This window comes from Homarus americanus, unplaced genomic scaffold, assembly GCF_018991925.1.
Source record: "Homarus americanus isolate GMGI-L3 unplaced genomic scaffold, GMGI_Hamer_2.0 scaffold30768, whole genome shotgun sequence".
Lineage (NCBI taxonomy): Eukaryota > Metazoa > Arthropoda > Malacostraca > Decapoda > Nephropidae > Homarus > Homarus americanus.
The window spans coordinates 145,901-217,989 of NW_024746690.1; the positions used below are offsets into that span (position 1 = coordinate 145,901).

Sequence of the window (72,089 nt, forward strand, 5' to 3'; positions counted from 1 at the left end):
GCAGCAATAGACAGGGAAATATCACCAATCTCATGTTTAGATCAATTTAATTATACCTCAGTTTAGTGGATTATTTTTCCTCTACTTTTGTCCACTATTATTTGGCTTTTTTTTTCTTGCTGAGTTTTTTCTTTTGTCAGGTGAAGCGATAATATCATCACCTAACCAGAACTGTGACGATTGTTTTTCTATTTATTTTACTTTTTTTTATGCTTTAATTCATCTCTCAAATATTTACCATATACACTACTTCATATATCCGTATTGTTTTGCTACTGTTATGCTTCATTGCATCTCGGTACATAACAGCGGTGTCACCATACTTGATAACGTCCCCCAAGCCAATACTGTGATGAGAAGGGGTTGGCTTTTTTAGAGGAGAGAGAAGGGGAAGGTTGCAGTAGGGTGAGAGAGAGAGAGAGAGAGAGAGAGAGAGACTTAGAAATAATGGAATACAGAAGTTGATAATGAGGAAGATGATGATGGAATAATGACAACACGCACATAAATTTTGGTAAGGTGAATGAAAACTTCAAATGATGATTGCAGTGAACTATCAGAGGGGGGGGGGAGGAAGGAAAGAAATAATGGGTAAAATATTGTAAACGAGAAGATGAAAAGAGAGACGAGGAGGAAGAAAGTAAAAACAGGCGATAAAACATTTTGGAAATCGTGCATGAGGAAGGAAAGATAATTGGCAAGATTAGAAGTGGGGAAGTAATCGTGATTGGATGGACGCGGAAAATGTTGATGGTGTGATTGGAAAAAATCCCGGAGTTGGTTATTAGTGGATTGGAGAGAGGACTTTATTGTCACAGGGCCCCCCTCTCCATCTCCCTCCCTCCCTCCCTCCCTCCCTCCCTCCTCCTCCCTCCTCCTCCTCCCTCCCTCCCTCCCTCCCATCCCCTTAACCCAAAGCTTAATATACACCATATTTACTCTCTCTCTTCTTCAGCTTCCATCATTCATTCCTCCTGCTCCTCTCTTTAGGTTTCTGTCACTAACCTAATTCAGATAAAAATAGGAATGGGTGTAGGTACAATAGAGGAGAAATAGATGTTAGCTGCTATATCTTCAATAAAGAAGGTGTGTTCAAGAGTGAGGGGAGAGTGAGTGGGAGGATAATAGTGGAGTGAGTGGTTGAGTATTATGCTCCAACAGTGGTGTGTGGGAGATGGAACACCTGGCGGCAAAAAGTGTAATAACTAGGTGCATGATTTAGTGACGTATTCCCTCGGATGACATACACACACACACACACACACACACACACACACACACACACACACACACACACACACACTACTTTCCTGTCACTCGGACTCGAGTATGACGATCATCCAGCTATGAGACAATGATACGAGTTATTGAGGATGTCACCTTCGTTGGTGAGCTCTGAGGTGACTCAAGAGGCCGATACGGGACCGGCAGTGGCGTCCACAGATGTTGCGAGTGTGGAGGGTTACATCTAGTGCGGGGGGGACGACGGCAGCGTCTTTCCTACTTTGGCGCTTGTCTGCCTCGGTATGCAGTCGGGCTAACTCGAAAGTATTGACACCTTCTCGTGTGGTGCTCCTCCAAACGTTACGGTGTGGAATGATCGTCTCCCAGGTAAGAGGGTCGATTTGGCACCTTTTCAGGCTGGAAGAGAATCTAAGTCTTACGTACAGTCAGTCAAAGATCCAGCGACCCCACCCTGGGTCTCATACTCGCAATTTTACCTGGCAATACTTGGTAAAGTAAGGCTGTATGTAATGGTGATTGTGATTGGTGGATCTATTTTCGGCTGTATCGCTGTCAGGATAAATAGTAAATAAACCAAAGGTAACATTTTCATGATAATAAACTATTCCTCGTTATTTTAGATCGTAAGAATTTTCCAAATGTTCGTATATTTTCTTAAATAATGAAGTGAAAAATATTCGCCAAACACGATTTGTTACACTGTTTACGATATCATAAACTAGTGGTTTCATATAGGTTGAAATTCGCGACTGTAAAAAAAATCTGCAAATGAATTTCTTATTTGCACAGACGGTGGGCAGCATCACAGTAAAATAGACGAATTACGAATAGGGGAGAAGGAAGAAAGAGAGAATAACAGAATGAAAAATATATTAGAAACATTAGAATAATATGACGAATAAGCTAAAACACCATTCGAGTTTGAAAAAAAAATAAATAATAAAAAAATGCTAAAGGTGAACCGGAGAATATTCATAAATCATAATATGAAAAAAAAACATCGAAAAATGAAGGAATAGAGAAGGAACACACGATAAATGACTTAGAGACGAAGAATACGAGAAATTCTTCCTAAAGAGATCTGGAGAGGTGAAGCTCTATTAAATTGAGGGCGAGATATGTGACAAGAATGATGGACTGAACGAGAGATGTGGAGAAACTTTTCGTTCATCATGAAACGTGGATGAGAGAGAGAGAGAGAGAGAGAGAGAGAGAGAGATGATTCACATTAAATCGAGAATAAAAATCTGTTTCTTCTTCTTTTGTTTTTTATAATACCTTAAATTATGGATTCTCTCTCTCTCTCTCTCTCTCCAACAAATCATTTTTCCACAACTCTAAAATTCCTTCCCTGTGACCCACTCAAAACAACTCATCATCATTACTCTTCGTCACATTATCTCCCATCAAACAGTGGCCGAGGAAGGTGACATTAGCTGATCGATGAGCCAGAAAGATACAAGGGTTAATAAATTACATCCTGACCTCATTACACGTATTCCCTGCGTCATTTAATGGTATCTTAGTAAGTAGAAATGTAATTGTGTTAATGAGACGAGGAGAATTTAATTTACGATAGCGGAGTTGTTCTTTTGGTTTTTTTCGTGTTTTTTCTTGTCACTTATAGAGGTAGTGTTTATTTTTTTTCCTGTATTTTTTTTTTTTTTTTGTTTTTTTTGTTTGGGTTTTTTTTTTTTTTTTTTGTTCATTTTGAGATGGAAGTTGTTAGATTATGTTGGATATAAAAAAAATGTGTTCAATTATTTTCAGTTTTTATTATAAGGTAGATTCAAAATTTTTTACTCATTATATTTTTTTTTTTAAACATGGAATTACGTTTTGTTTTGACTCGTGAGAACAGATGTGTCGTACCGTACTTATAACGTACGGTATAATATGTACACAGTGAGACTTTGTTCATTGACAGGTGTTCAGGTTAGGTTAGGTTAGGTTAGGTTAGGTTAGTGTCACCAATGGTACAGTAACTCCTCTTTATTAACCTCTACATTATGACTCCCTAAAATTGGTGACATTACCTGAAGTTTATCCCAATTGTCCTCAGTAGTTGTGTAGGGCCAGGGAGGAGAGAGTACAGGAGTGTGTCAGGCAGGAGGGGGTAGAGACGGTCTGCTTCTTGTCTTTACCAAGTCGGTCAGCGTGTCAAGATCTTGGGATTTTATTAATCATTCTAACTAAGATCACATGAAGATTAGCCTTCCTGTTTATTTCACCTGAAGATTAGGCCACTAGCTTATTTCGTCTGATAATTAAACCCCCAGCTCATTTCACCTGATGAGTAGGCCCCTGCTTATTTCACCTGAAGATTAGGCCCTCAGCTTATTTCACCTGCAGAGTAAACACCTTTTAACGCTGCTTGTGGAGCATAGGTTAGGTTACGTTTTGTTACGTTACATTGAATTGGATTAAATTAGCGTTAGGATGATTTAACTTCAGGTGAAATAAGCTTTCAGGTTGATCTTAAGGTGAGTGACAAACATTAAGAAAGAAAGAATAAACAGATCCTCAAGACTTAACAGAGAAAATATTACCTTAGCTGGCGGCAACAGTCAAGACGTTCCATAATATTCACCAGTCACGTCTTTAATATTCGGACTTTATGTGGTGACGAGTTAACCATTACCTATGAATACTAACGAGGCTAGACTGAGGTGGTGACAGTCTGAGGGGGATGTGGGGCAGCGTGGGGTGGGCGGAGCAGTCTGAGATGGGAGCAGTCTGAGGTGGGTTGAACAGTCTGGGGTGGGCGAAACAGAGTGAGGTGGGTTGAACAGAGTGGTTAGGTTAGGCTAGGACATAGTAGTGAAGATAATGATAAACTAGGTGGGGTTGGAAAATGGGTAATAACTACAAGAAACAAAATATCTGTGAATCTCGCGGATGACCTCTGACCCATGTTGACATTTTGTGGGTTTAAATATTGTGATTTTTGCCAACGATGATCTTATTAGAGAGAGAGAGAGAGAGAGAGAGAGAGAGAGAGAGACAATTTAAGCATCACCAGCAGGCGTGGGACGAACCAATGAAAAACAACATTATATACGCACTTCAAATTTAATTCAGAAGGAACGAGAAGGATTTGAGGCTTTGAATTGGGTTAGGGTTGCCTCCGAGGTTAAAATAGGGTAAGCTGAGGTAGGGTAGGGGGGGTTGTCCATCACACCACAACAAGAAGTAGTTTGGCGTGGGGGGTGACATGTTAATTAGGGAAGGATTAGAAGGCTAGTTTTTTCAGCTCTTGGCTTACCCTCAACACCCTCCCCATCATCCCCCTTCCCAGTACTCCCTTACACCCTTCTCCTTACCCTCTTTCCTTCTCCTAACAACCACCCCTCCTTGTCCCTCCCCAGAACATTTCCCTACCTGTTCTCCCATCGCACCTGCCCATTACCCCCATACCCCTCTTCCCCCAACACCCCTCTCTCTGTCCCTCCTCAGCACCACAACTTCTCTCCCTCCCATATAAGTCAAGTGGAAGCTATCTGCACGTCGGGATTGTCTTGATATGTGACTCAATAACATCTTTATCGTTTTGGTAAGAATTACGTCCCGCCAAACTTTAGAATTCACAAGTCAACAAATCTTTATATTTATTGTTATTTTTGCCGCGACTTATGCAATTAATTAACCTGTATTTACCAGGTATGAGCTGTTGCGTGCGTTCATCGAGTCATTACCTGGGTGACTGATCGTGTAGTTTGTTTACATATGCCACCAATATTTCTCTCTCTCTAATATACCTATTTATTCCTTATCCACTTCCTTGAAAAGTCATACAACAAACTTGTCGCTTGTCATTTGTTTTCAATTTTCCTCATTTTGCAATCGTCTGTTTCTTTTTCTCTGATGGCGAGTTTCTGAGCTGAATACATTCCCAGAGTCGACCTGGACGACGTCAGTGTAGCGTTCAGAGAAGGTGGAACGAATTTCTTCAACCATTTATACATTTCATCTAAAATAAAGGCGATAAAACACCACTTAGAGAGTTTCTCGCTTCTCCTATACTATAGACGATAAAACCTCACGTAAAAGAATTTCTCGTCGCTTTTTTGTCTTTCATATTTCCGTCTAAACAATTTTCAGAATTTTTTTCATAAATGTAATAAGTCTGTTAATCTTTTTTTATTTATTTTTTTGTTCACCAATTGCATGTTTCGTTATTCATTTGTTTATCTCTTAGTTATTGTTCTATTTACTTGTCTATATCAGTGTTTGAATTTATAGGCGATCGAACACGACCACATGAGTAGCCTGCCACTGGACACCACCCAGGACTCTACCACACAACGGAGGATTCTACCACACTGAAAGGTTCTTATTTTTTTGTTTACTTTTTTTTTCTTTTTGTAGATTTGTGGATTACCGTAAGTGCACGAAGTCCTCAGATTATTGTTTGTTTTTCTTGTTTGGGAATGTTTAGTTTGCTTTCAACACACGTAGAATTAAAATTTTCTTGTTTGCTCGTGTTTGCATTGTTTATCTAAGTGGAAGCATTCCCGGATGTTTGTTTGTTTGTGTTTGTTTGTTTTTTTGGTGGGGGGAGATAGAAGGGGAGGGGAGGGAAAGAAAGGGAGGAGAGGGGGGTTATCCATTTTGGGGGCAGAGTTGGGCTCAGTCTTGTTCCAATATCAGCCACGCAACGCTGGTAATAATATTGGCTCCGAAAATCAATCCAGGAGCAATACTCCCTGTCAGGCTCCGCTGCTTTTGACAACACGACTCCACGCCGAGACACACACACACACACACACACACACACACACACACACACACACGCGACCACTGACACACACACACACACACACACACACACACACACACACACAAGCTTAGCAATAGGGTGGAGGGAGGGAGATGCGCATAAGGAGGAGGAGGAGGCAAAGGAGGAGGAGGAGGCAGAGGAGGAGGAGGCAGAGGAGGAGGAGGAGGCAGAGGAGGAGGAGGAGGAGGCAGAGCAGTAGAACAAGGACAAGGAGAAGACTAACAACAAACCTGACTTTTAATAACTCGTCCTTGCACATACAAAAGATTTTGATATGAAACGAAAACTAATAACACCAGGATTTGCTTTTTACGCTTAGCTGCACCAAGGAGGACGGAGGCTGCAGCTTCTGTCTCTCTTAATTCAACAAACTGACGATAATAGACAGATAGAGAGAGCGTGATAATGAATACGTCTTAATATTACAAAAGGTTAGAATTGACTTGTGCTAGAGACGTTAATAAAATTGAGATCTTTACTTTCTTGTTTGGTGTTAATGGTTAAAATTCTAATCATATGTAATGTAACAGAGTGGAGAGAGGGTGATAATGAACAGGTTCTGATATTACAAAAGGTGTGTGGGTGGGGTTATATGACGTCATGCGAGGGTGATAATGAACAGGTTCTGATATTACAAAAGGTGTGTGGGTGGGGTTATATGACGTCATGCGAGGGTGATAGCTGGACAGGTTCTGAGGACAAAGGTGTGTGGTATATGGACGTCAAAGATGTGAGGAAAAAGATAATGACAGGTTCTGATATTACAAAAAGGTGTGTGTGGGTGGGGTTATATGACGTCACAAGAGGGCAGGATACGGACAGGTTCTGAGTTATTAAGGGTAGGGCGAGGAGGACGTCATAAAGGAGGGTGATAATGACAGGTTCTGATATTACAAAAGGTGTGGGTGGGGGGTTAGACGTCATGCGAGGGTGATAATGAATTGTGTGGTGGGTTAGTATGACGTCATGGCGAGGTGATATGGATAGGTTTGATATTACAAAAGGTGTGTGTGGGTGGGGTTATATGACGTCATGCGAGGGTGATAATGAACAGGTTCTGATATTATTACAAAAAGGTGTGTGGGTGGGTTATATGAGACGTCATGCGAGGATGATATAATGAACAGGTTCTGATATTACAAAAGGTGTGGGTGGGGTTATATGACGTCATGCGAGGGGTGTGATAATGGACAGGTTCTGATATTACAAAAAGGTGTGTGGGGTTATATGGACGTCATGCGAGGATGATAATGAACAGGTTCTGATATTACAAAAGGTGTGTGTGGGTGGGTTATATGACGTCATGAGGGAAAGATAATGGACAGGTTCTGAGATCGCCAGTAAGCGTGTGTGGGTGGGGGTTATATGACGTCATGCGAGGTGATAATGGACAGGTTCTATATTACAAAAGGTGTGTGGGTGGGGTTATATGACGTCATGCGAGGGTGATAATGAACAGGTTCTGATATTACAAAAGGTGTGTGGGTGGGGTTATATGACGTCATGCGAGGGTGATAATGAACAGGTTCTGATATTACAAAAGGTGTGTGGGTGGGGTTATATGACGTCATTGTTTACCTGTGTCGTCATCAATTAAGACGAGGGTAGGTGGGGAATGAAATTAAATAGTTTTATTCTTTTCTTTTTATTTTATTTTAGCTGTTTTTTATTTTATGTTTCGTCTCTTTTATTTATTTTATTTCTTGATTTGTTTAATTTTGGTCTTTTATTTGTTATGAATTTATCCAGTTTCTTCCTTATTTGATTTATTTCTTCCTAATTTTATCTAATTATCCTTATTTTATACATTCTTTAATCGATTCCTTCGTTAATTTTGCTATTTATGTCTATATCTTTCATTCTATCTAACGTCACCTCAAACACGCACACGCACACGCACACACACACACACACACACACACACACAACTATCTAAAGCCAACACGACCACTGGGAATGTTTATATAGAATCCGGATTACATTCCACGTTCGCAAATGGGAATCCGACTGCAAGGAGTGTCCTACGTCAGATATGTGGGATCGTTGTGTGCTTTAGGGTAACTGGGTATGTTTGTCTAATATAGTTGTTTCATATGAGGGATTATTATGTGCCGTGTACTGAGCTGAGGGTAGAGCCTTAACTACATACACGGAACTTGAAGCGGAGTCTTATTACGCACACGGGACACAATATCTCAATAATCTCATTAACACAGCAGGAACAATATGTCTCACTAAACACAACAGGAACAATATGTCTCGCTAAACACAGCAGGAACAATATGTCTCGCTAAACACAACAGGAACCATATGTCTCACTAAACACAACAGGAACAATATGTCTCACTAAACACAGCAGGAACAATATGTCTCACTAAACACAGCAGGAACAATATGTCTCACTAAACACAGCAGGAACAATATGTCTCACTAAACACAACAGGAACAATATGTCTCACTAAACACAACAGGAACAATATGTCTCACTAAACACAACAGGAACAATATGTCTCGCTAAACACAGCAGGAACAATATGTCTCACCCTTGTAGAGAAACACGTAGAGATATCTCTCACAATACCTGAACGGAAACAATGCAGAAAGAGGCAGAAATGAGAGGCTTAAGTGACGAGTCCAGACGAGTGTTTCGGCCACCGCTGACAACATTTGACCTCTGGCTGCCAGCGGTGGTTGTCAGCTGAGGGAGACCGTGACAGCCTTGACCTTGACGACATCACTGGTGCTGACATCGGTGGTGACAGTGGTGATGACAACGGAGCCGATCAAAATTGACATTGGTGGTGATAATGGTACTGACATTAGTCCTGACATCGTAACTGACAACACTACTGATACAGGTGCTTATAATGGTGATGACATCGGTGTTGACTTCATTAATGACAAAATTACTCGCATTTTCTGTAGATTGTAAGCTAAAAAAAAAAAAAAAATTCCCTCCCAAATTCAACGAAGACTCTCCCAACAGACTCTCTTAAAGCTGCTGTACCAACGATATCCTGAAACAAAAACATGATGCAATTTCAACCTTAAAATGGCATAATAATTGCACTGGGACTCTACCATAGCTGGATGGGCCAGAGTGAAAATAACATCTATATTGGAATTTTAGGAAATGGAGAATAGGTAAATCCCCTTCCCCACTCACCTTTGCTTCCCTTCTCCTCTTCTATTCTCATCTCCTTCACTTCCCCCTTTCCTCCCAGCCCCTTCCTTAACATCACCTTCTCTCATCTCCCCCTCCCACGACCCCTCACCACCCATCACCTCATCTTCTCACCTCTCACGTTCCCTCACCTCCCCTCTCTCCTGCCATAACCGTATATCGTAAGGCAGAGAGGAGTTATGGGGGTCGACTCTTGTGGTGATGAGTGGGAACGGATGAGAGGAGGAAGAGAGGGAGTGAGTGGATGAGAGAAAGGGAAGAAGAGAGGGAGGGAAGAAATGAAACGTGGAGGATGAGGAGGACAGAGAGAATGGGGGGGGGGGTGGAAGAAGGTGGAAGGAGTGAGTGGATGAAATGGACGGAGTAAGAGAGGGAGGGAGGAGGAGGAGGGAGATAGTGAAGGGCAAGGGATGAGGAGAGGGAGAGGGAAAGGAAGGGGGAAGATTGGCAGAAATGGATTTGAGGTAGAAGAGAAAAGATAAAAGGTGGAGGAGGAGGAAAACCATGGAAGGAAAGGAGGTAAGAGGGAGTGGAGGAAAGGAGGAGGAGGAGGAGGAGGAGGAGACGGAAAACAAGTGAGGGAGGAGGCAAAAGTTGGTCTGGCTTAGTGGGATGGGGGGATAGTGACCTCACATTAATCTAACATACCTTTAATAAATGGGGGTGGGGTTTAAGGTACCCAGGCAATCTGAGTTGTTCGTACTTGCATTGTTTATCTTTCCTATTAACTGTTCACAGTGATCACCCGAGAACACGTACTACGGAAACACACTTGAATTAGTAAACACTGTGTGTGTGTGTTTGTGTAATAATAATACAAATAATGATAATAACTAACGGTTTATTGAAAAAGTTCTGCAGCCCGAAGGCTGAAAATATACATTGGACAAAAATGACTTATTACATACGAAGATATGGGGTGGGTGGGTCGTTTAACATAAGTCTTTCATTACTGAAAGAAGAAGGAACATGAATTTAACATACAAATTATTATAGTTTACAGTTGATGGCCCGGGCCTGGGCTGGCCATGGAGACACCAGGTGGTGTGGTGTTCACGTGGTGCAGTGACTCGTCCTCGGGTGTTGATATGAGGGACCTAATCTACCGATCACCATAACACTAACCTCACTTAATAAAACCTAACCTAACCAAACCAAACCAAACCCTTCTTTAACACAGCGACTTATTGAAACTGGAGTCTTGGTGTAAATTAGACTCCAAGTTCTTACCGTCGCACTGCTAATATAAATAAGTCAGTTAGATACGTGTTTATTTAATTTATTCAACATTCTAAGCTTCGGTGTTATGACGGACACAGTTCAGGGTGTTGGGTTATAGATGAAGAGTCGAGGTTCACTTATAGTTGTCAGCTCTAGCGACTACGTGTAAAAGTTAAGGTTGATGGGTTGGCCAGTTGAGGTATATACATTTAATAGGTGATGACTTCTGGCTTGTAGTTAAAGTATACCTAAGGACTTGACCTGACCTGACCTATTCTTTGGATTGTGCCTATTGTTATCTCTGATCTGACCTGATCTCTGGCTTGTGCCTATTATATCTTTATGACCTGACCTAGCATGACCTTGCATAACGTAATCTAACTTCACCTTTGGTTTAGAATTGATGTGTCCGTCCCTCCCTTTAACCTTACATGACCTAACTTCACACAAGCCAACCTAACCAAACATAATCTAACCATACCTAACCTCTGAAATTCTGAGGGCATGAGTATGCTACTTACCTGCTGACCTTAACATGACCTTTCACCTTTGACCTAACCTACTGACCTAACTTAACTTCTTATCCCTGACTGACATACTAAGCCAGATTGACTTGTCCCTTCTCACTACTGTATGTATATGAATTTAATAATTATCCTCTATTTCCCTCTGTTCTTCATAAGTGTCATATATTATATTTGTGTTATTATTACTCTTCTTTTATCGTCATTTTTAGTTATAATTCTTTCCCTTTACAAGTTATGTCGTTTACTGTATATTATTTGTCTACAGTTGCATTAGTCTCTCTCTCTCTCCTTATCACCCCATCCCCCTCCCTCCCCACCGTCCTTCCCTTCTCGCCTCCCCATTGCATCTTCCTCTTCCTAGCCTCCTCCTCCCCCCGCCCACACACTCCACCCTGGTCTTCTTTCTATTTGCCTCCCCACACCTCCTCCTGCTACCCCCTCCCCCACACACCCCCCATCCTCCTACGACTCTGTACAAATCACAATTAAACGAGTCTTGTTATGAGAGCGAGAGAGAGAGAGAAGAGAGAGAGAGAGAGAGAGAGAGAGATTGAGAGAGAGATTGAGAGATTAAAGTGTGTGTGGTAGTGTGAGGGTGCGTGACGTGGGAGAGGTTGCCATGGTAACGTAACAAGAACGCCTCCGGCCTCGTCTTAAGGTGAACTTTAAGGCACAATTACCGTCAATGTTTTCTTTCTCCTACATAAACTGTATTTAAAATCACCCCATAACACCACCCTAGCACACCCATGTACACCACTCACCCCATGTAACACCACCCTATAACACCCCTATGTAGCACCACCCTATGTAGCACCAACTATGTACACCACCCATGTAACACCACCCATGTAGCACCACATCACCACCTATGAACACCACCCTGAACACCACCCTATGTAACACCACCCTATGTAGCACCAACTTATGTAACACCACCCTATGTAACACCACCCATGTAACACCACCCTATGTAGCACCACCCATGTAACACCACTATGTAACACAACCCTATGCACCACCCTATGTACACCACCTGCACCCCCCATGTAACACCACCAAACACCACCCTATGTAAACACCACCCCTATGTAACACCACCCTATGTAACACCACCCTATGTAGCACCACCTATGTAACACCACCTATGAGCACCACCCTATGTGGCACCACCCTATGTAACACACCACCCTATGTAGCACCACCCTGTAGCACCACCCTGTAGCACCACCTATGTGCCACCACACCCTGTGGCACCACCATGTAACACCACCCTATGTAGCCACCCCTATGTAGCACCACCCTGTACAACACCACCCTAGCACCACCTGTAACACCCTATGTAGCACCACCCTGGGCGCCCCTGTACCCCACCCTGTGACACCCACCCTATGTGGCACCACCTATATGTACCCCCTATGTAACACCACCCTGTGGCACCACCCTGTAACGCCACCCATGTGGCCCCGCCCTGTAACACCACCTCGCCCTGTGACACCACCCTATGTAGCACCACCTGTGTAACACCCGCCCACCCAGCACCACCTGTAACACCGCCTATGTAACACCACCCCTATGCACCCCTAACCAGCGCCACCCTATGTAACACCACCCTGTGGCACCACCCTATGTGGCACCACCCTGTGCACACACCTATGTGGCACCACCCTGTGGCACCACCCTATGTAACCACCCCTGTGTGCCACCCTATGTAGCACCACCCTATGTGCACCACCCTATGTGCACCACCTGTAACACCACCCTGTGGCACCACCCTGTAGCACCACCCTATGTGGCACCACCCAGCCAACACCACCCTGTCGGCACCACCCTATGTGCTTACCGCCTATGTAGCACCACCTGTAACACCACCCTATGTGGCACCGCCCCAGCACTACACCACTTCCTAACACCACCCTGTGTAACACCACCCTATGCAAACACCACCTATGTAACACCACCCTATGTAGCACACCCTATGTGGCACCACCTATGTAACACCACCCTGTGTGGCACCACCCTATGTAACACCACCCTGTGGCACACCACCCTATGTGGCACCACCCTGTGCACCCTATGTAACACCACCCTATGTGGCACCACCCTATGTAGCACCACCCTGTCACACCACCCTATGTGGCACCACCCTATGTAGCACCACCCTATGTAACACCACCCTGTGGCACCACCCTATGTGGCACCACCCTATGTAACACCACCTGTAGCACCACCTGTGTGCGCCACCCTCACACCCTGTAGCACCACCCTATGTAGCACCACCTATGCAGCACCACCCTATGTGCACCACCCTATGTGCTACCACCCTATGTGGCACCACCCCTACTGCCACCACCCTATGTGGCACCACCCTATGTAACCACCCTATGTGCACACCCTATGTGGCACCACCCTGTGCATGAGACACCCCTGTGTAACACCGCCTATGTGGCACCGCCTATGTGGCACCACCTGTGGCACCACCCTATGTGGCACCACCTATGTGGCACCACCTGTGTGGCACCCTGTGTGGCACCCTCTGTGGCACCACCCTATGTAGCACCACCTATGTGAACACCACCCTATGTAACACCACCCTATGTGCACCACCCTGGCACCACCCTGTAACACCACCCTATGGCACCACCTATGTAACACCACCCTATGTAACACCCCCTATGTAGCACCACCCTATGTAGCACCACCTGGCAGCACCACCCTATGTGGCACCACCCACACCCCCTATGTAACACCACCCTATGTAGCACCACCCTCATGTAACACCACCCTATGTAACACCACCCTATGTAGCACCACCCTATGTAGCACCACCCTATGTAACACCGCCCTATGTGCCCCCCTGACTCCCCCATGTAACTCCGCTCATGTAACTCCGCCCTATGTAACTCCGCCCTATGTAACCGCCCTATGTGCCCGCCCTATGTAACTCCGCCCTATGTAACTCCGCCTATGTAACTCCCTATGTAACTCACCCCTATGTAACCGACCCATGTAACACCACCCATGTAACACCACCCTATGTAACACCACCCTATGTAGCACCACCCTATGTAACACCACCCTATGTAACACCACCTATGTAGCACCACCCTATGTAACACCACCCCTATGTAGCACCACTTGAGCACCACACCCTATGTAACACCACCCTATGTAACACCACCCTATGTAGCACCACCCTATGTAACACCACCCTATGTAGCACCACCCTATGTAGCACCACCCTATGTAACACCACCCTATGTAACACCACCCTATGTAGCACCACCCTATAACACCACCCCATAACACCACCCTATGTAGCACCACCCTATGTAACACCACCCTATGTAGCACCACCCTATGTAGCACCACCCTATGTAACACCACCCTATGTAACACCACCCTATGTGAGCACCACCCTATGTAGCACCACCCTATGTAACACCACCCTATGTAGCACCACCCTGTAGCACCACCCTATGTAACACCACCCTATGTAGCACCACCCTATGTAACACCACCTATGTAGCACCACCCCTATGTGGCACCACCATGTAACACCACCCTATGTAACACCACCCCATGTAGCACCACCCTATGTAACACCACCCTATGTAGCACCACCCTATGTAGCACCACCCCATGTAACACCACCCTATGTAACACCACCCTATGTAGCACCACCACCCTATGCACCACCCTATGTAACACACCCTATGTAACACCACCCCTATGTAGCACCACCCTATGTAACACCACCCTATGTAACACCACCCTATGTAGCACCACCCTATGTACAACACCACCCTATGTAACACCACCCTATGTAGCACCAACCTATGTAGCACCCATCTCTATGTAACACCACCTATGTAGCACCACCCTATGTAACACCACCCTATGTAACACCACCCTATGTAGCACCACCCTACGTAACACCACCCTATGTAACACCACCCCTATAGCACCAATTCTATGTAGCACCACTCTATGTAACTCCGCCCTATGTAACCTGCCCTATGTAACTCCGCCCTATGTAACCTGCCCTATGTAACCCGCCCTATGTAACCCGCCCCTATGTAACTCCGCCCTATGTACTCCGCCCTATGTAACTCGCCCCATGTAACCTGACCCATGTAACTCCCCTATGTAACTCCGCCCTATGTAACTCCGACCTATGTAACTCCGCCCCATGTAACTCCGCCCTATGTAACTCCACCCTATGTAACACCGCCCTATGTAACTCCGCCCTATGTAACCTGACCTATGTAACTCCACCCTATGTAACTCCACCCTATGTAACACCACCCTATGTAACTCCGCCCTATGTAACTCCGCCCTATGTAACCTGCCCCATGTAACACCACCCTATGTAACCCGACCTATGTAACTCCGCCTCATGTAGCACCACCCTATGTAACTCCGCCCTATGTAACCGCCCTATGTAACTCCGCCCTATGTAACCTGACCCATGTAACACCGCCCTATAACTCCGCCCTATGTAACTCCGCCCTATGTAACTCCGCCCCATGTAACTCCGCCCTATGTAGCTCCGACCCATGTAATGCCCCATGTAACCGCCCCATGTAACTCCGACCTATGTAACACCACCCCATGTAACCCACCCTATGTAACCTCAACCTATGTAACACCACACCCCATGTAACACCCCATGTAACACCGCCCTATGTAACCCGCCCTATGTAACACCACCCTATGTAGCACCACCCTATGTAACACCTCACCCTATGTAACACCACCCCATGTAACCTGCCCATGTTACCGCCCTATGTACCACCCCATGTAGCACCACCCTATGTAACACCACCCCATGTAACACCAACCCTATGTAGCACCACCCTATGTAACCTCCCCCATGTAACACCACCCCTATGTAACACCACCCCATGTAGCACCACCCTATGTAACACACCCTATGTAACACCACCCTATGTAGCACCACCCCATGTAGCACCACCCTATGTAGCACCACCCATGTAGCACCACCCTATGTAACACCGCCCTATGTACCCGCCCTATGTAACTCCGCCCCATGTAACTCCGCCCTATGTAACTCCGCCCATGTAACTCCGCCCCATGTAACTCCGCCCTATGTAACCTGACCTATGTAACTCCGCCCTATGTAACTTCGCCCCATGTGTAACTCCGCCCTATGTAACTCCGACCTATTTAACTCCGACCTATTTAACTCCGCCCCCATGTAACCTGCCCTATGTACCCGCCCCATGTAACTCCGCCCCATGTAACTCCGCCCTATGTAACTCCACCCTATGTAACACCACCCTATGTAACCTGCCCCATGTAACTCCGCCCTATGTAACTCCGCCCATGTAACACCACCCTATGTAACCGACCTATGTGTACTGCCCCTATGTAGCACCACCCTAACCCGCCCCATAACCGCCCTATGTAACTCCGCCTATGTAACCTGACCTATGTAACTCCGCCCTATAACTCCTCCCTATGTAACTCCGCCCTATGTAACTCCGCTCATGTACCTGCCCTATGTAACTCCGCCCCCATGTAACCGACCTATGTAACTCCACTCTATGTAACCTCCCTATGTAACACCAATTCTATGTAACACCACCCTATGTAACTCCGCCCTATGTAACTCCGCCCATGTAACACCACCCTATGTAGCACCTCTCTATGTAACACCACCCTATGTAACACCACCCTATGTAGCACCAACTCTGTAACACCACCCTATGTAACACCAATTATGCACCGCCCTATGTAACTCCGCCCTATGTAACACCAACACCCTATGTAGCACCACCCTATGTAACTCCGCCCTATGTAACACCACCCTATGTAACACCACCCTATGTAACACCACCCTATGTAACCCGCCCTCTATGTAACCCGCCCTATGTAACCCGCCCTATGTAACACCACCCTATGTAACACCACCCTATGTAACACCACCCTATGTAACACCACCCTATGTAACACCACCCTATGTAACCCGCCCTATGTAACTCCAACCCTATGTAACACCACCCCATGTAACACCACCCCATGTAACTCCACCCTATGTAACACCACCCTATGTAACACCAACCTCATAACACCACCCTATGTAACAACACCACCCCTATGTAACTCCGCCCTATGTAACTCCACCCTATGTAACACCACCCTATGTAACACCACCCTATGTAACCGCCCTATGTAACTCCGCCCCATGTAACACCACCCTATGTAGCACCACCCTATGTAACTCCGCCCTATGTAACACCACCCTATGTAACACCACCCCATGTAACCCGCCCTATGTAACTCCGCCCATGTAACTCCGCCCCATGTAACCTGCCCCATAACACCACCCTATGTGCACCACCCCATGTAACACCACCCCTATAACTCCGCCCTATGTAACACCACCCCTATGTAACCTGCCCCATGTAACTCCGCCCTATGTAACACCACCCTATGTAACACCACCCTATGTAACCTGCCCTATGTAACCGCCCTATGTAACTCCGCCCTATGTAACTCCGCCCTATGTAACACCACCCTATGTAGCACCACCCTATGAACTCCGACCATGTAACACCCGCCCCTATGTAACCTGACCTATGCACCTGCCCTATGTAGCACCACCCCTATGTAGCACCACCCTATGTAACTCGACCTATGTAACTCCGACCTATGTAACCTGACCCATGTAACACCACCCCTATGTAGCACCACCATGTAACTCCGCCCTATGTAGCACCACCCTATGCACCTGACCTATGTAACTCCGACCTATGTAACTCCGACCTATGTAACACCAACTCATGTAGCACCACCTAGTAACCCGCCCTATGTAATCCCTGCCCTATGTAACACCACCCTATGTAGCACCACCCTATGTAACTCCGACCTATGTAACTCCGCCCTATGTAACCGACCTATGCACCGCTCATGTAGCACCAACCTATGTAGCACCACCCTATGTAACTCCGACCTATGTAACTCCGACCTATGCAACCGACCTATGTAACACCACCCTATGTAGCACCACACCCATGTAACCTGCCCTATGTAGCACCACCTATGTAACCTGCCCTGTAACCGCCCTATGTCCCGCCCTATGTAACCTGCCCTATGTAACCTGCCTATGTAAAGCAATATATTAAAGTTCTTGTATATTGAATTATTTAATATTTGCATTGTTAGGTTAGGTTAGGTTAGGTTAGGGTTAGGTTAGGTTAGGGTTAGGTTAGGGTTAGGTTAGGTTAGGTTAGGTTAGGTTAGGTTAGGTTAGGTTAGGGTTAGGTTAGGTTAGGGTTAGGTTATCGTGAAGCGAAAATAAATAGTTGTGATAAGTGATAAAAAATTTGGCAGTGAGAAATAATGGGTATGAGGGCAACACCAGAGATAATGAGAGATAAAAGGAGAAATGGGAAGAGACAGAAGAATGAGAATGAGAGAGAGTGAGAAAGGGAGAAATTGAAAGAGTAAAGTAAGAAAGACTGAAATAGAATGAGAGAGAAGAGACAGACAGAAATATACACTAAAGAGGAAGAACCACAACGAAAAAGAATATACACAGTCAGATATATATATAATGAAACACACACACACACACACACACACACACATACACACACACACATACACACACACATCACACACACACACCCACACACACACACACACACACACCACACCACACTCCACACACACACCCACACACACGCACCACACCACACCCCACACACACACACACACACACACCCACGCACCAGCATCCGTCTCCTCCACAAGCAGATCAGAGAGGCATGATATATACTCATCTCCCTCCCTAACTTTCCTGAGCCTCACGCGATAACTTACCTAAGCCCTCATCACTCTGGCGCGCAGGATAGACCCCCACTTGTTGGTGATCTCCCTGCCGCTAGCCTCCAGGAAAGAGTGGTCGTTGAAGAGCAGTTCCTACGGTTATCATAATCTTTGTTTAATTGTCTTCTGGTGGGGTATAGGAAAAATTACCTTGTTATTGATCTTCCTACGGCTGGTGTCCGGGAAGAATTACTTAATACGGATTCTCTTCTCACTTTCGTACACACACACACACACACACACACACATGCTCGCATGCACTCACACACGCACGCACGCATGCACGCGCACACACTTTCAAAGGGTAAACAAGCTTATGCGGTAGTGACTTTAACCACACAGTGACCAAAAGGGATAGTGAGCTTAATCCTCTCAAAGGGATAGTGAGCTTAATCCTCTCAAAGGGATAGTGAGCTTAATCCTCTCAAAGGGATAGTGAGCTTAACCCCTCCCAGGTATCAAAGGGATAGTGAGCTTAACCCTCCCAAAGGGATAGTGAGCTTAACATCCTCCCAGTAATCAAAGGATAGTGAGCTTAACCCCCTCCCAGTTATCAAAGGGATAGTGAGCTTAACCCTCCCAAAGGGATAGTGAGCTTAACCCCCTCCCAGTTATCAAAGGGATAGTGAGCTTAACCCTCCCAAAGGGATAGTGAGCTTAACACCCTTCCAGTAATCAAAGGGATAGTGAGTTTTAGCCCTCACCCACCATAAAGGATAGAGGAAGTAAATTCTAACAGTTAAAAGCCGGGAAGCCAAGTGATGCTTTCGTCACGGCTAATGGACCTTCCACTTGGCAATTGTCTGGTGTTAATAGTTGGTGGCGGTGGAGGGCACAAGGCAGGGCCAGAGTGACGGCTTAGTGATGGTAATGGATCAAGGAGGAGACGGGAGGGGTAGGGGTGAGGTGAGAGGTGTGTAGGGAGAGGTGTGTAGGGTGAGGTGAAAGGTGTGTAGGGAGGTGTGTGGGGGAGGTGAAAGGTGTGGGGTGAGGTGTGTGGGTGAGGTGAAAGGTGTAGGTGAGGTGAAAGGTGTGTAGGGGTGAGTGTGTGGGGTGAGGTGAGGGGGGGTGAGGTGAGAGGTGTGTGTAGGATGAGTGAGAGGTGTGTAGGGTGAGTGAGTGGTGGGGTGAGGGTGAGAGGTGTAGGGTGAGGTGAGAGGTGTGGAGGTGAGAGGTGTGGAGGTGAGAGGTGGGGTGAGGGGAGAGGGTGTGTAGGGGTGAGTGGGAGAGGTGTAGGGGTGAGGGGAGGGTGGGGTGAGGGGGAGAGGTGTGGAGGGGTGAGGTGAGAGGTGTGTAGGGGTGAGTGAGAGGTGTGTGGGTGAGGAGGGTGGGGTGAGGTGAGAGGGGGGGAGGGAGGTGGGGAGAGGTGGGAGGGGTGAGGTGGAGAGGTGTGTAGGGGTGAGGTGAGAGGTGTGTAGGGGTGAGGTGAGTGGTGGGGTGAGGTGAGAGATGTGTAGAGAGGGAGGGGAGAGGGGGTGTGTAGGGGTGAGGTGGGAGGTGTGGGGTGAGAGTGGTGGGGGAGGTGAGAGGTGTGTAGGGGTGAGGTGGAGAGGGGTAGGGGTGAGGGGGTAGGGTGAGGTGAGAGGGGTAGGGGTGAGGAGGGTGTGTAGGGTGAGGTGAGTGTGTAGGGTGAGGAGGTGTGTAGGGTGAGGTGGGAGTGGTGGGGTGAGGGGAGAGATGTAGTGAGGTGAGAGGTGTGAGGGGTGGAGGTGGGGAGAGGTGTGTAGGGGTGGAGGAGAGGGTGGGTGAGGTGAGGGGGGAGGGGAGAGGTGTTGGGGAGGTGAGTGGTGGGGTGGGAGGGGAGAGGGGGGTGAGGTGAGAGATGTGTGGGGAGGAGGGGTGGGGAGAGGTGTGTAGGGGTGAGGTGAGAGGTGGGTAGGGGTGGGAGGGGGAGGGTGGGGTGGGAGAGGTGTAGGGTGAGGTGAGAGGTGTGGGGGTGGGAGGAGGGGGTGTAGGGATGAGGTGGAGAGGTGTGTAGGGGTGAGGGGAGAGGTGTAGGGTGAGGTGAGGAGAGGTGTGTAGGGGTGAGGAAGGTAGGATGAGGAGAGGTGGTGGGAGAGGTGAGAGGCAGAGGGTAAGCGAAAGAGAGAGGGGAGCAATGAGAGAGAGAGAGAGAGAGAGAGAGAGAGAGAGAGAGAGAGAGAGAGAGAGAGAGAGAGAGAGAGAGAGAGAGAGAGAGAGACGCCAACCACTGCAAGTAAAGAAAATAGGTCATTCAGCTGTGTGGGGGAGATGTGACATCTCGGGTGAGAGGTTGGGAGAGTGAGTGACGGAGAGTGACAATGAAAGAGAGAGGGTGGGAGGAGGGAGAGAGAGAGAGAGAGAGAGGGAGAGAGAGAGAGAGAGAGAGAGAGAGAGGGAGAGAGAGAGAGAGAGAGAGAGAGAGGGAGAGAGAGAGAGAGAGAGAGAGAGAGAGAGAGAGGTCAGCCTTTCTAGGACCAAGGTGATCGAAAAGTTCCTGTGCATCTGTAATAACCAACAGTATAATTGTTCCTCGTTATACCTACAGTATTATATACCTTGTCCTTCTGAAGGTAAATATTAGAAATGGTTACATTAAATGGTGGAAATGGATAACATTTCCGATATTTACTGTATTATAGAATAAGGTATATAATAACGTAAGTATAACAAGAAATGATTATACTGTTAGTTATTACAGATGCACAGGAACTTTTCGATCACCTTAAGTTAGTATTCCTTCAGCCTGGAGCCGGGACATCAGCCAAGATGGAGTCATTACAGCCACCCTTCAGAAATTACTCTCAATAAGGGACTACCACTGTAACGATGCACACTAAGTATTGCCTCTAAGTCATAATAGACGGCTAAAAGCAGGAGTTAAGCTAAGGTCTTCTTCACTTAATATTGTTATCCTTCCAACAAAAAAGACGGAAGCCTCTCTTGTGGGTGGAATCCTGAACGAGAATTGGGAACCTGGAATCTAAAAGAATGTAAATGGTGAACTAAGAATGAAAAATGCAGAGGCTTTCAGAAGAATGATCAAAATATTTTACGAGAATGTGAAAAGAGAGAGAAAGTTACTGGGAGTGTTGTGAGGAGTGAATGATGTGAGGGTATTGGATCAAGTGTATTGTATTATGAACTGTGAGCATCAATGTGTGTGTGTGTGTGTGTGTGTGTGTGTGTGTGTGTGTGTGTGTGTGTGTGTGTGACAAACAACAACTTCCAACGTAAACAAAAACACAATAATACGAGTACACTGGAGCAACAAGGAGAAAAGTGTGATGGATTTTGATGATGATGATGATGGGAGACTTAGGAAGAAGAGAGAAGCTTAGAATGAGAATCTTTTTAAGCATTTATGGATTTAGAAAAATATATCAATAACGTAGGACACGGATGAACGATCGCTTGTGTGAGGCAGCTTCCATAATCGTGTCATCGTGAAGTCAACAGAAGGCTACCGAACGTTCGACGGGCGTAGCTACGACAAGAGTGTCTATGAGAGACAAAGAGAAGGCTGGTGAACACTCGTCCCGTCCCTAGTTATCAAAAGTGATGTGTTCTTGAATTTAAGATGGAACTTCAACACCTCAAAAGTGTGTCAGGGCTAAGCGAAGGACAACGCCAGGCATTGTTAATTGCTCGTGCTGGCGCTGTTGTTATGCCTCTGGCCTAAGTTTCTAGAAAAAGAGAGAGAGAGAGAGAGAGCCTGGTATTCCTACTTGACTTGCTAAGAATGTTGACTTTGTTGATTGTGTTTGTGTGCTTCTTTAACTTGTTTGCCTGTAATATTGTCACCAGGCAGCTAATGAATGTTTCGTCTTCTTGCCTTCAAACCTTTATATTAAATTCCGCGTGAAGTCGCTCCTGGGAAATAAAAGCGGTCAGGGTCAGGGTCACAGTTCGTCCTGGAGTAAACAAATTCTTAAACTGATCTCGAGGAATAAAACCGTCATGTCAGAGGTATATTCCCTGCGTTTGATATCCCCAGGACGTACATAGCAACCTTTATGCAGATAATATAACAATAAACGGTTTATTAATAGAGTTGCAGATGGTGGCTGAAAATATACAAACTTACATTTGATTTAGACATAAAAGAAAAAAATTAATAATAGAGAATAATGCAAAACGAGTATAAACAAAATAATAATCAATAATAGTAGTAGTAATAACTCCTTGGTCCTCACCTTTAGGAGACTCTGGTAGCGTTGTTAATACACGATCAATCAATAAGTCTACCTCATCTGCCATACACAAAGGTTTATTCCTACAAAAAACTTCCCTCCGTCGTCCTCATGAAAGAGAACAATAACAGCCTACCTGTCTCTTCCTCCCTTATTCCACCCGTCCCTCCTCTCTCCCTCTCCCTCCCGTCATCCATCCTCCCTCTCTTTTCCTCTACGCTACATCTATACTATACTATACTATACTGTACTGTACTGTACTATACTATACTATACTATACTATACTGGTATGATTAAAGCTCAATTGGAAAATAAAAAGGTTTCCTGCAGCTTATTCAGAGACAGCCATGTTTTAAATATAGACCAAATGATCAGACAAGTGAACTAACATTTAAGTTCTCAATCATTTTAGTCATTTAGAAACCCTTTTATTTAATCGTTTTCATTTCATGTGCATTTTTTTACACTTCATGCTCTACCGTGTTTAGTTCCTGACCTCACTCACCTTCCTCTTCCCCCCCTCGCCCTTCCCCCCTCGCCCTTCCCCTAAGCGATGAATATTAAAGAAAGGAATGCAAGGTTACAACTTACAGGTGTAAAACACTATTATTCGAACCTAATCTAAGCTACCCTAACTTAAGACTAATATAACTTTGTCTTTTGAAATTCCAAATATTTTTAGGAAACTGGAATACCACATTCCCTTGTTGCGGAGGGGAAACGTCATAACGTCAACACACTGGTACATAAAAAACAAAAGCATATCTAGTATAGACGATTTAACCACGCGTAAATAGTTTCCAAGGGACTAAAGCGACTGAGATCCTGTAAAATGTTGGTTTAACAATTTAATCACGTCGTTTATAACTGAAATCGTGTCTGTCACTGAATAAATTCCAGGAAATCTGCTAATGTTAGTGAGTGACGCCAGAACGTAAACACAGTGGCATTAAATCTACTTATTCTAGATTCAAATATAATAACAGATGGACGTTTTGCCGCCACATTAAGTCTTCTGAAGTGTAATTTCAATATTTTTGCTGCTGTGTTTATTATGATATTTGTTTTTTTTGTGAGAACTAATTATGTCGTGACAGTCCCATTGCATATTTCTTTACCGATAATTTTATTTTCTTTCTAATTAATTTTATTTGATTTCTTTTTTATATTTTCTCCAGCAGGTTATAATTAACATTCACATATTTTGAACACTGAAAATTGAATTGAATAATGAATATATTTAGTTCTGGAAAAGGTACTACTTGAGAGATAGTCGGAGCTTGGAGGAACTACTGCTTGAGTGAGTGAGATAATTCGGTGGAGTCACGTGATCGTATTCATGGTGTTAAATCATTTTACACAAAGGGTTAAGGTGTCGTAATGAAGGGGTTGAGAGAGAGAGAGGGAGAGAGAGGGAGAGGGAGGGAGAGGGAGGGTCTTCTTCAGAATCCAGCACGAGACATCAATAGTCGCTCTCACTCAAGGACTACATCCCAGCAACATATCCATACTTGTCTTCTTACGGGCATAATAGATGGAGAGTTTGGGTCATATATTTTGTCTTCACTACCTGAGGATCTACCTGTAAGTAACACACCTGGGGAGTGATTAAGAACCTCTATCGGGTACTCACAGGTTCTACTGATGGGTGTTACCTCGAGCGTGAAGATTGTGAGAACGTTTCTAACTGGTAGACTGTAAGTGAAGAGAATGTATCTGATTGGTTGACTGTGAGTGAAGAGAATGCATCTAACTGGTAAGAACATAAGAAAATAAGGAGTCTGCAATAGGCCAGTTGGCCTGTGCATGGCAGCTCCTGTCGAGAGTTACTACCACTCTCTATCATCCATGAATCTATCTAGCCTCCTTTTGAAACTTTCCAGCGTTCCAGCACTTACTACAAAGTTGCTAAGCTTGTTCCACTCGTCCACCACCCTATTTGTGAACCAGTTTCTTCCTATCTCCCTCCTAAACCTAAACTTATCCAACTTAAATCCGTTGCTACGAGTCCTATCCTGCTCGGATATTATAAGAACTTTATCTATATCGCCTTTATTGATTCCTTTCACCCACTTAAATACTTCTATAATATCTCTCCGCACTCTTCGTCTTTCTAGGGAATGCAAGTTTAGTTTCTTTAACCTATCTTGATATGGAAGGTTTCTAAGTCCCGTAATCATTTTCGTCATTCTTCGCTGCACCGACTCCAGTGAATTGATAACCATTCTATAATAAGGGCACCAGAACTGAACAGCATAATCGAGGTGCGGCCTGACTAGCGCAAGATATAGTTGCAATATGACCTCCGCACTCTTATTACTTACACTTCTAGATATAAAACCTAATACTCTGTTTGCCTTATTTCAAACATTAACGCACTGTTTTCTAGGCCGTAGGTCCGGGCATACAAGGGAGCGGCTTAGTACGGCGGCCATCCAAACAGTGAAAAGGACTTTGTTGGAGCTTACATCAGGTCACAAGACTGTTTACAAGACCAGCTCCCACAGCGCAAGTTCCATGGTTGATATAGATGTTGAATCTGTTTCTTATATTTTTGGTATTGAAAGCTTTTGTCAATCAAGTGACCCACTCCCCGATTTCACTATATGTAACTTATCTCTGTTTATTGTATATTTTTAGCCTTCTGACTGCCGTATTATCTTAATAAACCATTATTATTATTGTTATTATTATTATTATTATTATTATTATTATTATTATTATTATTATTACACTCACACACACACACACACACACACACACACACACACGTACAGTTTCCAGCACCCAAGATCCTCATTCATCTCTGAGGAAAGAGTTAACACGTGTTTCCATGCTGAGGGGACGAGGGCGGTGAGCCGTGAGGGAGAAGTGGCCAGAGAAATGGAGAGTGAGAGGAAAGAGGAAGAAAGGGAAAGAGGGAGAGAGAAGGTAATGTATAAGGAAATATGAGAGAGAGAGAGAGAGAGAGAGAGAGAGAGAGAGAGAGAGAGAGAGGTAAAAAAGTAATCTTGTATCCTGTATGATTCACTCACTCACTATAGCAAGATAAACTATTTTTTTTTTCGATCTATTTCACTATTTGAAAGTAAAAGCAGTCTTGGAATAAACAGCAAGTGGGAGAAAATCTTAAACTACCCAAAACCAGAAACTGTAAATTTATCGTGAAGGAGATGTTGAGAAAATGTATATAGCCAACCAGTTTGAGGAAGAAGGAGGACGAGCGGAGTTGTGGGGCAGTGTGGGACGCTCGCTGCCCCACATCCAATATAAACTTGCCAAGCTTGGATGTGGAGGCTGAAGAAGTTTTGCACGGACCTGTCGTCTCTCTTCACCTCTCTCTCTGTTCTTCATGTATGCGTCTCCTTCTTTTTCCTTCCTTATTACTTCTTATCTTTTCTTCTACTTTTTCTTCAATTCACTACATATCTATACATTCCCCATAACCAAAATACGACGTTGATATGACTACCATCTTTATTAAGTAATGTCGGGAAAGTTACCGAGTATTAACAGAGATGAAAAATAACGCCTACCCCCTAAGATATGCCAGATATTTCTTAAATTTATCGTGTGCCACCTGTTGATTGAACCGCGAACTAAGGATCTCAGTAGCAGTGCAGACGCGTATTGTTCTAGTATAGATTTTTATACTGTTGAGAGTAAGACCCGAATTATAAACATTGTATTTATTTTATTCACGTAATTTTTCTTTCTGTGGATATGTATATGATTTCATTGACATAAAATACAGCTTAAATGTGCATCGAAGCTATAAATGTTTCGAAGCTATAAATGTTTTGAACTATAAATGTTTTGAATTATAATAAAAGACAAACAAAGGCACGATTCAGAGTGCTTCCCCGAGTGCTTATGATAAATCATTTCCCAATTTCCGGGATTATATCAAACTCTCCATTCAATTGTTATTGTTTTTATAACACAATAATAATAATGTCATGGAAAAAACACAACTTCCCTACCAGTTGAATTAATTTCATTTAAGAAAATATAATTTGATTGATTGGAAGGGAAATATTGATATTAGAAGAGAGATGAATGTTTTAACTTTGTCAGTCGTTTGGTGAAAAAAAATGTAGTTTAGATGACAGCCGCGTCAACACACGCCTAAGAATGTATTGTCTTAACCCGGGAGCCACCTGGAGGAGGACAGGGATGAGATGGCTGCACAACACTGCAGCAGGTGTTGTGGACAGAGGACCTAACCTCCAGACGACACGTGGCCTGTAGAAGACAATGAAGAGCCTCTCACAGACTCGAGGACTGGCAAGCTGAACTTCTTACAGGAGAATGACGAGAAAGGTGAGAGAGAGAGAGAGAGAGAGAGAGAGAGAAATATATGTGCAGTAAATATCCTGTATGTTTAAGAAAGAGATACAGATAAAGATATACATTCATCTGTAAAGTAAAATAACAATGATTTATTACACAATACTGTCAGTTCTCTCTTGACTCCCTCAGCAGACAACACTCACACTATCATCCATAAATAAACAATAAATTTCACTTTCCCGGCATTGCTAATGGTCTAGGATAAGCTTCTGTCAATAGAGGCGCTACATTACGCCAGATTTTCCCATAAGGACAAAGTTTGTGTTGTGTAGAGCACTAGACGGAGGACGAATGATTTTGGTGTCTGTTTCATTTGTTACCCGGCAATATATGATTCAGATTTGGGTGAGGAAATGTAGACAGCTGAATGTCCACAAGTCCAAAGGATCGTATGATTAATATTATTCTCAACACATCATCTCTGCATATTAAGGAGACATACAGGTGAGAATTATAACATGAATTGATGAATAATAAGTAGCATATGAAGGTAGATGATGTGTTTATGAGTGACGGTGTCTTCTTGGCCCCCTCCCTTCCCCTTTCCTTCCCTCCCTCTTGCTTCTGTCACGTCCTGCTTCTATCCCTGCCCCTCGCCTTCCCTCACTGTCTCCTTCCCTCTCTTGCTTCTCTCACGTCCTGCTTCTATCCCTGCCTCTCGCCTTCCCTCCTTATCTCTCTCCCTCCCCCTCTCCTTTGTTCTCTTCCTTCCTCCGTCTCTCCTCCCTCACTTTCTCCCTCTCTCCCCCTCCCTCCCTCCCTCCTTCCTCCCTCTTACTCTCCTCCCTCCCTCCCCCTTACCCTCCTCCCCTCCTTCCCTCCCTTCCTCTCCTCTTCCCTCCTTCTCTCCTCCTCCCTCCTTCTCTCCTTATCCTTCTCCCTCCTTACCTGTATCATGCAAGAAAATACCACAGAAATAATATCCACACTCCTCACTGAGTCAAAAAATGATATATGAATGCCGAAACAACGTGACACACACACACACACACACACACACACACATCAAACAGATGCATAAAACTCTTATAAACGATGGTCTTATCGAAGTCAGTGAAGCGAGCCGAGAGACACAATATCCAATATCCACTCCGCTCATGCTTCCATTATTTCAATATTCACAGGCTGGGTGACATAAATCCTGTGATTTTTTTTCCCAGGAAGTTGTGTCTTTCTCGGTGTCGTGAACAGTCTAATACACGTTGAGGCTTCGGGATGGAAGCTATTAGGTAAATATTTGACTTCATAGTAGAACGGAACAGGTAACTTAGTTAATACGGGACAAATAACACTGGTAACTCAGGACAAGTAACACAGGTAACACAGGTAACATGGGGCAGGTAACACAGGTAACACCGGGCAGGTGACACTGGTAATACGGGACAGGTAACACGGGACAGACAGACATCACAGAACAAGTAACACAGTTAACCAAACACACGTAACAGGTAACACACGTAACAGGACAGGTCACACAGGTACAATGTCTTGGCCAAAATAATAACTGTGTAGTGTAACATATTTCGTAACATGAAGGACAATCCAAACTTAGTGAAAATATTTGTGAAAATGACTTCGGTATTTTCATGAAAAACTATGTTTCTCAGATAGTTATGAGAAAGATTTTATGCAGACAGAAATGCTCCTTTGCTGAAAATAGTCTTCAAGGGCGTTGTGTCATTACCATATGTAGATCATTGTATTTGGGTTTGGTCTGAGAAGATACAAAGAAGTGTTACCAGCCAGGTGTCGGCACTAACACCACTTAAATGGTCACTTGGTTAAATGTGTGTATCACATTACCTCATGGTCAGTTCATTTGGGCTAGTAGAGGTCAGAGTCTCCAGCTACCATCACAGAGAAGTCTCACAAATATCGTCTTTGAATTAAGAGTTGTAAGTTTACGTACCTAATAATTTGCCAGCGAAAGTTATGATTATAAAAAATTAAAACTTTATCATATCATCACTATCGTATGTTCAGGTATATTCAAGAAAAAATTTTTCTCTGGTTACTCCATACTTACATAATCTAATTTGTCAAGAGGGACAACATATCTTCGAGAGAAACTGTTGGGTTTGGTTTTTACATTAGTTAATCCTTGTTTAATTATATTTTCTTTGATTGTTCTATACTCACATACTCCAATTTTGGAGGGGTAACTCATCTACTAGAGAAGATAGCGGTGATGGGTTTTTACATTGGTTAACCCTAAAATAATTTTATTTTCTCTGGTTTCACTATACGAGCTTCCTCTATTTTGGGTAGGGGTTACATGTTTATTAGAGAAATTCTTCGAATTACTTGGAAACGTTTATCATTACGCTAGACTGGGATATTAGGTTATTAGGTTATACCAGCCACAGGTGAACTCATATTAGGATTGTTTACAGAAAAATATACACATTAATACATAGTTATAGCAATCTTTCAATATATTTATTACTGCATATGCTGCAGTACTGTAGGTCTATTTTTCTTCTTCTCCTAAATATATCAAGACAGAATGTCAAAGTACTGAACAGATTAAGTTGCTGTTTACAATTACAAAGTTTTAAGTGTATGGAACAGGGCCACGGAACCTACAGATTTATTATCGAGTATTGTCCCACGCATTACTTAGCAGTACAGTTTAGGTTTAGTTTATATCTAACTAATTAACTGTTGGGATACGATAAGCAGTGCCGTAGGTGTAAGGAGAACCATACTGTTGAGCGTTACTGTATCGAGGAAACTAACTTTCGAATCGTTTTCTGTTTCACTTGCAAATGTTGTACAATATTCAGACGCTTTCAATTCATATACAGTAGTCCAATAATAATAATTGATCTGTGAAGGACCGGGGCGCGACATCCAAGCATCCAAGAAAGAATATTGGTTCAAAATTGGCTGGGCATTCATGTATCCATATCCATTCATGGCGTAAACACACACACACACACACACACACACCAGTGGGATAAGCACTCCTGGGAACTGACCGCCGTCTTCTCACCATGAGGTGCTAATCAGTCCACCATGCGAACAACAGAGGGCCGGCCGGCTATGCACCTGACTATGAGTTAACACAACACCACCTAGCAGGGCGACGTACTATGACACCACACCTCACCACCCGGTGTCCCCATGACCACGGGAGGTCCTTCATATCATCTCCCGAGGACGAGTTACTACACCACGTGAACACCACACCACCCGGTGTCCCCATGACCTCGTGAGGTCCTTCATATCAACACCCGAGGACGAGTTACTACACCATATGTGTGTGTGTGTGTAGAGGGGTATTGTGGGGGATAGGCTTGCACTGTACTGTACTGTCGTGTGTGTGTGTGTGTGTGTGTGTGCGGCCATCATTAGTGGACATTTGATGTTCCTTTGCGTTTCACTTACGCACGTGTGAGGGCGGAGAAGGGAATGCTTAGCCACCGGTTCAGGAGAACTGGTCTTCTACAGTGAGTTTTGTCATGTAACATTGTGTCAGATTTTGTAGATTTCGTTTTTTATGATGAACATACAAACTTTATCCCTAAGGAATCGTTTTTGTCAACACTACATTTGTCTCAGATTGTCTTCGTCAGATCAGGTTAGGTTAGGTTAGGTTTGGTTTACTCGTTCATAAAATTGGTTATTTGTTGGTAGGTTAGGTTAAGTAAGATTAGCTTAGTTTTTGTGACGCAAAATAAATGGTTCTTGGCAGGTTTCCTTAGATTAAATCTAGTATTTTCTGTCTCTCATATAAGTCTTTTCTTTCGTTTAAGTCGACTACTATTTCGTAAACCCGTCGTTATCACAGAATAGGCGGATATCTTACCTGTGCCGTCTTGTTATCTACCTGATAAGATTGAGATTACGTATAGGAAATGATGTTGACGGTGTGAGCTATATGTATATATGTCTATCCTAACGACGGTGCTATATCATAACAAATTGATTGCATTATTTGTTAATGAAATGAAAGACATTAATTACTCGTAATAAATTAATTCATTTATACTATACAGAAAGATATATCATTATAGACAAAGGGAAGTTATGTCTCAAGAAACAAATTCAAGGTGTTTTAGTCTCATGTTGAACTTTACTGTGACGTATATATATTTTTTTTCCTAATTCATACTTGTTAACAGAACGGTCTCTCTCACAATGTATATATAACTTGTCCCTACATCTTGTGGTATATTAGAAGCACCACACCCAAGTCTAGTACTGACTGTCGATCTCTCTCTTATCTGTTATCGCCTTACGAGTGTTATTCATCCAGTAACAATCAGATATGAGCTTAGTTTCAGTCACTCGGTGAGGACGACACGAGCTCTCGCCATCTGCGACGAGGAAAAGAGATGACTACGTGAACATAACCACCACTAGAACACAGGTCTGATGTGAGGAAGAACAGACGATGATTAGTGTTTGATTTGTGAAGGTTCAGGGCGAGTACTGAGGTACAGTAGGTCTCGCAGGGCCAGGGAGGAGAGCCGGTCACAAGCACCTCAACACAGATCAACACAACAAATCACCTCCAGCCATTCCTGTGACATTAACCAAGTAATCTCTAACACCTAGAATGAGTTGTAAGATGGTGAGGACGCGGAGACAGACTGGGTGGGTGGTGGTGGTGAGTCTGTTGGTGCAAGTTGTGGTTCTCAACACACTATTGGTTGATGGCTACAACCTCGACGAGAAAAGCCCCCTCCAGCTGCGTCCTACAGACCAGACAGACATCAGCTTCGGTTTCTCCCTCGCCCACCATTTCAACGTCAGCCAGAGAGGGTAAGTAGAAAAAGTCCAAAAACAGCACAGAGATTATTATAGAGGTGGTAGGGAGAGATCTTGTGTCGTTAAGGTATACGTGAAGGTGGTTTGGTTGGTTGGGGATACGGAGAGAAGAGAGCATTAGTTCTGAGGGTGCAAGAAGGGTACAGTACAAGGTAAAGTTCAGAAGTGGGAAATATAGGAGGAGGTTGACAGCAGGTGGGCTAGCCACCCTGCGGAGACGAGGTTTTGTTTTCTGTCAACAGTGCTGCATTAGAGGATTCTTGCGGCTTGGGAAAGCCGGTCTCAGCCAAGCTAAGCTAAGTTGTTCTATTTGATGTTTTCTTGGGGCATATTATGTTAGGGGGGGGGGGTCCCTCCAGGTCCTTGTGTGACTGGAGAGTTGTTCCCATCTTTTGGTTCTTTTTTATTGTGCATATAGAGGCTCTGGAACTTCGTTATCAGTTTTTATGCTTCTAGGCCACCATCTGTGCGATGTGTTGTTGTTTTCCTTATTTAGTTGGTTTAGTATTGGATCCTGTTCTTGATGGATTTTTTCCCATATTGCTTTTCCTTGGGTGTATACCTACTAGGTAGTAGGTAGTAGGCAGCTACCAAACAGGGAGGTACTACCGCCTGGGAAGATACTGGAAGCATAATGTGTTGTCTAATGGTAGACCCTGTTGCCATATGGCATCATGAAAATTGTGACCAAGTCCCAGGTTGCTGATCTGACTTTCTGCCTCATTTACACACAATTGCAGGGTCTCAAATGTTTCTCTCACTTTGAAAACACAACATACTTATATTGTTCCTCACTTTTGATTTTTTTTTAATTTTTTATTTCTTTATTATTATTATTATTATTATTATTATTATTATTATTATTATTATTATTATTATTATTTAATTTTCTTTATTTTTTTATTTATTATTATTACATTTTCGCCCCCCAGGCCCCGATGTGGGTCAGTGACCTGTTCCCGGGTGGACTAATCCCCTTAAAAAAAAGTGAAGGTGAATGAATACAGGAGTTGATGGTATGGAAGTATCCTCTATATAACTTATGATACTCTGGGTGGTCAGTAACTTTGCCCGTCTGTTTATCGTGAAAATATTTGACAGGAACAGACTCAACCGAATATTATAAGGGTTTTCGTCAATGTATTTCTCTTCCTTATAATGAGAAACTGAAGAGACCAAGAGAAAAGGTGTGAACAAAATACAGTCTATGTCGCTCTTAACTACACGAGGATGATGAAGATAAAGGGATATATGTTGTCATGTAAACATTGTCCTCATTATTTGTATAGTGAAGAGACTTGTAGGGAGTCAAGTAAATAACTTTATGACCATTACAGAGACTTAAGGAATGACAATAGTACTTTTGTTTGCCACGCCAGGGACTTCAATAACACACCTAACATTAACAAGAGTATGGTGGTCTTTAACTTTAATAGACATATCCAAAGAAAAATATTTGAATGCAGCCTCATTAATTCTGTACCTAATTTTAACATTTTTATCGTCATACTTCCTTGATAATATAGTATGTAGCCAGGATAAGTAAATAATAAGATTGGTGGTTGGTTATGCAAGGTAATTAGGTCATGGCATATACATATATGTAAGGTCTCTGAACCTTTGTGTCAGGACCAAAGATGAATTTACGTGATGATTATACTAAACAATAGTTATGGCACCTATCTTATCTCTCTCGGGTTATCGCTTCCTCGCCCATGTTGCAACACAGGAAATAGCTTCTCGAAGATAAAGATAATTCTAATTCCTGTAACAGATAAGTAGTCCAGAAAGATAAGCTTAAGGCGTAAATTTCTCATTAATCAATTAGTTAAAATATTGTAAGTTAAGGGACTCTTCTCTACCTTACAAAGTGTTGAGATAGAGAGAATGTTTCAGTCATACAGCTGCTAAGACTGAACTGACACGAGATGACGAGGACTGCAACGTTTGCTACAAAAACCTCACTGGAGTCTATTTTGGTATTTACTGTCTCTTGGAGGAGTCGAAATTTTCTTCATCGAGTCTTGAAACCCCGATGCACTATCAAGCTTGAAGCCGCTTTAAAGTAATCCTCTCCTTGTCTTCGATTACAAAAGAATGGAGGAAACTGCAGCGGGCTTATTGGCCCATACTAGGCAGCCCCGTTTACACCCAACCTCTATCACTCATATATCCATCCAACCTATATTTGAAGCTCCCATCGTCTTTGAGTTAATGATGATGTTTGGTAACTTGTTCCACTCATCCACTACTCGATTTCCAAACCAGTGTTTACCTATCTCGCGCCTAAATGTATATTTTTCTAAATTAAGATCATTGCTACGAGTTCGTTCCTGGTTCGATAGTTTAAGTACCTTTGTTATATCGTTTTGTTTAACCCTCACTTCCATTTATGCACCTCGATCATATCACCTCTCGGTTTACGTCTCTCGAAGGAGTGCAAATTCAAATGCTTTAGTCTGTTTCTGTATTCAAGGTTGCTAATGTCTGGTATTAGTCTTGTCATTCTCCTCTGAGTGCTTCTTACACGGGATTCTATATCCTTTCTGTAGTACGATAATCAGAACTGAACTATGTAATCCAAGAGAGGTTTCACAAGCGCAAGATATAGTTTTAGGATAACCTCGCGAGTCTTGTAACTAACACTCCTTTGTATGAACCTGTTATGAAAACGAAGGTAAGCACTGTGAAGCTTTATTCAACTTAATGCATATTAGTATCCATAGATCTGTAATAAACAGAATAAATAGTAATTACAAATTAAGAATAATTAGGCTTCAAGTAACAGAATAAGCTTAACACAAATAAACATAACATAACATAAATATAAGAGAACTTCAAACAAATAATCTAGAGCACTTAATCAACTAAGCATAACACATCATTCACCCCTGTCTTTCAATTGGAGTCTTGAGTTAAGAGGTGAAAGAATATTATTAGGGAGTGAAGAAAAGTGGTTAAACTGAAATACAGAGGAGAAGAAAGAATCTGGACTCAGCCAGGTCGCTTCATCTTGCCCAATGTTTTTTTTAATCTTTGGTTTGCTTCCTCGGGTCGTCACACCTTTGTATTAGTATTGGTTTATTTTCATGGTGCTGCTTATTATACTTCGCTTACTAACATCGTTTCTATTGTCACTATTATCTCGCTTAATCTGTTTTCTTCACTACCTGTATCTTGTCGATGGCTTGGGTGTGTCGTCATCCGTTATGTTACTGCGTCAGATAAGCTGTGAGTGGCCGATACGATCTTATCTCTAGCGTTCTAGTATGTGGAATAATGGTTGAGCGTCTTACGTGAATATTGTACACATAGTTTTTCAAGGTCGAGTAGTAGTAGTAGTAGTAAATTAGTAGTAGTAGTTACAAGGCGAACTTTAACAAGTGATGTTATCTGAGCACTGTCCTGCGTGTGGCGGGTGTGAGTCAGTGTTGTAATTCCTCCTCCCCCCCCCCCCAAATATCCGCTAACTCCTGACGTCCTAGCACAATCTCTCGTTTAAGGCCACAACACTGAAGCCATCCTGAGGAATTATTTTTTCAACAGATTGTTAGTTGGCGCCCCAAGAGCCAACGACACCACCACAGCCCCAATCAGCGCTACGAGACCAGGGGCGCTCTACTCCTGCAACCTGGACCGTGAACGCACCAAGTGTGAGCAGCTGGAGGTGCTGGTGGATGAGAAGTACAATCCTTTCGTTTTTAATGAATTGAAGGACTTTGGAGGTCTCGGCTTCTCCTTGGCCACGGATGGTGATAAGAGCATCGTAGTAAGTAAACAAAGATTTGATTAATGAAGATTTTCTTTATTCCTACTTTAAAACACCAATGAATTTATACTACTATTAATTATGAGGGGATTTTTACACTGAATATAAACATCAAAATACAGTATTCTGTAAACATTAATATCTATGGATGGTGTAAGGACAATCATCAAGGGTCTCTGTAAACACTGAGCACATAAGGGAACACAAAAACAATGTATTGTAACTTGTATTCGTGCAAATTCACTTAAATAATTCATAAGCCACATTATCAATTATACATCTGTGTGTGCGTGTGCTAACAGGTGTGTGCTCCTCGCTGGCACGTGTTAGACAAGGTAAGGGGTGGGAAGGTGCTGGACAAGCCGTTTGGGATATGCTTCGCTGGCAAGGCTCCCGACTATAACTTCACGGCGTTTTCTCCGTCTTCTCTCTCTTCAGGTATGCTGCTGGTGAAATCATAGTAAAGTATAGTTAGAGAAGAGTGCTAAAGTGAAAACTGGTCTTAGCTGAGTCATCTGGATTTATATATATATATATATATATATATACAGTAATGTTATTGTATACCTGAAGGAAACTCGTTAGTGTATCTGTTGGCTTAAATACTTTTTTCAGTAACGTCTAATCACTAGGTAGTATATATATGTTTAACTCGCCTAAGGACTAGACACTCCAACTCATTTCAATTGAATATATCGATCACTGACGCTACCAATGGGGCAGGGGGTTAGGTTAGTGTTAATCCTCAGGTAATCTCGTACAATTTTTATATAAAGAACTTAAATCCTTGTACTAATGAACCCCAAGATAGTGTTTCAACCTCTACTGTATACAAGTAGCAGGTAGTAAGCAGGGAGGTACCACCGCCTGGGAAGATATTGGAAGCATAATGTGTTGTCTAATGGTAGACCCTGCTGCCATATGTGACCAAGTCCCAGGTTGCTGCTGATCTCACTTTCTGCCTCGTTTACGCACAACTGCAAGGTCTCAATACTTTGACAACACAACATTTATATCTTAATCACTCTTGATCCGTTTTTTTTTCTGTATTTATTTATGGTTCATTTTGCTTTATCACCCCCAGGCCCCGATATGGGTTGGCTTTACATTGTTTAGCTTGAAGTTATACATTGAAAAATATCAGTATGTACCCCACCATTTTACTGTACTGAACTGTGTTCTTTCACTGTATCTGCTGTAAATATTCATATTACACTTGCTGGTAAAATTGTAAATAGCTCGTGCTTCATGTAGCCAACCGCATGTTTTAAGCCACATCTCCTGGGACAAGGTTGACAAACAATGTGCTCTCTGTATACATATTGTATTGGATGTACAATGCAGCTTGGTGCTGGGGAGTGGTGTAGAGAGAGCTGGTTGGCGAGGGTGCTCAGAGGAGGACAGGCAGCTTGTGGGACGCCACAGTCGCCGGCGGGAGCGAAGGCCACCAGGCAGGAGCGGAGGTGTTGCTTGTTGGTGGCTGTAGGTAGAAAGAGGTAGGTCACGGCCACGTGAGGTCTTATATAGCGGGGGTAGGCGTGGCTTGATAGTTGACCTCCACTTTGTTAGGCGGCGCTGGTTACCGACCTAGACCACGAGGCGTACGCTGGGGAATTCGAAGAGGGTGGGCTGGTCAGCGACACACGACGGTTGTAGGGGAGGGAATCTACTACAGTCCAACAACGAACACCAGTTCTCCTCATCTGTTCATCCTAGTGTTGCAACGTTTGATTGCTGCCTTTGTTCAGATGCCAGTAATGGCTACGGCTTCGTTTTTTAATTCTTCAGTGATTTAGATTTATAAGCATTTTCCCTTTACAATAGCGTTATTACTAACATTAACAATATAAATTCAATTATTGCCACATTGATGTAAAGATCATTTCGATATTTACTGACTTAATCATATCTGCATTTCGTCCTTCATATCGATTTCTAACATAATTTCACGGGCTGATAAATTTTACCGTCATCCCGCGGGCCATTAGTTTGACACCCCTTCTAAACCGTTCCTTCACACTCTGTTCTTACTGAACAATATGACCTTTATATACAAAATGAAGCTTGAAAGCTTATTAAACAAATTTTAGAATATGTCGTTTTAACTCATACTTGTTGTATATTTAGTGAATTGTTAATGAAATCAATCAAATAATCAGTGGAACTTTTCCCTCTACAGCGGTGAAGGCAGAGTACAGTAATAATGGTTCATGTCAGTGCGGCATGAGTGTCGCCCACGTCAGGGTGAGTTACCTCTTTCCTTATATTATTTTGTTCTCCCAAGTTGGAAAAATATGTAACGTTTTTATTGTTCAATGTTATTTTATATGAAGTGATCGTCTTCTTCAAACACACACAGTCTGTCTCTCTCTCTGTATATACCATAATACTTATATAATGACACCTGCCTTATGCTATTACACACCTGTCAAATATATTACATACCTGACAAAAATGCCATACCGCACCTGTTATCTATATCCCACACATATCAAATACGCATCTAAACACCTGCCAAATACTTCTACACACCTGCCAAATACAACTACACACCTGCCAAATACTACTACACATCTGCCAAGTACTACTAGTGTACATTAGGGATGCACCGGAACTTCATAAAATCGAGGTTCTGGCCGGAAGTAACCTGTACACACCTGTCAAATACTATCCTATACCTGCCTGTGGTTCACCCTTAAGGCAAGAGGTCATACTCCAAGCTTGTGGAGCAGTGCTTTTATAGTTCCCATCACCTACGAGTACCTGACCCTGTATCTGTTCACCTCCAGGGACGCAACTCCGTCGCCATTGGTTCTCCCGGGTGCTGGGGTTGGCAGGGTAAGTCATCACGTTGAAAGTTGTTTAATGAATAAGAGAGGTAAACGGCATCACTAGTGCGGGTGTCATACATACGGCCGGGAGGTGTCGCCCCCTAGCGAATTCTCTATAAGGTTTTGCATGTTTAGTGTTATTACCATTTGTTCCCCTTTTGGTTCTTTCACTGTAATTGTATTAAGGATTTGTTCTCAGTTTGACATATAACATATTAATATTAATTTTTAGCTGTAAATTCACTATTTTAGCTATATAAACTAGTAAACTACTAGTTAACTATTACATACTGTAATAGTACGTCTTATCATAGAAATTAATTGACCATCAAGTGTAAGTTGATTGATATTATTATACCCATGAATTAATCTAACGTGCGTTCCCTTATGATAGAAGATGCAACAAAATGTATTATAAAATATAAGCATTAGTTATACAAAATTAAGGACAGAATAAAGAGAATGAGGGCTGATGACTACAAATGCTGAATAAAGAAGTCAGAAACTAGAGGAAGACTCAACATTGTGAGGGTTGGTAGGCAGGAACAACAGTTACTGAGCTTGTGTGTGACTCGTGCCCTCCCCTCAGGAGTCTAGAACACACACTTATTCTCTAGCCACGAGAGAATTACTCATTCACAAGTAGGGGGTTGATGGCTCCAGAACCCCGAGGGAAACTATGCAGGTAACAGGTTAGGGGAGTAGTGTGTGTGTGTGTGTGTGTGTGTGTGTGTGTGTGTGTGTGTGTGTGTGTGTGTGTGTGTGTTTCATCTCTACCAAAAAGAGTTTACAGTACAGTGGGGACGTTCTACTTCACACTGTACCTCCTCCTCCTACAGGTGACACTTGGGAGGCTGGCCTTGACAATCTTGACAAGGTTAGCCTCATGAGACGTGTAGGGGAGCTCCCCCTTAGTGATTTCGACCTTACCTATGACCGGTGGAGCACGGGCTACAACACCGTCACCAACTTGTACCTAGGCTACAGTGTTGCCAGCATCACCTACAATGAGGAGCCTGCTATAGTCTCCTCCATGCCGCGTACAAGCAGCGTTGCCGAAATTAAAGTGAAAGAGGTGACGTCGTGTTGATGTTATAATGTAATAATTTCGTTTAAATAAGGATTGCTTTTCATATGGAAATCGTAAACACATTTGTTCAGTATAAACTGTTCTAAGACTGGGAATGTTATATGTAATATAAGACCCACAGACATTCATTCACAACTGAGTATTATAATATATAGTTTAAAATACCGACACTATAACACGGATATAATCAACAGATGTATCGATAAAATGTTGTGTTATGGACTTGACGTTTATGTATTGTTTCTCATCCTGTGTATAAGACAACTAGCATGAGTAACTAAAATCAATAACTTGTGTGGTGTCTTCCAGAGAGATAGTGTTGTTGGACCCATCGTCTACATACTTGAACAGGACTCAGTGAACAAGAACAAATTGACAGTCCTCGACAAGATTAAACCATCACTAGATGCATCAGTAAGTCTAAGAGATGAGTCTGTGATTTGAATGGAAATTGTAGAAGGTATTGTGGTGATTTTATTAGTAAGGCAAGATTCCAAGCGGTATATATACACAAAACTCTTCCCTGCCCCACAAATCACGTTGCACCATTGTCACACATAAGAACATAAGAATGGAGGAACTACAGCAGACCTATTGGCCAATAATGCAGTCCAGTTTATACCCAATCCTTATCGCTCATAAGTCCATCCAACATATCTTTGAAGCTATGCAGCGTGTTCGAGTTAATGATGATGTTCGGTAAATTGTTCCACTCATCCAATGTCTACTTGTCTCGCGCCTAAATCTAAATTTCTCTAATTAAAACCATTGCCCTGAATTCGCTCCTGGTTAGATAGTTTAAGTACCATTGTTAATCACCTTTGTTGAAACCCGACTTTCATTTATACACCTCAATCATATCGCCCCTAACCCTACGTCTCTCGATGTGGCCCTTCACACGTGCAACATCTGTGGACGACCCTGCCAGTCCCGTATCGGTCTCTCGAGTCACCTCAGAGCTCACCAACCAAGGTGACATCCTTAATAACACATATCATTGTATCATAGCTGGATGATCGTCATACTGGATTATGAGTGACAGCAAAGTAGTAGTAGTAGTAGTTGTAGTAGTAGTTATAGTTTTAGTTTCATTTATATATCCATTTATTTATCTATTAATCTATCTATCGATTTATATATTTCTCAGTTCGACCAAGACAAAAGGTTCGCCTTCTTCGGGTACTCTCTGGCGACGGTGGACGTGAACAGCGACGGGCTGGAGGACCTGGTGGTAGGGGCGCCCTTCTACCACAACTCCACAGCCTACCACGACCAAGGGGCTATTTTTGTCTACATGCAAAGGTCCTTCTCGCTCTCGGGGGACGTCAGCCAGCAACAATCTTCCGAGGTGTATTTTTGGCTCATGTTATCTTTTTGTTAAGCTTGAAACGTTCACCTGTGTGTGTGTGTGTGTGTGTGTGTGTGTGTGTGTGTGTGTGTGTGTGTGCGCGATATATGCCTCTTGAGTCAATTGTTGTTCTTCTCGTGACAGATGGTGAAGGAACGTGATGCGCCTCGTAGGGTGGGACCAGAAAACTACGGCCGCTTCGGGAGCTGCGTGGCTTCTGTGGGGGATATTGATAAAGATGGCTTCAACGGTACTGCCTCACACACACACAAATACTGTAACCAACCCACCCACCCACCCACCCACCCACTCGTTTAAGGTTGTGAATAACAGTTTGGATGATACAGCAAAAGGGGATGAAATTTATGGTAATGTGGCAGTGTGTTTGTTATTATTAAAGGTGTTGTCTACTTCCCAGACGTAGCTGTCGGTGCCCCCTTCCTGTATGAGGGAGGAGCTGTCTTCATCTATATGGGATCAGCAGACGGACTAGAAGACATCGCCAGCCAGGTAGGAGGGGCTTCTAGGCACGTTTAAGTAACAATAATAACACTGAGATGGAGATGGTCAGGGCTTGTGAGGTCGATGGTTTAACCTTTTGAGGACGATGGTTTAACCTTTTGAGGACGATGGTTTAACCTCGTACTTGTCACAGGAAGGAAAACTATTTAAATATGGAAGATCCCCCTATATGGATTATAAAGAGCATTTAATTTTTTTTATATACATTTCTCTATTCACATATTTATACAATGACACCCAACTTCTTCAGGATGTCGAGAAAACAAGATCTCATACACCAGGTAGGTATAACTCCGTTTATTTATATGTTTCTTTCTCCTCCAGGTTATCCGTGCATCATCACTATCAAAAAACTTAGGTATACCCCTCAAAGAGTTCGGTTCAGCTATTGGCCAACATATACCTAATGAGTCGGGTCAAGGATACGATGTGGCCGTGGGCGCTCACACAACTGACACGGTATTGGTCTTCAGGTGAGAACACGTTTTTATCAGGTAATATTTTTCTTTTTCGGTGAGGATGGGATCACCTAATGATTAGATATACTGGCTTATGTTATTTTTATGAATTAACTTTCACAAATTAACTCACAAACTTCGAGACTTTCACAAACTTTCAGATTTTCACAAACTTCCTAAGCTCTTAATCTCTCACACACCCAAAACTGCACACCAACAACCTAATGCTCTCATACTCCTATTCACTATAAAGTCTGTACCCCTTTGCTTATTTATCTTCTTTTACTCCTGGCAGATCCAAAGACGTAATAAAACTGACTTGGCAATTAACGTTTAGTGGGTCAATGGACTTAACTAAGGACAACTGTGATTATCATCATGATCGCCAAACCACCTCACACCCTTGTGTCGTAGCCACAACCTGTTTTATTTTCACCACCAACTCAGCGAGCATCATAACAAGTGATTTAGGTAAACAGTTTAGATACCCGTCGAGTCGTTCATGTGATTATCTGAAACTAATGAAGAAAACATTTTTCACAAACAAACGTGATTGTAAAACTGATGTACTGTGTTCATTTTATATAAGGTCTTCGAAAAATAACGCTCAGGGTTTTAAATGGCCATATATTAAGATCTACTACATGCTGTTTTGATGACCTGTATAATATATTTTGATGATAAATGTGACAATTACACTATCGTAAAAATCAATTATCATATCACTAATTATTGAAGTATGTCTCTTTCTGTATATCTCCAGAAGTGGATTTCCAGTTGACGGGAGACAAGACGCGACTCTTCTTTGACAGTGGTTCATCAGAGCTTAAGTTTAAGGTTCATCTGAAGAAAGATACCCAGAAGTGCCATAATAGTAACATAATGGCCAGAGTACGTATACAGAATAATGGTGGCAACTCTGGAGTCATTAACAGTCGTAGATACAAACAAAAGGGAATTTATCTTGTAGAAATATGATTGCGACTCGCCAAGATTCCAATATGTTACTGTAACACTGTTTTGTCTCCGTGAAATATTTATGAGTAGAAAAATACAAAGAATCTTATTGACACCAAAGATCAAATTACTTGTTCTTGTTATCAATGTTATATTTTTCTGATTTCGTCCTCAGTCGAAAATTCAAGATGCAGTGAAGCCGTTTTCCATACTAGGTGAAATATCGATGGATGATTTCATCACAAACCAGGTGAGTTGACCAGTGTGGGTTTATAGGTCATGGGTCAAGTAGTTTATATTGGTGCCTAACTGCCAAACTTGGTGGTCCGAGTTTGAATACCGTCATGTATAGGTGTCAATTGTTTACAGAAAAAACAGTTTTATTCTTCCGGGGAAACTAGAGCAGCAGGATAATGATCAACGACCACGAAGAGAGGCTGAGAAAATATTCTCCCATTCAGAACATTGGGAAAATTTATCTTAGTAATTCAGTCAGGAATGTAAATATTTTCAGTTCACTTTGCACTGTACTAATACTTGAGAGTCCGTGCCAGTGTGTATGAGACTGTGTTTGTCTTGCAGGTGATGCTGGACCCACATATACCACTCAAGAGGGAGGAGCAGTTGAACATCATGGTGTTCTGTGTTAATGGTAGTGCCAGTCAGTGCCAGAGCCAGATCTTCTTAACTTATACCATGTAAGTTATTGAATGTATATACGTCTCTCTCTCTCTCTCTCTCTCTCTCTCTCTCTCTCTCTCTGTTAATACTTGAATTATTATTTTTCCGACTATAAATAAATGGATAAAACTGACTTATTCTCCCTGTAAGTGTGGGGAACTACACCTTGTCATCGACGGACCCTATTGAGATCGCCTTTGTGGTGGAAAACCGCGGAGAGGCTGCGTACAACACTCGCCTCTTTGTAAGTGAAAAAGATCATTGTTTTGGTTGCTCGAGAGAGTGTTTGTTGGTGATGATCAACAATGTGATAATTATTGTTCTTCACGTGCTAATGTATGAATATAATTTGATTCAACAAGAAATATAATTGCAGAGTACTATTTATGTACTTATGTGCCAATAGTGAATTTTTCATGATAAAAATTAAAGTAGGTTGTACTTTTCACGTGTATTTTTTTACCATTTGAGGACTAAAGGGTTAAATTATTGATCTGAAAGGGTTAAATCATAGTCCTCAAAGGGTTAAAGAGACCAATTATAAGGTCTCTCTTTTTTCAGGTAAACTGTTTTGAAAAATTAAGCTTCTCGAAATTGAAGGGCGGTGGCATTTCCTGTGCCGACTCTGGCGACAAGAGGGGAGTTAAGTGTGACTTTGATCAAATCTTCGTCAGGAACTCCAAGGTAAATGTTCTATGAAGCGATCGTCGTGTTTTATGTGTTACTGATAACTTTTTCCAAATGATCACCCGAAATTTCGCTCCCCCGTAATCCTAACCTAACCTAACCTCTCCACTTGCGTTTTCTCTCCACTAGCCATTCGTCTGTACTCGTTTTATAGAAAAAACATTTAAATATAAAACAAAAATTAACGAGAAACAGAATAAAATTAATTCTATTTATTTTACTCAACAACTATAAATGGAACAGTAATATAAGCCGGTTTTATTACTCATTATTTTCATCTCTTCCAGATTGAGTTCTCGCTTTACTTAATACCCGTCCAGAGCTTCTTCTCGTCCCTGGACACTTCTCATGATGACTTCTTTAACGTGACGGCCTCAGTCACCACCATCTCTGTGTTATCCAATCCTGATGATGCTGTAAAAACCTTCAAGATCCCAATCACTGTCTCAGGTTCACTGGATTTGACGAGGTAAGCCTGTTATGGTGAGGAGAGATGGGTGCTGACATGTGCTGTGTGTGGGGGGTGCGCGCGTAATGGTCTTGATCTTTTGGATAAGGGAGACAGTTCTTCAGGATGTTGGTGATGGATACATCAGAGGCAGGAGGTGGAGAGACTCTAGCCGTCTTAAGAGAGAAAATCGAGGGACATAAAAAGAGAATGATTAACTTTAACTTGCCATATGGATCTTCAGTGGGTTGAGACAGACACATTATAGCATTCATCCAGTTGTTTGTAAAGGCCCTTGAACTAACCTCCCGCTTCTCTTACTCACCAGACAAGGGTCACAGCCCGCCCTAGTGTACTATAACAGTTCCTCGTACTTCAAGAGACCAATGGAGGCGAGGGCCGTGGAGGAGCTCGGCCCAGAGATTATTCACAAGTACAAGATCTTTAATGGGAATAAATTTTCTGTATACCGGACGCAAGTTGTCTTGGTGTGGCCGCTCTTGGTTGACGGTAAGTTAGTGACGGAGATATTAAGTGACGGGAACTTGTTTTTATTTCTCTGTGTTGGTAAATAACTGCTTTAAGCTACTACTCTCAACCTTTTTATTTCATGCAAATCTTACTGAAGTTTCTTAGAATGATGACAACTGAAAGAAGATATCCATTGATTTTTCCCTCCCTTAGAATTACTAAATAAATAATGGAGTGTCATTAAGTACTCCTCCCTCTCCTCCATCACCAACATCCATGGTCTATTTCCCTGAGTTTCATCTGTCACGTCAATATTTATCTAAGATACCTGTACGTTTATCATATGACACACACCCATAATAAACTCGTATCATTTTTATTATCAGACAAGTACCTCCTCTACCCGACGGAATACCCCGGGTTTAGTGACGTTTCCCAAAAGTGTGAGTATACAGGTGGTATGGTGAACCCATTCAACCTGACAGGCGCTGAATCCGCGACTCCCGATGTGACAATGTTTACGCCAGCGACAAACATGACACCATTAATAATATCTGACGGGTAAGTGGTCTAGAGCCAATTATTTCCTTTACCCCGTCTTTTACAACGGTGATGAGTTAGAGGCCTTTAATTCATATATAATGGTACCCTGATGTCTGTACATTAAAAAAACAAACACACGGTAAGGACTGGTGAAGCAAGGTATGTGATTAACTGATCTTCTAACACCGTAAATTAGACTCAAATAAGATAGAGAGCGAAAAATTAAGACTTGTGAACTTAAAATTGTATTATTTACATATGTCACCGTATCTCGTAACCTGTTCGTAAGAAGTGAATTTTAGAAGCGAAAGTAACATCAGGGTTTATCAGTTAACATATTGTAGTAGAGGTACAGTGTCACCCAAAAGTTGGTTAACTCTCCCAGCCAGCTATTGCTGCACCGCCTGCTTCAGATGTATGAACTTGAGTCTGTTACTTCGAACCTTTAGATTCATTCGTATCGGTTTCATGTTCTGGTTGGTACTGAGACAGTTTCAAACATCTGAAGCAGGCAGTGCAGCAATAGCTGGCTGGGAGAGTTAACCAACTTTTGGGTGAGACTGTACCTGTAATTGTTATGAAGTATCACTGTAATGAACATGTTGTCTGTGTGTGCTCACCAGGAATGTTCCTAAGTCGATAACATCAGGGAAAAGTACTCAGTACATGATGTTCATTTGTACCTTCGGGGAGCTGCCTGAGAAGGAGGAGGTGGTGATCTCGCTAAAGTTCCGCTTCGTGCAGAGGACCATAGAAGAGGTGATGTACCCCAGGGCATTTCATTAGTACCTTAATTAATTTAATGTGTATTACCTGTTTTCTTCTGTATTTGAATTACAGTTTGTTTTCCTATGTTTATTTTTTCTAGTTTTTACAGAAGAAAGGTCAGAAGAAAGGTCGGTGTTTCGAAGATTGGTTCTAAATGTTTCGTTATGTTTATGTTGTCTATATTCTTGAAATACAGTTGTTAATGAGGATTATAGTTCGACTGTATTATTAACAGTAAAATATTGGAAATAGCGTCTTATCTTCGGTGTTTAATTGTGAAACTATATATATAATGATTTATTTTTAAGTACAACTATTACTTAAATAAATTTATTGTTTATTTTTAAGTAGAACTATCGTTTAAGAAAGTATTGTTATTCTTAAAAAAAGTATTACGGTATTTTTTTTTTCATTACTGATACTATATCGGGGAAAATCTAGATGGGCGTTTTGGCTTGGATGACAGGAGTCTCTCTCTCTCTCTCTCTCTCTTCTCTCTCTCTCTCTCTCTCTCTCTCTCTCTCTCTCTCTCTCTCCCTCTCCCTCTCTTTTCAGGGGTGGATCCAAAAGGGGGTGAGGGGTTGTTTCTGGGGGTCTAGACCCCACCTGTTGTTCAGAAAATTCCTGTACTTTTTCTTTAATGCTGTATTGTTCTCGGGCATTTTTTTTTTAGTAAAAAGTATTTATTATTGACCTTAGAATATCTGCTAATATCAAGTGCACATTCCTTCAAAGTGGCCTCAAAATGCCCATGATTCTGGTCAGATTAAAAAAAATTATCTGGGGGCTGTTGTCCTCACCATTTTCGCCCAACCACACTTCTGACCCCCCCTGACCTGACACCCACCTTTTGATTTTCCTGGATCCGCCCCTGCTTTCTCACTATATCCTTGTGTTCTGCTACAGCTGAGGATGGGTAGTGACCTGCAGAACGTGTCGTCGTGGGTACAACTGCAGGTGTTAAAGATGCCCCTAGATGCCGCCCCTCCACCTGCCTACGTCTCCACCGTCCACACAGACGTCTCCTACAAGTTGGACTCACCAGAATGGGTACGTACGTGAGAACATTATCATTACATTCACTCTTCTTTATAATTTACAAAATGAACAAAGTCTCAAACATGATAAAATAAATAACTTTTTCATGTGATAATAATATAGACGAATAATAGAGAGGAGAGTTGTACAGGGAGTAACTTGTTATCAATTTGTCTCCTCGCGTTTAGGTACCGTTGTGGATCTACCTGGTGTCTGTGTTAGGTGGCCTGGTTGTGTTGGTGCTCATAACTCTGATAATGTGGAAGGTAAGTCTACTAATAGAGCTGGATGGTGTAATAATAATATTAATGATTAACGATTTATTGAAAGAGCATGACAGCCAGAAGGCTGAAAATCTAGTTACATAATTGGGAAATGGGTCTCTTGATTTACAAATAATATAGAAGTAACATAAGTGATACAAATGTGATATGTAATAACTAAGTGGGGAGAAGCTCAAACTACAGGGCATTTCAACAGTGACAATGCAAAAAGTAAGATTGACTGGGAGTGAATACACTGGTTGATTACAAGTTATTGAGAATTTTTACAATTGTTGAGAATGGGCTGTTCTTATAGCGATCAGTTCGTGCTCGTATGGGCTGGATGCGGTTGTGGTGTCGAACAGATATTCTCGGACGAGGTATCTCAAGTGGTAGTAAGAGCCGGTGTCGAGGATAGTGCAGAAGCGTCTCACAAAATTTGCAGATGAAGTCGTGGTGTTTACGTTGTTTGTGTGTGTGTGTGTGTGTGTTTTGACCCGAGATTACGGTGGTATGACCAGAATAGAGCTGATAATGTCCTCTTTCTCTCTCTTCCCTACAGTGTGGCTTCTTTAAACGTAATCGTGTTAATACGGACCAGACGACGGTAAGTGATGGCATGCTGTTGGTCTTCTGTTAAACAATAGTGTTGAAATTATCATTTTTGTCGTCTGTAGATGAGGTTTCTTAGTTGGTTATTAGCGTTGATTACATTATCTGTATTTTATATATTTTCCCTATTTTTTTCATTTCTTTCCCAATTAATGCTTATTTTTCTAAATTTAGAATTTAAAAAAAAATTTTTGAAACACCTCAGCCTGTTTATACACGTCCACATATCAACTTTGTATTTTGATATCCATGACCCAATATCTCTTAAATAATACACCAAATCACCAACAGTTGCGGAAGTTTATTCTACCCCACAAGGCTGTGGCCAGTGAAGACATCTGGCAACTGTCAGAGTAGTAAACGTTTCCTATCCATATGACTGAACCAGTCTCTAGTGTGGGTAGTGTTAGGATGAAACCAGTTGCGTCAAAATATTTATTTAATGAATGCCTTAATTTCGCCTCTGATTCATAAAATCATATTCATGAGGTATCTCATATATTTTTCATTATAAAAAACGTCATTGCTGTTGTTTCTCTCTATGGGAAGGCTGGTCCGTTATATCGAGGGTCTGTTAGATATGAAACCTCCATCTAATAAACTAAATAGAGGGTAAAGTCCGTTATATCGAGGGTCCGGTAGATGTGAAACCTCCATCTGACGAATTATACGGAGAGAGAAGTCCGTTTATGGGGGTTCCACTGTAGATTCCTTTGCTTTAGTTAGGCTGGGGGGGGGGGCGTAATCACCAACAACAAACCATGCAAATGTCGACGTGAGGATTTGTTGTTCTGTGTAATAAAATTCTTGGAAATATTTATCAAGCCAAACATAAATACTGAACTTAATGTAGTGTAAACTGTTGACTAATGGCTGTGACGTGTGAATAATTTATAGAGGTTTTAACACTATTTTGAGTGTCTAGCTTTAAGTTTTATTTTCACTACATATATAATAATTAAAATTACTGCTTGTCATTTTGCTTAGAAAATTGTTTCATAATAATCGTAATTATTCAATTTGAAATATTGATCTTATAATTATTAAATTTCAATACAAGATATATAAAATTTATTGTTTTGTATAATGTAGCAGCTTGGTTCTATAATGTAGCAGCTTAGTTCTATAATGTAGCAGCTTGGTTCTATAATGTAGCAGCTTGGTTCTATAATGTAGCAGCTTGGTTCTATAATGTAGCAGCTTGGTTCTATAATGTAGCAGCTTGGTTCTCTAATGTATCGCTTATGACAGTATGGGAGTAACTGCAGATTGTCTTCCGTTATATAACCAGTAAGTTTACAGTTAGTCAGCACCTTGATCAAGGGGACTATGGTGGTTTGTGTTCTACTTTTTAGGTATATGATAGGTCAGGTCAGGTCAGGTCAGGTTAGGTTATTAAGTTTGTTTATTTCCAGAGACTTTTGCGTCCTGATGAACACTACTCCTGATACCAAATGCTTTTTTGTGCTATTAATAAGTGTACAGACACGAACAGAAGTCCCTTTACACGATTGAGACTGAATTGAGGATACGAGCTAGTGAACTGTTGCGAGGAGCCTCCGATCTCCATTTTATAGCCTTGTTAGGAACAGTTTCTAACAGAAGTGTAAAGGAAATTTTGCTCATGAACGGACATTTTTCGCTAAGATTTCTAAAGTTTAGTTCCTTAACAATAATTTCTTCACCCTATTCTTCATTTTAACTTGTTTTAATAAGAATATTACCATTCCTAATAACAGTTTTGGGAATTGCTTTTAATTATGACAAAAATAGCAATATGTCTCACTTGAGAGGAAACAATATTTAGTTTATTCTCTATAATTGGTATTAAATCAACGCTAATTTCCTTATTTATAATTGTTATCATAATAATTACAGAGTAACTCTCTCTCTCACTGCCACTAACACTCCAACAGAATGGAGGAGGAGGTGAGCCAGAAGATGATCAGACAGAAAACGAAAGAGAAGAAGAAGACGAGGACGAGGACGAGGACCCTGCTACACCTCACACGCCCATGTATAGAGAGACTGTGAACGCCAGCGAGGATTTCCAGTTCAGCAGACCTTCATCCATGGCCGCTAACTGATGTGTTTTGTCAATAAAACCTAACCTAACCTAACCTTCATCCATGGCCGCCAACTGATGTGTTTTGTCAATAAAACCTAACCTAATCTAACCTGACCTGACCTCGGTCTAACCTAACCTAACCTAACCTAACCTAACCTAACCTTCATCCATGGCCGCTAACTGATGTGTTTTGTCAATAAAACCTAACCTAACCTAACCTAACCTGACCTCGGTCTAACATAACCCAAAGTGAATTAACTTTACCTAACTATAACCAAACTTATCTTACTCTAATCTAACCTGACCATAACCTAACCTAACCTAACCTAACCTAACCTAACCTGACCATAACCTAACTTAAACTTCACTGCCATACACTCGGACCAGTAGTGAGTGAAGCGCCTCTCCTCAACCATTAAATTATTATACCCGGGTTATGGTGATGAAAAAACACTAACAGGAGCTGACGTTTTATTCTGGAGTGTTAACAATGCCAAACTAGAATCCATGTGTATAATACCATAACAAATTTACGTTAATATAATGAAAAACCGTCAATACATCACCTAATTAATGTGAGATATGCTTGTAAGACTTTGATAAATATATTCGTGTCTTTAACACTGTGGTACATGTAAGCTCACCTCAGGTAATGACGTTTATGGGTTATGTTAGATGTGTGTGTGTTTTGATTCAGTCATGTAAGGTGTTGCTATCAGGACCTGAGGTGTGTAGATCAGACCTGTGAATGTGTAGGTCCTGTTTTAGGAACTTTGAATGAAGACTCACCAGATGTAAAAAAAAATAAATAAATAAATATTTTGATTAATTTTTTCATGGATTTAAAATACTATTATTTTTTGTAATGCTGATTTATAACTTGGTGTTGTTATGCTGCATCTCTGAATGCTTTAGGTTATAGCCACATTTTATTGTGTATGAAACAAGAAGGTAATGAGTATCTATCTAATATACTATAGGACTAGGCGTGTGTCTGTCTGTCTGTTTGTTCTGGGCAGCCGAAACGGCACAATCGTTTTTCATCAAACTTGGTGAAAAAATCGCAAAAAATTCGTAGAGTGGAACAAACCTGGTCCCATGTCGATGGTCTCTTTAGGAAGGCATTAATTAACCATTTTATTTATGATGGAAAATGATGCAAGTCTACGGACTTGGAGCACCCTCATTCGCTGTACGCTGTCAGCCGCACGGCGAACCTGGCACGAAGGGCCCACTGTCATACAATACAATACAATGTAATACAATACAATATAAAACAAAAAACAAAACAAAACAACAAAACAAAACAGTACATTATTATTATTATTGTTATTGTTGTTACATTATCGCCCCCTCCCCCCAGGCCCCGATGTGAGTCAGTGACCTGTGTCCGGGTGGACTAATCCCTTTAAAAAAAATTAGAAAAAGATAAAAAACTCACTCACTCACACAGCCCTGTACAGAAACCTCCCGCCCCCAACACACACACAGCCTGGTACAGCAACCCTCTCCCCCACACACAGCCTGGTACAGCAGCCCTCTCCCCCACACAGCCTGGTACAGCAGCCCTCTCCCCCTCACACAGCCTGGTACAGCAGCCCTCTCCCCCACAGCCTGGTACAGCAACCCTCTCCCCCCCACACAGCCTGGTACACAGCCCTCTCCCCCACACAGCCTGGTACAGCAGCCCTCTCCCCCCACAGCCTGGTACAGCAGCCCTCTTCCCCCACACAGCCTGGTACAGCAGCCCTCTTCCCCCACACAGCCTGGTAGCAGCCCTCTCCCCACACACAGCCTGGTACAGCAGCCCCTCCCCCCCACACAGCCTGGTACAGCAGCCTCTCCCCCACACAGCCTGGTACAGCAGCCCTCTCCCCCACACAGCCTGGTACAGCAGCCCTCTCCCCACACGCCTGGTACAGCAGCCTCTCCCCCCACACAGCCTGGTACAGCAACCCTCTCCCCCACACAGCCTGGTACAGCAACCCTCCCCCTCACACAGCCTGGTACAGCAACCCTCTCCCCCACACAGCCTGGTACAGCAGCCCTCTCCCCACACAGCCTGGTACAGCAGCCCTCTTCCACACACAGCCTGGTACAGCAGCCCTCTCCCCACAGCCTGGTACAGCCCTCTCCCCCACACACAGCTGGTACAGCAGCCCTCTCCCCCACACAGCCTGGTACAGCAGCCCTCTCCCCCACACAGCCCTGGTACAGCAGCCCTCCCCCACAGCCTTCCCCCCACAGCCGCAGCCCTCTCCCCCACAGCCTGGTACAGCAGCCCTCTCCCCCACACAGCCTGGACAGCAGCCCTCTCCCCACACACAGCCTGGTAGCAGCCCTCCCCCACACAGCCTGGTACAGCAACCCTCTCCCCCACACACAGCCTGGTACAGCAGCCCTCTCTCCCCTCTCCCCACACACACAGCCTGGTGCAGCCCTCTCCCCCACACAGCCTGGCACCCCTCTCCCCACAGCCTGGTACAGCAGCCTCTCCCCCACACACAGCCTGGTACAGCAGCCCTCTCCCCCCAGCCTGGTACAGCAGCCCTCTCCCCACACAGCCTGGTACAGCAGCCCTCTCCCCCACACACAGCCTGGTACAGCAGCCCTCTCCCCCACACAGCCTGGTACAGCAGCCCTCTCCCCCACACAGCCTGGTACAGGCCCTCCCCCCACACACAGCCTGGTACAGCTCTCCCCCCACACACAGCCTGGTACAGCAGCCTCTCCCCCACACACAGCCTGGTACAGCAGCCCTCTCCCCCACAGCATGGTACAGCAGCCCTCTCCCCACACAGCCTGGTACAGCCCTCTCCCCCACACACAGCCTGGTACAGCAGCCCTCTTCCCCCACACACAGCCTGGTACAGCAGCCTCTCCCCCACACAGCCTGGTACAGCAGCCCTCCCCCCACACAGCCTGGTACAGCCTCTCCCCCACACAGCCTGGTACAGCCCTCTCCCCCACACAGCCTGGTACAGGCCCTCTCCCCACACAGCCTGGTACAGCAGCCCTCTCCCCTCACACAGCCTGGTACAGCAGCCCCTCTCTCCCTCTCTCCCCACACAGCCTGGTACAGCAGCCCTCTCCCCACACAGCCTGGTACAGCAACCCTCTCCCCACACACAGCCTGGTACAGCAGCCCTCTCCCCTCTCCCCCCACACAGCCTGGTACAGCAGCCCTCTCCCCACACAGCCTGGTACAGCAGCCCTCTCCCCCACACACAGCCTGGTACAGCACCCTCTCCCCACAAACAGCCTGGTACAGCCCTCTCCCCACACAGCCTGGTACAGCAGCCTCTCCCCCCTCACACAGCCTGGTACAGCAGCCCTCTCCCCCCACACAGCCTGGTACAGCAGCCTCCCCCTCACACAGCCTGGTACAGCAGCCTCTCCCCCCACACAGCCTGGCAGCAGCCCTCTCCCCCACACAGCCTGGTACAGCAGCCCTCTCCCCCCACACAGCCTGGTACAGCAGCCTCTCCCCACGGCCTGGTACAGCAGCCCTCTCCCCCACACAGCCTGGTAGCAGCCTCTCCCCACACACAGCCTGGTACAGCAGCCCCTCTCCCCACACAGCCTGGTACAGCAGCCCTCTCCCCCCACACAGCCTGGTACAGCAGCCCTCTCCCCCACACAGCCCCTGGTACAGCAGCCCTCTCCCCACAGCCTGGTACAGCAGCCCTCTCCCCCCACACAGCCTGGTACAGCAGCCCTCCCCACACAGCCTGGTACAGCAGCCCTCTCCCCCACACAGCCTGGTACAGCCCTCTCCCCCCCCACACAGCCTGGTACAGCAGCCTCTCCCCCACACAGCCTGGTACAGCGGCCTCTCCCCACACAGCCTGGTACAGCCCCTCCCCCACAGCCTGGTACAGCAGCCCTCTCCCCCCACAGCCTGGTACAGCAGCCCTCTCCCCCACACAGCCTGGTACAGCCCCTCTCCCCTCTAAAACACATACCACATCTCAACATGTCAGCTCCTTGCTGATATAAGAAAAGTTAAAGTTATATAAACACACCAAACACAAGTAGTGTATCTTATGGAGAGATCATCTTTATATCATGGTGGCAGGAAATCTTTGGTTAGCTCAGGGAGTGGCAAACCCAACCTGCCAGTCAGGATGGCGCTTGGAAGCACCACATGTAATGCCCTGTCTCCACTCTGTAAAAGTTAGTGATAGGAATGGGAATCCAGCCTGAAGATAACTAGGATACCAGAGATGTGTCTTTCCCCAGATCTCTGCCTGCATTGTCTGGGCTGGAGCGCTGCTTGTATAGATGGTACCAAGTGGGCGGGTTATCGGCAGGGCGCGAGGATGAGTGACGTCACGCGCGGTCCTCAGGGAGTGCGAAGCGGACGTGGCTGGCCGACTCCTCCATTTACTCCTTTCCTTTAACACCCCTCTCCCCCATACCTCCTCCCCATACATCCTCCCCCCTCACTTTGTCCCCTATAAGTCCTCCCCCTAACTCTCACCCTCTAGAGTAGGGGAGGGTTGTTGGTAGAGTAGAAATAGCACATAAAACTAAGTATGAGGATAAAGCTAACACTACAGTCCACGGTGACCAGGAAAAACCTGCTTAAATCCTCAGTGTGGCGTCTCTGTTCCTTCCTGAAGACAAGGGATGTGCTCACGTGTGTAGTCTAAGCTGTGGTGAAGACGAGGGATGTGTTCATGTGTGTAATCTAAACTGTGGTGAGGGCGAGGGATGTGTTCATGTGTAGTCTAAACTGTGGTGAGGACGAGGGATGTGTTCACGTGTGTAATCTAAACTGTGGTGAGGGCGAGGGATGTGTTCATGTGTGTAGTCTAAACTGTGGTGAGGGCGAGGGATGTGTTCATGTGAATCTAAACTGTGGTGAGGGCGAGGGATGTGTTCACGTGTAATCTAAAATGTGGTGAAGACGAAGGATGTGCTCACCTGTGTCTTCCCAACTAGGATGTAGACGAGGGATGTGCTTACCTGTGTCCTCCTGACTGTGGTGAGAACTAGAGATGTGTTTTCGTATGTCCTAACTGTGGCTCAGATGGTCTACGTCATCCTGGCTCCCTTACTCTTATCATCCAAGTGAAGTGTCGTGGTAAAGTTTGTCCCGCTCGGTGTATGCAAATCGTCGTGCAGGGATTACTTGTAAGAATAATGATGATAATATCTACTGTGAGCGATGTGAATAAATGTGAAGGTTGGGAAAACTAAAGACAATTTCTGTACGTTAATTTGGTATATTTATTTGTGGGTCTTGAAAATGGGGAACATTATTAATTGATTCTTAACTAAAAACTTCCTGTCTTTTGTTTTGTTTACTATAATATCGTTGTTATTATCTGATTGATCAATTATTTCCACAACAGGACTCTGGCAGGAAATAGTGATATATAATTACAGCAACACAAAGATCATGTTGCATCTTAATAGACTTTACCCTCACACAAGGATTTTAGAGTTGGTGCACATCAATAGTGTAATACAACCTACTGTTATGTAACGCCTCAGAGAGAGAGAGAGAGAGAGAGAGAGAGAGAGAGAGAGAGAGAGAGTTGTTAACAGACCTGAACACACTGTCATCGTTACGCTTCAGGGCGGACAGTGTGAGTGTGAGGAACAATATCTCAGGTTCAGCCCCAAGGAATATTATTGTGTGGAGGAGACACTAATGCGGGTATGTGATGTGTAGAAATAAAAGCAGTGGTCACCAGGAGTTAGACAGACAGAGGTTGGAACACTTACCGATATCCGCTGGAGCTCCTATCCAACACCTACCACTAACCTACTACCGCCACCCGTCACTACCACCCGTCACTACCACCACAACACTCGCCCTGTATACACCACCACACCACTCTACCACGTCACAATGAACACAGGTATAAGGAGGACGATATGTTTGTGGGTGGCAGTCACAATGTTCACCCACACTACTGATACAAACACCATCTGCCCTTCACCCACGTTCGCTACGGCTCCCGCCGTCCATGCTCAGCAGCACTACGGCGGCCATAAGAGGAAACCCACTAGTGAGAGCCCACTACTACCCCAATGAGTGGAGGTGATAGCTGGTGAGTCACAGTACCTTGGTTTTTTAATGCAGTTATGAATGCCTTGTTGGCGTCTCAAGTTCAATATCATTCTAGTATCTCATTATAATTTATATTTAATTATGGTAACTCAAAATACAAGACGTATATTCCGGCTATGATTTCAAAGTTATTATTAACGTTATGTTATGTTCACATTTACCGGAATTTTAACACGTTTATCTCTACTATGCTTATAGATATATAACAACACTTGTACTGGTAGTCTAGCTTCCTCGTGGCCCTCATACACGATAGTTTACTTCTTACTGTGTGTGTGTGTGTGTGTGTGTGTGTGTGTGTGTGTGTGTGTGTGTGTGTGTGTGTGTGTGTGTGTGTGTGTGTGTGTGTGTGTTGTGAATTCATTGCCAGGATGAAATTATCCAACCACCACTAATTTTATTATGGTGAAATATTTGTTGTGTTCAGAGGAACGCTCGCTACACCCAGTCAACCTGACCGAGCTGGAGGTCATACGAGTCAGTTGTGGTCTCCTTATGACTCCTGTCCTATAATTTGATGACCAGAACTACTCCCCACCAATATCTACTGTGATAATCATTAAGTTTATAGTATAGAGCACACATTGTATTTACAGGACTATAGATCACACTGCTCATACGCCCACACACACCTCATACTCCCACACACTCTCATACTCCCACACACCTCATATTCACAGACTCCTTCATACTCACAAATCCCTTAAACTCAACACTTCATACTTTTACCTCACTACACTTTTACTGTACAAACCCTCATACTCAATATACACACACACACACACACACACACACACACACACACCCCACATACACACACCCCCCACATACACACCCCACATACACACATTCCCCTCCTACCAACTCACCTGGGGTTTAGCAGTTACACAGGTTTACAAATTAACAATGATTCAGGGCTGATGTATTAAGGCAGTAGATTTCAAGAACTGAGATCATTAAGGTCACTATATTATACAAGACATTTCCTTTAAAGATCAAGAGTTAGAACGAGTTTAAATTACTGAGTAGTGAGAGGCGTCACGAAGTCGATCTTCTCCAAAACATAAACTAGAGCCCATGAGCTTAAACTTTATTTGCTTTCATGTTGTTGTAATGTTCAATTGTATTATTACGCTTTTAACATTAGAGTTTAAACGTCAGAGACTAGGTTAATAAATATTAGAACAGTCATTCAATCAATTAAAGATTATGAAAGATACAGTCCTCTTGTTGTCGTGTGCACTGAGGCCATAACTCTACCCCTAGGGCTGGAGGCTGGCAACTCACTCGGGTGGTGAAACAACGGATCCGTGTACAGGGACCACTCTTGAGCGCTCCGTGGGTGACGGGTACTCCCGTGTGGTGCCGTGGTGTGTGGCACTCTCTCCCTGTGGTAAGTGACGTGGTGTGTGGCACCTCCGTGTGTGGTGGTGTGGCACTTCTCCTGTGTGGTAAGTGGCCGTGGTGTGTGGCACTCTCCTGTGGTGGTGCGTGGTGTGGCACTTCTCCTGTGTGTGTAAGTGTTGTGTGGCACTCCTGTGTGGTGGCATGGTGTGTGGCACTTCCCAGGTGCCGTGGTGTGGCACTTCTCCTGTGTGGTAAGTGCCGTGGTGCACCTCCTGCAAGTGCCGTGGTGCACCTCCTGTGAGGCGCCGGTGTGTGGCACCTTCCCTGTGTGGTAAGTGCCGTGTGTGTGCACTCTCTCTCCTGTGTGGTGGTGGTGGTGCCGGTGTGTGGCACTCTCCCTGTGTGGTAAGACGTGGTGTGGCACCTCTCCCTGTGTGTAAGTGCCGTGGTGTGTGTCACTCTCTCCTGTGTGGTAAGTGCCGTGGTGTGTGGCACTCTCCTGTGTGGTAAGACGTGGTGTGTGGCACCTCTCCCTGTGTGGTAAGTGACGTGGTGTGTGGCACTTCCTGTGGTGCCGTGGTGTGTGTCACCTCTCCTGTGTGGTAAGTGCCGTGGTGTGTGGCACTCTCCTGTGGTAAGTGCCGTGGTGTGTGGCACTCTCCTGTAGGCACGTGGTGTGGCACTCTCTCCTGTGTGGTAAGTGCCGTGGTGTGTGTCACTCTCTCCTGTGTGTGGTAAGTGCCGTGGTGTGTGCACTCTCCTGTGGTAAGTGCCGTGGTGTGTGGCACTCTCTCCTGTGTGGTAAGACGTGGTGTGTGGCACTCTCTCCTGTGTGGTAAGTGCCGGTGTGTGGCACTCTCCTGTGTGGTGGTGCCGTGGTGGCACTTCTGTGTGGTAAGTGCCGTGTGTGGCACTCTCTCCTGTGTGTGGTGACGTGGTGTGTGGCACTTCCTGTGTGGTAAGTGACGGGGTGTGTCACTTCTCTGTGTGGTAAGTGCCGGTGGCACTCTCTCCCTGTGTGGTGCGCCGTGGTGTGGCACTCTCCTGTGTGTGGCAAGTGCCGTGGTGTGTGGCACCTCTCCCTGTGTGCAGGTGCTGTGTGTGCACCTCCTGTGTGGTGGTGACGTGTGCACTCTCCTGTGTGTGGTAAGTGCCGGTGTGTGGCACTCTCCTGTGTGTGGTGGTAGTGCCGTGTGTGTGGCACCCTCTCCTGTGTGGTGTAAGACGTGGTGGCACTCTCTCCTGTGTGGTAAGTGCTGGTGGTGTGTGTGTCACTTCCTGTGTGGGTGACCTGGTGTGTGGCACCTTCCTGTGTGGTAAGTGACGGGTGTGGCACTCTCTCCTTGTGTGGTAAGTGACCTGGTGTGTGGCACTCTCCTGTGTGGTGCCGTGGTGTGGCACTCTCTCCTGTGGTAAGTGACGTGGTGTGTGGCACTTTCCTGTGTGGTAAGTGCCGTGGTGTGTGGCACTCTCTCCTGTGTGGTGGCGACGTGGTGTGTGGCATCGTGTAAGACGGTGTGTGTGGCACTCTTCCTGTGTGGTAAGTGACGGTGTGTCACCTTCCCTGTGGTAAGTGCCGTGGTGTGTGTCACTCTCTCCTGTGTGGTAAGTGCCGTGGTGTGTGGCACTCTCTCCTGTGTGTAAGTGCCGTGTGTGCACTCTCTGTGTGGTAAGTGCCGTGGTGTGTGGCACTCTCTGTGGTGTGACGTGGTGTGTGGCACCCTCCTGTGTGGTAAGGACGGGTGTGGCACTCTCTCCTGTGTGGTAAGTGACGTGGTGTGTGGCACCTCCTGTGTGTAAGTGCCGTGGTGTGTGGCACTCTCTCCTGTGTGGTAAGTGCCGTGGTGTGTGCACCTCTCCTGTGGTGACGTTGTGCACTTCTCCTGTGTGGTAAGTGCCGTGGTGTGTGGCACCTCTCCTGTGTAGGTGCCGTGGTGTGTGGCACTCTCTCCTGTGTGGTAAGTGACGTGGTGTGTGGCACTCTCCTCGTGTGGTAAGTGACGTGGTGTGTGGCACTCTCTCCTGTGTGGTAAGTGACGGTGTGGCACTCTCTGTGTGGTGGCCGGTGTGTGGCACCTTCTCCTGTGTGGTAAGTGCCGGGTGTGGCACTTTCCTGTGTGGTAAGGCGTGGTGTGTGGCACTCTCCTGTGTAGGTGCCGTGGTGTAGTCACTCTCCTGTGGTAAGTGACGGGTGTGTGGCACCTCCGTGCAGGTGTTGCGGTGTGTGGCACCTCTCCCGTGTGGTAAGTGCCGTGGTGGCACTTTCTCTGTGGTAAGTGACGGTGTGTGGCACTCCCTCCTGGAGGTGCCGTGGTGTGGCACTGTGTGGTGGGTGACGTGGTGTGTGCACTCTCTGTGTGGTAGGTGACGTGGTGTGTGGCACTCTTCCCTGTGTGGTAAGTGCCGTGGTGTGTGGCACTCTCCTGTGTGGTAAGACGGGTGTGTGGCACCTCCTGTGGTAAGTGCCGTGGTGTGTGGCACACTCTCCTGTGGTAAGGACCTGGTGTGTGGCACCTCTCCTGTGGTGGCACGGTGGCACTTTCCTGTGCCGTGGTGTGTGGCACTTCCGTAGTGACGGGTGTGGCACCCCCGTGGTAAGTGACGTGTGTGTGGCACTCTCTCCTGTGTGTGGTAAGTGCCGTGTGTGTGGCACTTCCTGTGTGGTAAGTGCCGTGGGTGTGTGCACTCTCTGTGTGGTAAGTGCCGTGGTGTGTGGCACTCTCTCCTGTGTGTGGTGGACGGTGTGGCACTTCTCCGTGTAAGTGACGTGTGTGGCACTCTCCTGTGGTAAGTACGGTGTGTGGACCTCTCTGTGTGGGTGGTGTGGCACTTCTCTGTGTGGTAAGTGACGTGGTGTGTGGCACCTTCCTGTGTGGTAAGTGACCCGGGTGTGTGGCACCTCTCCTGTGGTAAGTGACGTGGTGTGTGGCACCTCCCTGTGTAAGTGACGTGGTGTGTGGCACTCTCTGTGTGGTAAGTGACCCTGTGTGGCACTCTCTGTGTGTAAGTGACGTGGTGTGTGGCACTCTCTCCTGTGTGTTAAGTGACGTGGTGTGTGGCACTCTCTCCTGTGTGTTAAGTGCCGTGGTGTGTGGCACTCTCTCCTGTGTGGTAAGTGCCGTGGTGTGGCACTCTCTCCTGTGTGTGTGGTGTGTGGCACTCTCTCCTGTGTGGTAAGTGACGTGGTGTAAGACGTGGTGTGCGGGCACCTCTCCTGTGTGGCACGTGGTGTGTCACTCTTCCTGTGTGGGTAAGACGTGGTGTGTGGCACTCTCTCCTGTGTGGTAAGTGACCTGGTGTGGCACCTCCTGTGTGGTAAGTGACGTGGGTGGCACTCTCCCTGTGGTGGGTGACGTGGTGTGTGGCACTTTCCTGTGTGGTGGTGGGTGACCTGGTGTGTGGCACTGTGGTAAGTGACGGGTGTGGCACCTCTCCTGTGTGTGGTGTGGGTGACGTGGCAGGTGTGTGGCACTTCCCTGTGTGTGGGTGGGTGCTGTGGTGTGTGTGGCACTCTCCTGTGTGTGTGTGGTGCCGTGGTGGCACTTCCTGTGGGCAGGTGACGTGGTGTGCGTCACCTCTCCCCAGTGGTAAGTGACGTGTGTGTGTGTGGCACTCTCTCCCTGTGTGGTAAGTGTGCCGGTGTGTCACTCTCTCCCGTGTGTGTGGTGCGACGTGGTGTGGCACCTCTCCTGTGTGGTGGGGTGCTGTGGTGTGTGGCACTCTCCTGTGTGGGTGCTGTGGTGTGTGTGGCACTCTCCCAGGCAGACGTGGTGGCACTCTCCTGTGTGGTAAGGACCTGGTGTGTGTGTGCACTCTCCTGTGTGGTAAGTGACGGTGTGTGTGGCACTCTCCCTGTGTGTGGGTAAGTGACGGTGTAATCCCCTCCGTGTGTGTGGGTGAGGGTGTGTGGCACTCTCTCCTGTGTGGGCAAGTGACGTGGTGTGTGGCACCTCCTGTGGCAAGTGCACTCTTCCGTGTGGGGTGCCGTGGTGTGTGGCACTCTTCCAGGTAGGTGACGTGGTGTGTGTCACTCTCTCCCTGTGTGGTGGGTGCTGTGGTGTGGCACTTCCCTGTGTGGGTAAGTGACGGGTGGTGTGTGGCACCTCTCCTGTGTGGGTGACGTGGTGTGTGTGTGTACCTCCTGTAGACGGTGTGTGGCACTCTCCTGTGTGGGTAAGTGAGACGTGGTGTGTGTGCACTCTCCCTCTGTGTGTGGGTGCCGTGGTGTGTGGCACTCTCCCAGGTGGTAAGTGGCGGTGAACGCATCTGTGTGCACAGATCACATGGATATTAGACACCCCATGCATATCACCTGCAGATTGACCCCAATGCTAAACTCAACTTAACCCAACCTCACAGGTTGCTCCTTCAGCTGAAATAATCTTAGGTTTCCAACCTCAGGTGATCAAAAAGCTTATATTCATTGGTGTGACTGTGCCACACACCTCTGTTGTCATTACAGAAAAATACTGTAAGCCACACCCTCTGTCGGCCACAGTGTGAATACTGTAAGCCACACCTCTCTCTCTCATCACGGTGTGTGTGTGTGGTGCTGTAAGCCACTAATCTCTCTATCATTACAGTGTGGAATACTGTATGTCATTAACTCTCTCTCTGGTCATCAAGGTGGAGTTATATTGGGCTCCCTTCAGCCACTCTGGTCTTGATGAAGGATGTTGCTGGAGCCATCCCTGTTTCTCCATCCTCCTTCTTATGTCGAATTGCTCTCCTCACATCAGTGTCTCTTCCCTAAAAGCTAGAAGGAAGATCTTCACACATATGTTCCCGGTCATATTCACTTGCTGGTGCTTCATCCCACACGAGGAGACGATAAACAGGCAGTCTCTCACCTACCAGCCTGCCGAGCACCCCCGCAATCTGCAGCCTGTCTCCGTGTACCCCCATGCCTGGCTGCCCTAGTGGTGGGGCTGCTGTGGCTGCATACTCAATTTGAGGGGCCGTAAAACAGACAGACAGAGAGAGAGAGAGAGAGAGATTCAGTTAAATTTGGCATACATAATTTTACATTGTTTCTAGAAGTCCTTAAAACATACTGATATACAGTTCACATGCATATAGATTTTGCAATCCACACAACCACACAGGCAGGTCACGGGAGTACAGGCAGCACAATAGCACATCATATAACACACACACATTCTCCTCACAGCCCGACGCCGCATGTTTCTGCAGCTATCGAGGATGCTGTAAGGTCTGGAGGCTATGGAGCTTTGAAATATGTAAATCTCGCTCTTTCGAGGTTTAAATAGAATCTGACATCGCCCACCACTACCCACCCGCCCTCCCTACGTGACTACATGCCTTCCCACGCCTACACGTCCTCCAACACCAGAAGCAATAACAGCACTGGTCCTTTAAGACACCAACAGGAACAAACGCCTCCCTTACAGGTCAACAACCAAGAGGTTTTACATACGTTTTACTTATATGGTATAATAATCCCTCGACGGTATATAAACTTGGTATAAATATGTGATAAAGTCTTCAACTCTACCTCTGCATTTTATATTGGTGTTACAGGAGGTCTCGCGAGGTCGGGTGTGGGGTGAGGCCGTGACCACCATCCGAAGACCAGACGGTATATTCGGTTATCCGCTCAGTATGGATACCCGCGTCCCCAAGGTGTCAGGTAAGTGCTTAGTGCTGCTCTATATTTCTCTTTTGGTGACTCGTCTTTTGTGCGTGTGTGTGTGTGCGTGTGCGTGTGTGTGTGTGTGCGTGTACGCCTCACAGGTTACTAAGATCAACTTGTTGTCCGTTACTCTACTGCCCGGCCAGTTATTATTCGCATGAGGAGTTTTTTCTTTCATAAAGATAGTGACATGATCTAGCTACTCCACTGAACATAATTCTAAGTTATAATTATATATTAATGTTTCCAAAATATACGGGTTTGTTTACACCAGTGAGTGACGAGAACAATAGTAACTCGCAGTTGACCAATCATAACTCCTGGTTTACACAACACAACTTGTTATTAGTTTACAAACCGAACACATCAGACACCGCAGTGAACTCATTTTAATGTTATTTGACAATGTCCTGGATGAGTTTGGGGCTGATAATCTTGGGAAACAAAGTTGATTCATCGACGTAAATTTTCAAAAATAAATAATAAATAAATAAATAAAATCCTTATAAGGCGAGAATTCAAATCTTAAGTGTGGGAGTGACGCAAGAACAGGAAACGTCCCGCTTAATACATAAAAGTTGACTGTCATTTTGGACATAAAAGCGTTATATTCACTGGAAAAATCGTGCATGCAATTAACAGGTGTGTGATATTAGTAATTGTGTTCCATTAGCAGGTGTGTGGCATTAACAGGAGTGTGGCATTAGCAGGTGTGTACCATTAGCAGGCATGTAAAAATAACAGATGTGTGCCATTAACAGGAGAGTGGCATTAGTAGGTGTGTACCAATAGCAGGTGTGTACCATTAGCAGATTTGTGCCACTAACAAATGTGTGCCATTAACAGGTGTGTGGTGTAAGTGGCACGAGGACCCACACATGCAGGAACAACGGGAGTTCTGTGACACATACGAAGGATACGTAACACTGTGTACCTGTGTCCACCCTGTCACCGCCTCCGTCAGACAGTCAGCAGTGAGTCTACCTACCTCCCTCTCACCTAACGCTATCCAGTTCGTGGTATTTTTCTAATATTATCCAATCATTTTAAACACCAATCATCCCTAACACACTTTAACTCATGATCCATTAACCTTACATATGACCTCTCACTGACCTGGCTCGCCCTCCTTGACCTCTTTTACATCCCCAGCCGGAGATCACGATGAACGAGATCATTCCAGTTGCTATGCTCACAGCCATCAAGCCCTTCAACTTCTACAGGTCGGTGCTCAGTTGGCTTCAGCAGGTTGTGTGTGTGTGTGTGTGTGTGTGTGTTGACAACTACTCGTATATCCGTTACGTTTAACTTCTCCAGGTTATCTATGTTTTGGTACCCTGATAATAATGTTTCCCTAGTGTGCGTTTGTAAAGATAAACTCTCTTGCAAGTAATAAGCAAAATCAATACTATTGGTGTACTGTAACAATACTACATTTGCTTGTGTATTTATTTGGATAGCTACCCATCACCTATCCCCTGTGTGTATGAGGGTTAGTAAGACCTACTCATTTGTGCCCCAGGCAGTTACTGAACCTTCTAGAGACGCCAGGAGCCGCCCAAACCCCTATCCTGGTGATGGTGGATGGTGCCAACACTGAGATCCTTCGTCTGGTGCGTCTCTTTGGGTGAGTCTGTGTGTGTTGGTGATGTTGTCATTGTAATCTGGTGATGTTGTCATTGTAATCTGGCGATGTTGTCATTATAATCTGGTGATGTTCTCATTGTAATCTGGCGATATTGTTATTATGATGTGGTGATGTTTCCTCAGGCTAGACGTGTTAGTACATCGACCACAGGGGGCACCTGGCACCACCACCCTTCTCAACATGCACTTCAGGTAACGACTGTATTGTACTTTAGATAACGACTGCATTCTTCACTTCGTCTGTGTTAATAATGGGAGAGTTACACTCACGGCCATATTGTCTTAGCCTTCTCTTATAAGCTAAGTAATTAAACACAGTCAATCATATCCCTCATCATTCACCAAAAATTTTATCATTGGGTAGGGCGCTATGGAATAAAGTTCCTTGCTTGTGTACGAATGCATTGTTTCCAGCCAATTATTTTACATCCCTTATACTTACGTCGAGTTATGATTGGCGGTGCTTGACTTATAGGTCGTGTCTTTTTTGTATACATGTGAACCTGTTTTAATTTACTTGTCCCAATATATATAAACAAAGACATAGTGAATGGTGGTTATTGACCCTGGCAGTAGAAACTCGTATGTGCTTCAGCCATAGCCAATGATATAATTCACTAATAATCTTATTGTTTAGTTATAAGTACAGTTTATGACACAAATAATTAGGTATATCCAAAAGTACATCTAAGCGTCGTGTTGTGGTCCCCCTCGGCAGGTTCTCTGTACACAACGTCTTCAACTTCTTCCCCGAGGTTGACAAGGCCATCATACTGGAGGACGACCTTCTACTTTCACCAGACTTCCTCTCGTGAGTGTCTACACCTGTTCTCTCCCTCTAACTAACTAATCTAACCTTACCTAGCGTAATACACCTGTTCTCTCCCTCTAACTCACTAATCTAAACTTACCTAGCGTAATACACCTGTTCTCTCCCTCTAACTAACTAATCTAACCTTACCTAGCGTAATACACCTGTTCTCTCCCTCTAACTCACTAATCTAAACTTACCTAGCGTAATACACCTGTTCTCTCCCTCTAACTAACTAATCTAACCTTACCTAGCGTAATACACCTGTTCTCTCCCTCTAACTAACTAATCTTACCTTACCTAACCTACAACCGTAATTAATCTAACCCTATACGTACCATAACATTACTTAGTTTAATTCATGTATAATTTAGTTGTAATGATAAAAAATGCCACATATAAAACACATTAATTACATAATAGATGAACTAGTTTCCGTTAAGTTAGAGCAATAAATTATTATCTCCTTATCTTTATTTGGTAAAAGCCAATTGTCTTTTATATAGCTTCATCGGAGTATTCAGGACAGGTGTGCAGTATATACCTGTAAGCTAGTAATGTAATACCAGGAATGTGACTGTCAAATTATTCTAACAAAAGCATTTTATTTACTTTCCTCGTGCAGGTTCTTCCAGCAGACGGCGTGGCTACTGGACGCCGACCCGACCATCTTCTGTGTAAATGCCTTCTCCGTTAACAGCTACCGGGAGGTGGCGTGGGACCCGACATTGTTGCGACGTATCAACATGTTTCCTCAGTTCGGGTGGATGATCAGCCGTCGGTGGGCCAGAGAGCAGTACCGAGCATGGATTAGTGAGAAGGTGTCCAGAACTATGCATATTGCCTCGTATCTGTCTCTCTGTCTGTCTGTCGGTCTGTCTGTTCATGCATGGGCTATACTCAAGACAGTATATTCTTTCCATATTACTGTTTGTTCTGTCTTTCTGCTCGGTCATATTTGTATCTGTCTTTATCCAGTTGAATATTTCTGTCATAGACGGAGGCTTCGATCATAGGTGGTATAGGTACAGGCAGTACCATTTGTGCATCTGTTAAGTCCTACAATGAGTTAGTCTCAGTGATTGTTGGGGTGAGTTATGGAAGCTATGGATCAGCAGCAGCACATTACGTCTCCCTGAAGTAAGTGATGCAGTTTTCTCCACGTTTATAGACAATCATCCCCATAAAAGACAACTAACTGGGATATACAATATCTCTCTTATAACATTCACTATTATTTTTTAATTTATTGGTTTTTTTTTTTTTTTTTTTTACGGACAATAGCCCACCCGGGCACAGGTCATCGGCCCACACCGGGGCCTCGGGGGCGAAAAAATACGAATAAAAAGAAATTATAAAAAAATTAAAAATAGAAGAGAAAAAAAACGAAATAATCTACACCACGAAGCCGGAAAACCAGTTTTTTAAAGTGAGACAGATTGTAAGAGTATGGAAACACAGGAAAAGGCAGAGCATTCCACAGTTTGGCTGTGTGAGGAAAGAAGGGTGTACTATAACGGGTTATTCTAGTGTGACCGACATCCACACATAATCTGTGGGCACCGCGGGCAAGACGAGTGTTACCAGCACTGGCCTTGCCGGCGGTACACAGGATGACAAATCCACTGAACATTGCCCGTTAAAGTACCTGTAAGAGAGAGAGAGTGAAGCAACATTGCGGCGAAGAGAAAGGGAAGAGAGATTATCAACTAAAAGAGGAGAGTTACTAAGACGAAATGCCTCTGATTACACCCTATCTAACAGATGGACAGTAGAAGAGCCACCCCAGATATGAGAGCAGTACTCCAAGTTAGGACTATAAACTTGAAGCAATAGCTCAGGAGTGAAGTAGCTACGGCATCTGTACAGCATTCTCAGCTTACAGGAGGCAACTTTAGCAATGTTGTGGATGTGTGGCTTCCATGACATATGAAAGGAAATGGTGAGGCCTGGCATACCTATTTTAGAATTTGGCAGAATGATTGCGTCCCGAAATGTGATTGGTGGGAGATCTTCTATTTTGGAAAGTATAATTGGTAAATACTGTGTTTTATTACTATTGAATTTAACCAAGTTTCTACCTCCCCATTCGGAGATGCTGCACAGATCCGCATTGAAAGATGAAACGATATCAGCTTTAGTTTGAGAATTAGGGGGAAGGGAAAATGTGAAGAAAAGTGAAGAGTAGAATCATCAGCATAAAAATGGATAGAATTAGTCGTAGTGTGATAAAAAGAAGGAAGAGAGTAGGTGAAAGAACAGATCCCGGTGGAGCACCACTATTGATAGAGAAAGAGCGAGAGATCGATCCCTCAACAGCAACTGCCACGGATCGGTTCTCAGGGACGCTAGAAATTAGAGAACAAAGTGGGGGAGAGAAACCATATCCTGTCAAATGCTTTGGAGATGTCGATGGCCACGACCAAAGTTTCCCCATAATCCCTAAGAGAGGATGACAAAAGATGGGTGCAGTAGGAGAGCTGATCACCAGTAGATCTCGCCTAGCGAAAGCGATACTGGTGATCCGACAATAGAGAAAAGCATTCAAGGTGACGGAGAAAATGAAAGTTTATGATAGTTTCGAAAATCTTAGAAAGAGATGAAGTTAGGGCAATGGGGAGATAGAATGGTCACCCTTCTTCGGGATGGGCTGAACCAAGGCATGCTTCCAAGAATAAGGAAATGTATGGGCTTTGAGGCAAGTTACTGGGATTAGTCACTGTTAAGGCATCTAATCTTAGTTGTCACTCTAAATACCTAATTAATGAACGGACGAACTAACTAACTATTGGGATTTTCACTTTTGTTCCATTGCTATATTTTCACAAAATCAACTGGAATTTGTCACATCTAATCACAGTTCCCCTATAGCAAACTGGTGACTGGGACTGGTGGTTGTCCTCCGAGAATTCCCTACAGGGCCGCCATGCCCTTGTGCCAGAGGTAGGACGGACTTATCACGCCGGAGCAGCAGGAGCACACGTGACAGGCTGGGCTCAGGAACAACTCTTCAGTAACATGATCTTTAACCAGGACCCTGACGTCAAGCTGAGGGGCCTGGAGGAGTACGTGACTTATGGATGTGTTTTTATAATATGTTACATAAATTTATTTGTCAGTCACCCAAGGTTAAGAATGATTTGAGGTAGATGTAGGACAGATGATTCGTGGGTCTCATATTTTTGACCTGACTTGACATGACTTGTTTCGTCGATCATTTTTATAGGCTCTTCTATCGTGTGCGGTGGAGGTGGTGTGTGGATTAGTGGATCCCATGTTATTGACCTGACCTGACCTGTAAATTCAGTTGCCTCAGATGATGTCTTGAGGCATAGGTTGGATGGATATATGAGCGATAGGGATTGGGTGTAAATGGGACTGCCCAGTATGAGCCAATAGGCCGCTGCAGTTTCCTCCATTCTTACTCTCTTATTTTCTTATATGTAAATAAAGTACATTTATCTAATTGCTCATTGAAAGTGTCTGCTTCATCCGAATGTCCTGTATCTAAAGTACATATTTGTATGATTTTTTTCATACATACACTAAGATGACCTTTTAACCTGACATATCATCCGGGATGTAATGTTCTATGAAGGATTTATGTGCCTCCTTGTTCAGTACAAAAGCTACTCCTTCTCTGTAGATTTACTTGCAGTTTATAATGTTAATAACTTCAGTTCTATAGGAGATAAAACAATCTGATAAAATGTAATAGAGACACAATTTATTTAAGTTTTGATTCCCTTAATCTCAGTATTTTAATTGTCAACATATCCACCATCATTTCGGATACAATTCATAATACGATGTTGAAGCCATTCCGTGTAGTGTAAGGCTGATTATCTAAAAAAATAGAATAAATAAATTTATTCGTTTGTGGTAAAACTTGGGTAAATTGTCTATTACAGATTGTTTATATCTCCTATAGAACTGAAGTTATTAACATTATAAACCGCACACGGACTTTATAGACAGCCTGTATATTAACCTATATATGGTCAGCCTCGTCTTGGATCGCTACGACGCGAAGATGAAGAGAGAGATACTGGCTGCTCAGGATGTGGGTCTGAACACACACCCCTGCGCCGGCCCATTCCTGCCACGGAACAAGGTGAGGTTTGTTTATTTACACACTGTACTGTCGTGTCCCACAACACCTGGTGGATAATTTTATTTTTCTCTCTTTTCCCACAATTATTATATTCAAAATTTTCTGTTTATCATTTGTTTTTATCTTTAAGGGAATCAAAGAACGATTATATTGATCTTCAAGGATGATGCTAATATTCTTTTACTTTTATTTCGTTCAAGACTGGAATCTTCAGAATGTTCATAGCGTCTGAAACGAAGAGTGACGAGTACAACTCCTTCTACGTGATGCAGCTGGTAAGTGTTGATACTCTTCTCACGTTATAATCCTCATAAGACTTATAGCAATAGAGATGCACTTTTACGTATGACACCAGGAGTATTAGCATTATATGGCCTCACATGATGCAAAGATAGGTAATTGTTTGGAGTTTCCGAATCACATTTCGTGCTGTTTACAGTCAAATATCTGCCATAACTCTGGTAGAAATCTTGTCCAGGTAACAACTGTGAGTGGTCATAGTAAGGAGAACAAGACCCTTCTATCAGCACACGTTCTCCCGACAAAAGATTAATTAGTAATATAATTCACATTCAATTTCATATTCTATCACTGAATTAAATACCTTCTATGTTACAATGAATTAGTCATATAATTTTGGTAATTTGTATTCTTGAAGGTAATTTGAAGTATTTCACAGTGTTTACGCGGCTTTGTTCAGGACAGCCGAGAGAAGTACAACGGGGCTGTTCGCTTCAACTTGCAGGGTCGTGTTCTGTATATTATTGGGTGTCCTGCCTCCCCTTACTGGTGAGTTGTGGTACAACTGCTAATACTGTTGTATGTTCTGTGTCTTGGTAATTGTCTAAGGGTGATAAGGTTTTTCCAACTTTCAATATTCCTTGTTTATTTCCTTCATAAGAGGGGGAATTAATCTATCCGGTAATATTTTGAATCAGAACAGAAAATAATGTAAATGTATAGCATCTGAATCGATTATTTTATAGATCTACTCAACGCATGGTGATATAGTCTAATAAAGAATCGTTATTACAGCTTGCTGTTCCCCAAAGGCGTCAGCATATTAAAGCCTTCCCCTGAGTTAATATTAATAGCTGAACGCAGTTCTCAGAAATGGCAGACTCGGAACTACCCGCCCTACTACCTCCAGCGCTCCTACGTCCGTGACCCTCACCAAGAATTCCTTATGGAGAACCTCTTATATCGCTACTGGAACGGAACATTTGTAGATAGTACAGGGGCCACCTTCTGAAAATTTCGAAAAGTGTGACCGGCTGGATATAAAATTTTCATGATCATTTTATGTTAGTAGAGTAAAGTCCTTCTCCAACTTCAAAACCAGTGTTGGACATCTGACAGTTCCTGCACAACATATACAAAGGGTACCGGAATCGAGACTAATGTGCCCCATCCAGTAACACTTAAATGATATATAATATGCTAAAATTATAATAAATGAAGTAATAAATTGATAACTTTACTTACTATAAAGTAAGTATAATGGTTTTCAATATTTACAAAAAGTAAATTCAGTCGTTTTTAGTAAATGTTCATTTGTTTTAAATTAGACTCTGGTTGACTTTCTATTTACAAATATGTCTGTTTATTTTTCTTGGCTGACTCTCGTTGTTACTTTTACAAAAAATATACAAACACAGGGTAGTAATAAAATAATTACCATAATTAGATTTTAAGAAATGGCGATCAAGATACATACCTATAAAGTGAAAACAAGGTTGACATTTCATTAGGATATCTGTAAAAGAAAATCCCACGCTAG

At 44.1% G+C, this 72,089-nt stretch overlaps 2 protein-coding genes across 6 annotated transcripts in view; both read left to right on the top strand.

Moving 5' to 3' along the window:
* Nucleotides 1-31,597: 31,597 nt before the first annotated feature.
* LOC121879386 (integrin alpha-PS2-like) lies at nucleotides 31,598-51,485 on the top strand. Of its 5 annotated transcripts, none has more exons than XM_042385997.1 (26): nucleotides 31,598-32,092; nucleotides 35,645-35,867; nucleotides 36,170-36,305; nucleotides 38,047-38,111; nucleotides 38,657-38,705; nucleotides 39,538-39,773; nucleotides 40,098-40,202; nucleotides 40,936-41,136; nucleotides 41,281-41,386; nucleotides 41,555-41,646; nucleotides 41,983-42,131; nucleotides 42,412-42,587; nucleotides 42,880-43,007; nucleotides 43,249-43,323; nucleotides 43,656-43,771; nucleotides 43,905-43,998; nucleotides 44,316-44,438; nucleotides 44,729-44,910; nucleotides 45,218-45,399; nucleotides 45,747-45,921; nucleotides 46,527-46,662; nucleotides 47,578-47,721; nucleotides 47,898-47,975; nucleotides 48,535-48,579; nucleotides 50,501-50,705; nucleotides 50,779-51,485. In XM_042385997.1, exons 1-25 carry the CDS (start codon nucleotides 31,887-31,889, stop codon nucleotides 50,669-50,671), a joined length of 3,393 nt encoding a protein of 1,130 aa, XP_042241931.1. In that variant the 5' UTR covers nucleotides 31,598-31,886; the 3' UTR covers nucleotides 50,672-50,705; nucleotides 50,779-51,485. The 5 variants fall into 5 exon arrangements, with proteins under 5 accessions (XP_042241931.1, XP_042241934.1, XP_042241932.1 ...); XM_042386000.1 differs by having other exon boundaries at nucleotides 50,501-50,702; nucleotides 50,853-51,485; XM_042385998.1 differs by having other exon boundaries at nucleotides 50,501-50,687; nucleotides 50,786-51,485.
* An 11,902-nt stretch (nucleotides 51,486-63,387) lies between these two features.
* The window catches only part of LOC121879422 (protein O-linked-mannose beta-1,2-N-acetylglucosaminyltransferase 1-like), a 9,278-nt gene continuing 576 nt past the window's right edge, over nucleotides 63,388-72,089 (top strand). Inside the window, exons 1-13 of the mRNA XM_042386082.1 lie at nucleotides 63,388-63,495; nucleotides 63,626-63,734; nucleotides 64,584-64,711; nucleotides 64,890-64,960; nucleotides 65,260-65,364; nucleotides 65,508-65,576; nucleotides 66,103-66,195; nucleotides 66,821-67,016; nucleotides 69,067-69,260; nucleotides 70,201-70,309; nucleotides 70,510-70,584; nucleotides 70,989-71,098; nucleotides 71,345-72,089. The exon at nucleotides 71,345-72,089 is cut by the window's right edge and continues 576 nt beyond it. Coding sequence (XP_042242016.1) covers nucleotides 63,403-63,495; nucleotides 63,626-63,734; nucleotides 64,584-64,711; nucleotides 64,890-64,960; nucleotides 65,260-65,364; nucleotides 65,508-65,576; nucleotides 66,103-66,195; nucleotides 66,821-67,016; nucleotides 69,067-69,260; nucleotides 70,201-70,309; nucleotides 70,510-70,584; nucleotides 70,989-71,098; nucleotides 71,345-71,561 — 1,569 coding nt within the window. The 5' untranslated portion in view covers nucleotides 63,388-63,402 and the 3' untranslated portion in view covers nucleotides 71,562-72,089. The remainder of the gene's footprint in view (nucleotides 63,496-63,625; nucleotides 63,735-64,583; nucleotides 64,712-64,889; nucleotides 64,961-65,259; nucleotides 65,365-65,507; nucleotides 65,577-66,102; nucleotides 66,196-66,820; nucleotides 67,017-69,066; nucleotides 69,261-70,200; nucleotides 70,310-70,509; nucleotides 70,585-70,988; nucleotides 71,099-71,344) is intronic.

Coding starts and splice junctions, on each gene's coding strand:
- LOC121879386 (XM_042385996.1), top strand. CDS start 31,887: ATGAGTTGTAAGATGGTGAGGACGCGGAGACAGACTGGGTGGGTGGTG. Junction 43,324..43,655: donor ATGATTTCATCACAAACCAG/GTGAGTTGACCA, acceptor TTTGTCTTGCAG/GTGATGCTGGACCCACATAT. Junction 43,999..44,315: donor CGTACAACACTCGCCTCTTT/GTAAGTGAAAAA, acceptor CTCTTTTTTCAG/GTAAACTGTTTTGAAAAATT.